Source organism: Bombina bombina, chromosome 4 (genome assembly GCF_027579735.1).
Source record: "Bombina bombina isolate aBomBom1 chromosome 4, aBomBom1.pri, whole genome shotgun sequence".
Taxonomy (NCBI): Eukaryota; Metazoa; Chordata; class Amphibia; order Anura; family Bombinatoridae; genus Bombina; species Bombina bombina.
In genome coordinates, this window is record NC_069502.1 from 721,579,584 (window position 1) to 721,651,672 (window position 72,089).

A 72,089-nucleotide genomic window follows, 5' to 3' on the forward strand; every position below is an offset into this window, starting at 1 on the left:
ACTGCAATTCAATGGCACTAGGAGACTGATGATTCACAGTCAAAAAAGTTGTGATTTAAAATATTTTCAATACTGTTACAACAAATATGATTGGTGGCACTAGTTGGATAGTGGGCCTGGCACACACGCTGGCAGGCAGGAAACTGCAATTCAATTGCACTAGCAGACTGATGATTCGCATTACAATACTGTTAGAACAAATATGATTGGTGTAACTAGTTGGCAAGTGGGCCTGACACACACGCTGGCAGGCAGGCAACTGCAATTCAATGGGACTAGTAGCAGACTGATGATTCACTGTCAAAAAAGTTTTGATTTAAAATATTTTCAATACTGTTACAACAAATATGATTGGTGGCACTAGTTGGCTAGTGGGCCTGGCACACACGCTGGCAGGCAGGAAACTGCCATTCAATTGCACTAGCAGACTGATGATTCACAATCTAAGAATTTTTTATTTTAAATATTTACAATACTGTTAGAACAAATATGATTGGTGTAACTAGTTGGCAAGTGGCCTGGCAAACACGCTGACAGGCAGGCAACTGCAATTCAATGGCACTAGCAGACTGATGATTCACAGGCAAAAAATTATTTATTTTAAATATTTACAATACTGTTATAACAAATATGATTGGTGGCAATAGTTGGCAGCAAGTGGGCCTTGCACACACGCTGGCAGGCAGGCAACTGCAATTAGATTACACTAGCAGACTGATCTTTCACAGTCAATTTTTTTTTTTTTTTTTAATATTTACACAACTGTTATAACAAATATGATTGGTGGCGCTAGTTGGCAAGTGGGCCTGGCACACACGCTGGCAGGCATGCAGGCAGGCAACTGCAATTCAATTGCACTAGCAGGCTGATGATTCACAGTCAGAAAAGTTTTTATTTTAAATATTTGCACTACTGTTATAACAAATATGATTTGTGGCACTAGTTGGAAAGTGGGTCTGGCACACACGCTGGCAGACAGGCAACTGCAATTAAATAACAATAGCAGACTGATGTAACAGTTTGTTTTAAAAAAAAGTTACAATAATATTACAACAGATAAGAGTGATGGCACTCAGGATAGAACTAGGCACAGTATGTGCTGGCAGCCTGACACGCAGGCTGCACTAGTGGTGGCAGGCTGGCCTGTAAACTAAAATTAAATAACACTAGAAGACAGATGTAAAATTTTTTTTTACAAAATTTAAAATAATGTTACACCAGATAGGAGTGGTGGACTGGCACTGAGGAAGTAGGCAAAGTATATACTGGCAGCCTGACACACAGGCTGGCACTAATGGCAGCCAGGCTGGCCTGGCAACTAAAATTAAATAACACTAGAAGAGGACTGATGGATTGTGCGTCAAGGTTAGGAGGACTAGGAGCGGAAGCTGTAGAAGATTGGGTGTCTTGTGTTAGTCATTCAACTAGGTCCTCCTCAGAATTTTTTGCGTCCCCCCTGGCACCTGGCGTCTGAACATTGTGCATATTTGTAGGGTCTAAAGGAATCACAGCACCACGACCACGACGGCACCTGTGGGGTAGCTTGCCTCTGCCTGTCATTTTTTTTTACATGTACACTTACAATACTATTAAACAAATTATGAGTGGTGGCACTGGGCAAGTGGGCACAGTATTCGCTGTGAGCCTGACAACAAAAAAATAGACTGATGATTCAAAGTCAAAAATGTTTATTTTTTTATATATTAAAAGTACTGTGACAACAAATATAATTGGTGGCGCTAGTTGGCAAGTGGGCCTGGCTGGCACACACACTGGGAGGAAGGCAACTGCAATTAGATTACACTAGCTGAGCGATGCTTCACAGTCCAAATTTTTTTTTTTTTTAAATTGACAATACTGTTAGAACAAATATGATTGGTGGCACTAGTTGGAAATGGCAAGTGGGCCTGGCACACATGCTGGCAGGCAGGCAACTGCAATTCAAAGGCACTAGCAGACTGATGATTCACAGTCAAAAAAGTTATGATTTAAAATATTTTCAATACTGTTACAACAAATATGATTGGTGGCACTAGTTGGCTAGTGGGCAAGGCACACACGCTGGCAGGCAGGCAACTGCAATTCAATGGCACTAGGAGACTGATGATTCACAGTCAAAAAAGTTATGATTTAAAATATTTTCAATACTGTTACAACAAATATGATTGGTGGCACTAGTTGGATAGTGGGCCTGGCACACACGCTGGCAGGCAGGAAACTGCAATTCAATTGCACTAGCAGACTGATGATTCGCAGTCTAAGAATTTTTTATTTTAAATATTTACAATACTGTTAGAACAAATATGATTGGTGTAACTAGTTGGCAAGTGGGCCTGGCACACACGCTGGCAGGCAGGCAACTGCAATTCAATGGGACTAGTAGCAGACTGATGATTCACTGTCAAAAAAGTTTTGATTTAAAATATTTTCAATACTGTTACAACAAATATGATTGGTGGCACTAGTTGGCTAGTGGGCCTGGCACACACGCTGGCAGGCAGGAAACTGCAATTCAATTGCACTAGCAGACTGATGATTCACAATCTAAGAATGTTTTATTTTAAATATTTACAATACTGTTAGAACAAATATGATTGGTGTAACTAGTTGGCAAGTGGCCTGGCACACACGCTGACAGGCAGGCAACTGCAATTCAATGGCACTAGCAGACTGATGATTCACAGGCAAAAAAATATTTATTTTAAATATTTACAATACTGTTATAACAAATATGATTGGTGGCAATTAGTTGGCAGCAAGTGGGCCTTGCACACACGCTGGCAGGCAGGCAACTGCAATTAGATTACACTAGCAGACTGATCTTTCACAGTCAAAAAATATATATTTTTTAATATTTACACTACTGTTATAACAAATATGATTGGTGGCACTAGTTGGCAAGTGGGCCTGGCACACACGCTGGCAGGCAGGCAGGCAGGCAACTGCAATTCAATTGCACTAGCAGGCTGATGATTCACAGTCAAAAAAGTTTTTATTTTAAATATTTGCACTACTGTTATAACAAATATGATTTGTGGCACTTGTTGGAAAGTGGGTCTGGCACACACACTGGCAGACAGGCAACTGCAATTAAATAACAATAGAAGACTGATGTAACAGTTTGTTTTTAAAAAAAAGTTACAATAATATTACAACAGATAAGAGTGATGGCACTCAGGATAGAACTAGGCACAGTATGTGCTGGCAGCCTGACACACAGGCTGCACTAGTGGTGGCAGGCTGGCCTGTAAACTAAAATTAAATAACACTAGAAGACTGATGTAAAAATTTTTTTTACAAAATTTAAAATAATGTTACACTAGATAGGAGTGGTGGACTGGCACTGAGGATGGAAGTAGGCAAAGTATATACTGGCAGCCTGACACACAGGCTGGCACTAATGGCAGCCAGGCTGGCCTGGCAACTAAAATTAAATAACACTAGAAGAGGACTGATGTAAAAAAAAAAATTAAAAAAATTTATACTAATGTTACACCAGATATAAGTGGTGGAAAAAAGAGCTATTAATCACACTGTATGATGTGGGCCAGAAACACACAGGCCTGATGGAAAATGAAATTAGATTACACTAGCAAAATGATTTAATTTTTTTTAAAAAAATTTAAAATAATGTTAAGCAGATATGAGTCGTGGCTGCTAGGGCAGCAATTAACCACAGTATGCTGAGTAAGCCAGAAACACACAGGCCTGATAGAAAATGAAATTAGATTACAGTAGCAAAATGATTTAACCTTTTTTTTGAAAAAATTTAAATAATGTTAAGCAGATATGAGTCGTGGCTGCTAGGTAGGGCAGCAATTAACCACAGTATGCTTGCTGTGTAAGTCAGAAACACACAGGCCTGATAGAAAATGAAATTAGATTACACTAGCAAAATGATTTAAAAGTTTTTATGTTAAATTTAAAATAATGTTAAGCAGATATGAGTGGTGGCTGCTAGGTAGGGCAGCAATTAACCACAGTATGCTGTGTAAGTCAGAAACACACAGGCCTGATAGAAATTGAAATTAGATTACACTAGCAAAATGATTTAAAGGTTTTTTTTTTAAATTTAAAAAAATGTTAAGCAGATATGAGTGGTGGCTGCTAGGTAGGGCAGCAATTAACCACAGTATGCTCTGTAAGTCAGAAACATACAGGCCTGATAGAAAATGAAATTAGATTACACTAGCAAAATGATTTAAACGTTTTTTTTTAAAAAAAAATTAAAATAATGTTAAGCAGATATGAGTCGTGGCTGCTAGATAGGGCAGCAATTAACCACAGTATGCTTGCTGTGTAAGTCAGAAACACACAGGCCTGATAGAAAATGAAATTAGATTACACTAGCTAAATGATTTAAAAGTTTTTATTTTAAATTTAAAATAATGTTAAGCAGGGGGGCGGAGCCAGCCACGCTACTGAAAGGACGCTTCTCTGCTTAGCTCCGTATCCCAAGTGCTATACCCTTATAATATATCACCCAATTATCATTAAATTCCCACTTATTTTTGTTTTTTCATTCCCCCTGACAACCACCTATAGATCAAGGCTTGCTAACAAAGAGAGCTAGACAGACCGGGAGCCACATAACGAAGCCGGTGGTCTGTTCCGCATCCGCTCATACCCGTGATAAACCGGAACAGAGGTATCCAGCACCGCAGCTCCCTGGCGAAACAATCACAACCCACTGTGTCTCTTACCCCTTGTCGCCTTCTCTCTCCTCCTCTTGCCGAGTGCGGCTCTACTTGACTGCCCGCTCCTTACCGCTCAGCTGCGGAGGATCCTGGTAATCGGGGGCTGGGCCTGCAGACTTACTGCACTAGAAAGAATAAAGCTAAGTATCACGGACCTGCGACCCTGGTGATAAATTGTTGTTGCCGGTCACTGTACCCCAGCTCCCCACTGCTTCACATGAATACTTCGGGACTTGGCAGTATACAATCTCATAATTAAAGTAGAACAGGCACTTTCCCCTGTGAAGCACCCACGTGGCTGCTGGAGAAGGCCTCACTCGGGACTGAATTACATGGTGAGTCAACACTGGTGGATATCACTATGCATTTAATCCCCTGAAGCCTCCCTACTTAAAATGTTTCAATAAAGGCAATATTTGGGACTGTTGTTTATCTGGAGGAAGATTTGTATAGATACTCTGCAGCTCACATAGCATCTTCATCTAAATATAACTACAGCTAAGACACTGGTACCATTACTTTCCTCTCAGTAATTGTGGGACTGCCCTACCTATATTTTTCTCTGTAACAGCCTAGATCACACTTGAGGAATACCTCCTTATCTATCTAACAATACCAGCTCAGTCTAAGAAGATCTACTTGGCATTTAATTTAGCAGCTTCTAAATAGAGGTCCCCAACTAAATAATATCTTGCTGGGACTGCAATTATAAGACCAAAGTTCCAATATCCAAGTTTGAAGTCTCTGAGCCCTCCTCTGGGAAGTCTCATACTATATCTTTTCTCTGTCTCTGCAATTCTAACCCCTACATATTCTACATAAGCTCAACCTCTTTACCTCCTCACCTCCCTTTCCCGTGGGCCTCAATTACCTACGGGTCATATCCCTCTATCCTTTTACCCAACCTGCTCAGGGAGAGCACTTGCCCCAAGTGAGAGAGGTAGAGCTTTGTTTTTGACATATTGCTACCCACCATCTATCTTGGAGATATAATACAAATATAATAAGCATCACCCCCCCCCCCCATTTTCCTTTCTTAATCTCCATACGGAAGGGATGATGTGCTAGGTGCACCCTGCGGGGGGGGGGTGCCGAATCTACATTCTTCAACCATTACTTATCATTGGAGGCTGCAGCTACCTTGTTAGAACCTTTGACAACCCTCTCTGATCATTTTCTTCATAAGGCCGCATATGAACAAGACATGTCAGATGAGGACTCCAGGGACTCTCTCACTACTACTAAAGAGCTTCATAGATCTGCTTCTCATTCTGCAGACAGGGCGCTGACCCGCCCTTCTCTATCTTAGAGTCTATCAAAGATCTATCTGACAAGATGGATTCTCACCATTCTTCCCTAAAACAAGAACTCAAAGCCTCAGTTTCGGAACTTAAAAGAGATATTTCCCTTCTGGGAGAAAGGACTGAAAATTTTGAAAAAAAAACAAGAGGATCTACACTTAGACCACTCTAATCTCCTGGCGTACACACAGTCGCTAGCGGAAATGATTACTGACCTTGAATCAAAACTGGCGGACCTCGAAGAGCTGTTTAAAGAATTGCTTGGTTCAGTACAAGAACAAGAGGCCCTGATTGATACAGCCCATCGTGCTCTGCGACCAAGAACTGCCCCCTCTGGTTCTCCCAGAGATGTGATCCTAAGATTACACTATTTTACGTTTAAGGAGAAGGTACTCAGAGCCTCATATCAAAACAAACAACTAAAAGACCCATACCAAACCATCCAGATCTTCACTGACTTTTCCACGCACACGCTGAATAAAAGACGTTCCTTCCAGCAAATAACTCAGACCTTACGCCAAAATAACATCAAATATAGATGGGGCTTCCCGATCAAGTTATTTTTTCAGATAGAAGATCAGTCATACATTGTATCTACCCTTGAACAAGGGTGTAAGATTCTTCAATTGACCGGCCTACTTCGTTCTCAAAATGAACTGAAAGGTCCTGCTGTGCTTCCCGGGAAACTTAATGCCACTGCAATGGAATGGCGTCCTCTCCCACAACGATTCAGCTATCAAGCTAAAAGAAAAGAGGTTCATTCGACACAAGAAGATCCTTGATACCTCTCAGAAAGGGAGGACTATTCACAGATTAATCCTTGCTCTCCATACCAGAGGATTTTTTTGACACCACTCAGAATGTGAAGGACTATTCTCATATTAATCCTTGGTCTCCATCATCTTACTTAATGTAGATGAAACAGTCAATTTCACATGTTAGAGACCACATCTTTGATGGACACTGCTGTTGGTAATGTAACAAGATCTGTTCTGCTCTTATAATGATGTCAGTTTTGTTATTGCTATGTTTTTTTTTTCTTTTTATTTCTAATTATACTAAGTTCTAACTCAGATATTTAACATTTGTTTTCTTATATATAGTTGTACCCCTAAGATAGCTCTTTTTATCTTTTAGAAGTTGTCGCATAATAGGAAGTGCGCTAATTGAATTTCCAGTAAAGCATCTATCTTCCCCTGACATGACCCAGGTCATTTTAAACTCTAAATAGCCAAATATAATATTGGGTTCAATAGTGTACAGAAAAGTGAGACAATCCTTACACACTCTAGCTTTTTTTTTTTTGGGTGGAAATTCTAATATGAATTGAAAATAGACCCCAATGTACACCCTGGTAGACCCTTTGACTTATATAACATTCTTTCTTTTCTTTTCTATTCTAGTCTGTCTAGAGTTGACTACCTCCCATTGAGGTTCAAACTTTATTTCCCCTACTTAATAACAAACTCTCCATTACCCTTAATACAGCGCTCCTTCTTATTTAAGCTCTGGTTCTTGTCTCCACATTTGATTCACCTTGGTATGACGCGTTCATTTTACTCATAGTATATATATGTTGCAATGTATCAATATTCTTTATGAGGTTAATTGCATTGTATAACTGTAACTATCATCCATTCTCACCTACTTATTTTTGACAAAACTCATAAGTATGATGTTCCACAATTCATCTATAATAACTAATATCTTTCCTCATCACCATATTCAGGCACCCCCCTTTCCTTATGTGTTTCTTCTTTTATTATTCTTGCAGATTTTCTTTAATATTAATTCCTAACCTTTGATGGATAGATATACAAGCTTTCTTATTTAATATGCTTACCTCCAATTACCTATAGCACTTGGTTTACAAACATTTCTTTTTTCTCCTGGCCCTATTATCTCTACAGTTACGCACCATTCTAACCCCCCCATCCCCTATTCCTCTTATATATGAGCGGCTCTCGCCCGCTGAATTCCCCCCCTTATATTTGATGTTTATAGTGATGTTATACATTTGTCCTAATTTATTTCTCTCATAGGTTCATTAACGTTATATATTGAAACCTTCCCCTCCCCCAATTTTTTTTTCCTTTCTTTTATCTATTCTTTCCTTCCCCCACACTCCTTCCCCCTTCCCCACCCTTCTCCTAGTCATGGCAAAGTTGCGCATTATGTTGGGTATGCTACAGCGCTCCAGATTAGACATTGCTTTACTCCAAGAAACCCATTGGCTCACTAATCCTGACTTTACTCGCAAGTATAAAAAGTACCCAACAATCATTGAGGCTTCATTTAGTTCTAAATCTAGGGGGGTCGCGATTCTTATTAATTCCCTAGTAAATTATGAACCTATCTACACAGAAATTGACCCACAGGCACGGTACATCATCTTGACATGTAAATTAAATGATGAATTACTTACCATAGTAAGTATGCCTATGCCCCCAACACAAAACAAATTAAATTCCTCAGACATCTCTTAGACCTGGCCTTCGCTGTCAAACAAGGAATTCTGATTTTAGGAGGGGATTTAATTTTGATATGGGACCCTTCATTAGATAGAATGGGCCCAAAGATCTCGGCAGCTGAGAGATCCACACATCCCCTCTCCCTAGCCTTCCAAAATCTAATTTCCCAATATGACCTCTATGATGCCTGGAGAGCATTACACCCTTTTGATAAAGAATTTACTTTCTACTCCTCCCCACACCGTTCTTATACCCGCATTGACTTTTTCTTCACAGATTCTCGTACATTAGAACAAGTAACACAAGCTCAAATTCTCCCTGTATCCTGGTCATACCATGACTCTGTCATTCTAACCCTAGTACCTCACCCCACCTACTCAGCCCCTCCCACTTGGAGGCTTAAAGACTTCCTAGTCACACACCCAATTCTTAAACTTGAAACTCTTGAAGTTATAACTTGCTTTCTAGGACTCAACGACACTGCCCATGTTACCGCAGAAGTCCTATGGGCATCCCTCAAAGCTTATCTTAGAGGTCAATATATTGCCAAGGCAGCACAAATACATAAAGCTCAACATACCTCTCTCGCTACACTGACCGGCCAACTCAGATCACTCAAGAGTCATCTTTCTACCTCTTACACTACTACAATGAACATGCAAATCTCAGATCTTACGAGACAGATTAAAGATTTAGAAACCCAAAGAACACAGGCAAACTTAGAAAAACTTAAACAAATTTATTATTATAAAAGCAATGACTTCCCCACTTCTAGCTGCTAAACTTCGCAACCGAACGGCACAAGCTAAAATTATGAGACTAAATTCATGGCGCGGAATAATCACTTCCCCAAAATAGATAGGAGATACTTTCTGAGAATTCTATAAAGATTTGTATAACCTTGAGGTCTCAGGACTCTCCCCCAAGTCACCTCAGAATTTTTTCGAGATTTAACCACTCCGATCTCTTTGGATGAGGTTAGATTTAATATAAAATAACTCAAACTAACCAAATCGCCAGGCCCAGATGGGTTTACTGGCCAGTTTTATAAATCCTATATTGACATAGTGGCCCCTATACTTTGCAGAGTATTTAATGAAGTGATGGGTAAGGGTTCTTTCCGTTTCTCAAACCCGGTAAGAGCCCTTTAGACTGTGGGAGTTACCACCCTATTTCTTTATTAAATCTCAATACTAAGTTATATGCCAAAATTTTGGCTAATTGCCTCGCTAAAATTATACCCTAATCCACCCTGACCAGGTGGGCTTCATCCCCTTGAGAGAGGGCCCTGATGTGACAAGACATGTACTTGATGTTCTGGTTGGAGCAGCTGACCTGGGGACCCCCATACTCACCCTTTATTGGATGCCGAGAAGGCCTTTGACAGGGTGAGATGGGATTACCTCTGGGAAACAATGAAAGTGTTTCAGTTCCCAACTAAATTTATCACGGCAATACAGGCCCTCTATTCCAATCCCTCAGCTTCAGTTAAGGGTGTAGGCTTTCAATCTAGCTCTTTCCAAATCTCTAATGGGACCAGGCAGTGCTGTCCCCTTTCGCCCTTATTGTTTGCGCTCTCGATAGAACCCATGGCTCAAGCAATAAGATTAGATTCGAATATTACGGGGTTCCACTCATCTGATTCACAGCAGAAAATCTCGCTTTATGCCGATGATATCACACTACTTCTGACACAACCTTCCAGTTCCCTCCCCGCTGTCTTTGACTTACTTAAGTTATTCTCTTCACTAAGTCATTATAAATTGAATATATCCAAGACTGAAGTGCTGCATTTAAACATTCCACCCCCTGACTTGGACAGTCTACAGAGTTTATATAAATTCCATTGGTCTGCGCAATCTATTAAACTTTTAGGTATACATCTCAGTATGGACACCTCCATTATCATCTCTAAAAAAAATTCTGACAGGCTCCCCGAATGGCGTAAACTTCTTGATTCATGGGAATATCGAGAGATCTCTTGGACAGGCAGGATTGCTGCGGTCAAGATGTCCTTTATCCCTAAAATTACCTACTTATTTAGGTCCCTTCCGATAAATATTCCTAGACCTATACTTAACAGATTGCAGAGTCTTATCACGTCTTACGTTTGTAAAGGTAAGAAACCTAGGACAGCTACGCAGACCTTACAAAGAAACATAACTAAAGGAGGGCTAAGTTTCCCAAATATCATATTATATTACCAAGCAGCTCGCCTGACCCACTTATTAAATTGGAGCTACACGACTAACGTAGCTTCTTGGAGAGCAATTGAACAGTCCTTCCTGCCAGTCGGTCTCCTTTTAGAAGATTTGCCTTGGGTACCTACTCATTATAGGAAAGACCTTAGATTGATTCACCCTGTCATCTCCGACACCTTACAATTCTGGGACCTAACCAGACACTCCCCTAATATTGCTCCTCATCCTTCACCATGTCAAACAATCACCAGCGTGCTGGCCTGCCTTCCAGACTCACACATTCTCGCATGGACCAATCTAAACGTTAAATATATCTCAGACCTATATGTTCAGGCACATACACTCTCGCATAATAATCTCTGTGTAAATCTTCAAATTCCTCGCCCTCTGAATTTTGAGGTGTTTCGCCTTTGTTCTCTCCTCAAATCCTGGGGTTTCCCTAACACTTCCCTTAGAGAAACTTCTAATTGGGAAAACAGATGGCTGTCTTCTATGCAGATTAGGGGTGCCCTCTCATACCACTATGATCTACTTCTTGACCCATATGCACATCACAATATTTCACAACATACAGCATGGTAAAAGGAGTTGAACTTTACTTGTGACATAGACACTTGGCATAGTGAAATTCTAGCTACCAGAGAGATTCTACATTGCGCCACCCTGTGGGAATTGCACTTTAAAATAACTGTGCATTGGCACTTGGTACTGGCCACTCTGCACAAAATATACAACTCCCACTCACCAACCTGCTGGAGAGGATGTGGCCTCGTGGGCACTCAGAGCCACATTTGGTTGCATTGCCCTTTACTCACATGCAGGAACAAAGAAGAGCAGGCACTGCATCAGGACTCCATAAAACTTGAATGCTTTATTTGAACATAGTTAAAAAATCAACAGCTACATCCGCTGTATGGTGCGCATTAAAAAGGTACAAAGTGTCAAGTACATATAGACAGTACTTGTGTCCTATCCACCCCTGCCTTGTACTTGACACTTTGTACCTTTTTAATGCGCACCATACAGCGGATGTAGCTGTTGATTTTTTAACTATGTTTAAATAAAGCATTCAAGTTTTATGGAGCCCTGATGCAGTGCCTGCTCTTCTTTGTTCCTGCATGTATATATTGGCTGGGTTTCGCCACTGCTACGGCACTCTGTTGGCTCTCTATGGGAAGTTTTTACTGAGACCGGTGTCACTTCCGGTTGCCTTGCCGGGTCCGTGGTTGCTGCTGGGAATGCCGCTACTGTGTGTCATACAGCCCTTTACTCACACCCCTCTGGGCGCAACTCTTTAACATTCTTCCACAACTAGACATCACACTCCCTCTCAGCCCACAAACATGTATACTCCACCTAGACTTCCCCCCACTCTCCACAGCACAAATAAGCCTAACGATTTATCTCCTTATGTCCATCAAACTTGAGATAGCGAAGGCTTGGAAACAGAGATCCCCTCCATCTATCAGGCAAGTCATAACCACTGTCACCTACCTCCGCAATATGGAATTATACGCATATAAGGTCACGGACGCACTAGATTCCTACCTAGATATATGGCGTCAATGGGTAGAGAAGTTCCCCACCTAAAACTCCTCGTGTTAATGAGATTAACTCTGCTTAACTATCTTTCACCCCCCCTAACCCTCTCCACCTCTCCCTTCTTACCCTTCTTTTTTTTTTTTTTTTCTCCTCACCCCTGGTTTTATACGAGAGTATTATATATTTCAAAAGTTTTGCATCTAATGTTTAATATCAGAAAATGAGAATTTATGTTAGTAACCTTGAAGACTGATTTTCACTTGCTTACTGGAGGTGTTCTCCACCTTTACTGTTATTTTTCATAGCTTGCTCAGGACAATCTCTTAGCCTTGTCTTCAAATATATTGACAATGTACTTCTACGAACATATTGCTATCCCTGCATGGATGTCAAACTTACGTCTGCTTGTACCTAATTTTCTCAATAAAAATCTTTTTAAAAAAAAATAAAAAAAATAATGTTAAGCAGATATGAGTGGCGGCTGCTAGGTAGGGCAGCAATTAACCACAGTATGCTGTGTAAGTCAGAAACACACAGGCCTGATAGAAAATGATATTAGATTACTCTAGCAAAATTATTTAAAGTTTTTTTTTTAAATTTAAAAAAATGTTAAGCAGATATGAGTTGTGGCTGCTAGGTAGGGCAGCAATTAACCATAGTATGCTCTGTAAGTCAGAAACACACAGGCCTGATAGAAAATGAAATTAGATTACACTATCAAAATGATTTAAAAAAAATTTTTAAAATTTAAAATGATGTTAAGCAGATATGAGTGGTGGCTGGCTGCTGCTAGGACAGCAATGAACCACAGTATGCTGAGTAAGCCAGAAACACACAGGCCTGATAGAAAATGAAATTAGATTACACTAGCAAAATGATTTAAATGTTTTTTTTTGAAAAATTTAAAATAATGTTAAGCAGATATGAGTCGTGGCTGCTAGGTAGGGCAGCAATTAACCACAGTATGCTTGCTGTGTAAGTCAGAAACACACAGGCCTGATAGAAAAGGAAATTAGATTACACTAGCAAAATGATTTAAAAATTTTTAATTTAAATTTAAAATAATGTTAAGCAGATATGAGTGGTGGCTGCTAGGTAGGACAGCAATTAACCACAGTATGCTCTATAAGTCAGAAACACACAGGCCTGATAGAAAATGAAATTAGATTACACTAGCAAAATGATTTAAAGGTTTTTTTTTTAAAATTTAAAAAAATGTTAAACAGATATGAGTCGTGGCTGCTAGGTAGGGCAGCAATTAACCATAGTATGCTCTGTAAGTCAGAAACACATAGGCCTGATAGAAAATGAAATTAGATTACACTAGCAAAATGATTTAAAAGTTTTTTTTTTAATTTAAAATGATGTTAAGCAGATATGAGTAGTGGCTGGCTGCAGTTAGGACAGCAATGAACCACAGTATGCTGAGTAAGCCAGAAACACACAGGCCTGATAGAAAATGAAATTAGATTACACTAGCTAAATGATTTAAAAGTTTTTATTGTAAATTTAAAATAATGTTAAGCAGATATGAGTGGTGGCTGATAGGTAGGGCAGCAATTAACCACAGTATGCTCTGTAAGTCAGAAACACACAGGCCTGATAGAAAATGAAATTAGATTACACTAGCAAAATGATTTGAAGGTTTTATTTTTAAATTAAAAAAAAATGTTAAGCAGATATGATTCGTGGATGCTAGGTAGGGCAGCAATAAACCACAGTATGCTCTGTAAATCAGAAACACAAAGGCCTGATAGAAAATGAAATTAGATTACACTAGCAAAATGATTTAAAAGTTTTTTTAATAAATTTTAAATAATTTTAAGCAGATATGAGTGGTGGCTGGCTGCTGCTAGGACAGCAATTAACCACAGTATGCTGAGTAAGCCAGAAACACACAGGCCTGATAGAAAATGAAATTAGATTACACTAGCAAAATGATTTAAATGTTTTTTTTGAAAAATTTAAAATAATGTTAAGCAGATATGAGTCGTGGCTGCTAGGTAGGGCAGCAATTAACCACAGTATGCTTGCTGTGTAAGTCAGAAACACACAGGCCTGATAGAAAATGAAATTAGATTACACTAGCAAAATGATTTAAAATTTTTTAATTTAAATTTAAAATAATGTTAAGCAGATATGAGTGGTGGCTGCTAGGTAGGACAGCAATTAACCACAGTATGCTCTATAAGTCAGAAACACACAGGCCTGATAGAAAATGAAATTAGATTACACTAGCAAAATGATTTAAAGGTTTTTTTTTTAAATTTAAAAAAATGTTAAACAGATATGAGTCGTGGCTGCTAGGTAGGGCAGCAATTAACCATAGTATGCTCTGTAAGTCAGAAACACACAGGCCTGATAGAAAATGAAATTAGATTACACTAGCTAAATGATTTAAAAGTTGGTTTTTTTAAATTTAAAATAATGTTAAGCAGATATGAGTGGTGGTTGGCTGCTGCTAGGACAGCAATTAACCACAGTATGCTGAGTAAGCCAGAAACACACAGGCCTGATAGAAAATGAAATTAGATTACACTAGCAAAATGATTTAAATGGTTTTTTAAAAAAAAATTTAAATAATGTTAAGCAGATATGAGTCATGGCTGCTAGGTAGGGCAGCAATTAACCACAGTATGCTTGCTGTGTAAGTCAGAAACACACAGGCCTGATAGAAAATGAAATTAGTTTACATTATCAAAATGATTTAAACATTTTTAATTTAAATTTAAAATAATGTTAAGCAGATATGAGTGGTGGCTGCTAGGTAGGACAGCCATTAACCACAGTATGCTGTGTAAATCAGAAACACACAGGCCTGATAGAAAATGAAATTAGATTACACTAGCAAAATGATTTAAAAAATGTTAATTTAAATTTAAAATAATGTTAAGCAGATATGAGTGGTGGCTGCTAGGTAGGACAGCAATTAACCACAGTATGCTCTGTAAGTCAGAAACACACAGGCCTGATAGAAAATGAAATTAGATTACACTAGCAAAATGATTTAAAGGTTTTTTTAAATTTTAAAAAATGTTAAGCAGATATGAGTCGTGGCTGCTAGGTAGGGCAGTAATTAACCACAGTATGCTCTGTAAGTCAGAAACACACAGGCCTGATAGAAAATGAAATTAGATTACACTAGCTAAATGATTTAAAAGTTTTTTTAAAAAAATTTAAAATAATGTTAAGCAGATATGAGTGGTGGCTGGCTGCTACTAGGACAGCAATTAACCACAGTATGCTGAGTAAGCCAGAAACACACAGGCCTGATAGAAAATGAAATTAAATTACACTAGCAAAATGATTTAAACGTTTTTTTTGAAAAATGTAAAATAATGTTAAGCAGATATGAGTCGTGGCTGCTAGGTAGGGCAGCTATTAACCACAGTATGCTTGCTGTGTAAGTCAGAAACACACAGGCCTGATAGAAAATGAAATTAGATTACACTAGCAAAATTATTTAAAAGTTTTTATTTTAAATTTAAAATAATGTTAAGCAGATATGAGTGGTGGCTGCTAGGTAGGGCAGCAATTAACCACAGTATGCTCTGTAAGTCAAAATCACACAGGCCTGATAGAAAATAAAATTAGATTACACTAGCAAAATGATTTAAAGGTTTTTTCAAATTTTTTTAAAAAATGTTAAGCAGATATGAGTCGTGGCTGCTAGGTAGGGCAGCAATTAACCACAGTATGCTCTGTAAGTCAGAAACACACAGACCTGATAGAAAATGAAATTAGATTAAACTAGCAAAATGATTTAAAAGTTTTTTTTTAAAATTTAAAATAATGTTAAGCAGAGTGGTGGCTGGCACAGAGCAATGAACCACAGTATATGCTGTGGGAGCCTGAGAGACACAGGCCTGATAGAAAATGAAATTAGATTACAATAGCAAAATAATTTCAAAGTTTTGTTGGTTAAATTTAAACTAATGTTAAGCAGATATCAGTGGTGGCACTAATCACAGTATATGCTGTGAGCCTCACACACAGGCTGAAAGCCAGGCAAATGCAAATAAAAATACAAAAAAAAAAAAAAAACGACTGAAGTTATAGCCCTAAAAAGGGCTTTTTGGGATGCTGTCCTTAGAGCAGAGATGAGATGAGTCCTTCAGGACTGTAGTGGACACTAAATACACTAGCCTAGCTATCAATTTCCCTATTATGTCAGCAGCAGCAACACTAAAAGCTCCTCTCAAGATCGTAATGAGTCTAAAATGGCTGCTGCCAAGGAGCTGGGAGGGTCTGTGAGGGAGTGTCTGCTGCTGATTGGCTCAAATGTGTCAGAAGGCTGTGACATACAGGGTCAAAGTTTCCTCAATGATGACACATAGGGGGCGGATCGAATATCGCATATGTTCGCCCGCAGCAGCGAACGAGAACAAGCCATGTTTGTGGTGAACCGTTCTCCGGTGAACAGTTCGCAACATCACTACCTACAAGCTGAGCTGGAATGAGGGCCGCACCTTCTTGTGGATTTGGGGGCTGGTTTTGATCTCTTAAATGGCTTGGATTTATTCCAATTTGAGGAAGGCTTCCAATTGGAAACAGATTCCTTAGGGGAAGGATGAGGTTTCTGTTCCTTATTTTGTCGAAAGGAACGAAAACGGTTAGAAGATTTAAATTTACCCTTAGGTCTTTTATCCTGAGGCAAAAAACTCCCTTCCCCCCAGTGACGGTTGAAATGATTGAATCCAACTGAGAACCAAATAACTTATTACCTTGGAAAGAAAGAGATAGCAATCTGGACTTAGAAGTCATGTCAGCATTCCAAGATTTAAGCCACAAAGCTCTTCTAGCTAAAATAGCTAAAGACATAGATTTAACATCAATTTTGATGATATAAAAAATGGCATCACAAATAAAATGATTAGCATGTTGAAGCAAGCGAACAATGCTAGACAAATCAGAATCCAAATCTTGTTGCACTAAATGTTCCAACCAAAAAGTTGATGCAGCTGCAACATCAGCCAAAATAATTGCAGGCCTGAGAAGATGACCTGAATATAAATAAGCTTTCCTTAGATAAGATTCAAGTTTCCTATCTAAAGGATATTTTAAAGAAGTACTATCTTCCATAGGAATAGTAGTACGTTTAGCAAGAGTAGAGATAGCCCCATCAACTTTGGGGATCTTTTTCCAAAACTCTAAAGAAACTGCTGGCAAAGGATACCATTTTTAAACCTTGAAGGAGGAATAAATGAAGTACCAGGCCTATTCCATTCCTTAGAAATCATATCAGAAATAGCATCAGGAACTGGACAAAACTCTGGAATAACCACAGGAGGTTTATAAACAGAATTTAAATGTTTACTAGTTTCAATATCAAGATGACTAGTTTCCTCCATATCCAATGCAATCAACACTTCTTTTAACAAAGAACGAATATACTCAATTTTAAATAAATAAGATTTGTGAGTTTTAATATCTGAGGCAGGATCTTCTGAATCAGATAGATCCCTATCAGAGAAGGATAAATCAGCATATTGCCAGTCATTTGAAATTTCATCAACTTTATGAGAAGTTTTAAAAGACCATTTACATTTATTAGAAGGCGGGATGGCAGACAAAGCCTTCTGAAAAGAATCAGAAATAAATTATTTTAAATTTACAGGTATATCTTGTGCATTAGATGTTGAAGGAACAGCAACAGGTAATGAACTACTACTGATGGATACATTCTCAGCATGTAAAAGTTTATCATGACAGCTATTTCAAACCACAGCAGGAGATATAACCTCTACAAGTTTACAACAAATGCACTTAGCTTTGGTAGAACTGTTATCAGGCAACAGGGATCCAACAGAGACAGGATCAGATTGTGACATCTTGCAAACAACATATAAAGCAAAATTGTCAATTTCCTTATATGGCAGTTTCAGGAATGGGAAAAAAATGCAAACAACATAGCCCTCTGAAAGAGAAAAAAGGCAAGAGGCATATAGGAATGGGGTCTTAAATAATTAAAATATGTGGCGCCAAGTATGACGCACAACAAACAGAAAAATATTTGTTGGCTCCAAAAACGTCCGGAATGACACACTCGCGTCACGGATGACGCAACCTTGTGAAGGACTCGGCATCAACTAAGACGCCGGAAATTACGAATTTGCATCTACAAACGCAACTTCACACCAAAAAAAAATCTCACGCCAAGAATGACGCAATACATTTTGGTATTTTGCGCCCTCGCGTGCCTAATTCTGCCTGCAAATTTAAAAGACAGTCAATTGAAAAAAAGACTAAACCCCAGGTAAGAATTTTTTTTTCTTTTCCTAAAAAAAACTTTCCCAGATATGAAACTGACAGTCTGCAAAAGGAAATATACTGAAACCTGAATCATGGCAAATATAAGTACAATACATATTTTTAGAACTTTATATAAATACATAAAGTGCCAAACCATAGCTGAGAGTGTCTAAAGTAATAAAAACATACTTACCAAAAGACACCCATCCACATATAGCAGATAGCCAAACCAGCACTGCAACGGTTATCAGTAGAGGTAATGGAATATGAGAGTATATCATCGATCTGAAAAGGGAGATGAATTTCTACGACCGATAACAGAGAACCTATTAAATAGCTTCCCGTGAGGAAAACCATTGCATTCAATAGGTGATACTCCCTTCACATCCCTCTGACATTCACTGTACTCTGAGAGGAATCCGGCTTCAAAATGCTGAGAAGCGCATATCAACATAGAAATCTTAGCACAAACTTACTTCACCACCTCCATAGGAGGCAAAGTTTGTAAAACTGAATTGTGGGTGGGGTGAGGGGTGTATTTATAGGCATTTTGAGGTTTAGGAAACTTTGCCTCTCCTGGTAGGATTGTATATCCCATACCTCACTAGCTCATGGACTCTTGCCAATTACATGAAAGAAATATGTTTTCAGTCAATGGGCTTCGCTGAATGTGGAGAGCAATACACTCTTTTGAGCTGCTGGTGCAATGCCGCCCCCTGCAGATTCGCAGCCAATCGTCCATATTGTCAATCAACCTGATCGTATTCGATCGGGTTGAATCCCAGCGATCTCTGTCCACCTGCTCTTCTTCAGACAATATCACAACCGTGGCGTATGTAAATCATCAAGGTGGCAAATTTAAACAAAGAGAGATTGAGCCAGTCCATAATGTGTATAAAACATAACATTTATTGCACCCGGTTGGGTATTTAAAAGTTCAAAGTAACTCCACCATAAAAACACAATAGTACAAAGTTCAAAAACTCAGCTGTGCAAAAGCATACGCGTTTCAGCAAAAGCCGTAATCATAGCTTAACTAAAACAGGAGGAAAGCTGAGTTTAAATTACCCCAGTTACACAGCCATTGGTTAAAACAGAAATGAAATAGCTGAATTGAACATAATAATTTAACCCTTAACTTCTGACACACCCTGTATGGGGGAGGGATAGACATCTCTCTGTTGACTATTACATCCTAAGGAACAGAATACTTATAGATGCCAAACAAATAATGTCAAAGAGGTAATTTTAACATAAATACAGTTTATACCTAAGATAAAAAAGAGATCCTATTGCACAAATTAGCAATATATATATATATATATAAATATATATATATAAATATATATATATATATATATATATATATATATATATATATATATATATATACATACATCATGTGTAATGACACATCAAGCAATTTATAGGAAATAGAAAAATGGAAAGATGCTTTATATAAATAAATATAAAACATGAAACAAACTTGGTGGGAATCAAACTCATGACCTGCCCATATGCAGGTAAAGAACCTAACCACTGGGCTATGTAAGGACAGTGTGAAAGCCCATACATACCAGGAATATACTCAACACTATTATGTAGTCCAAGGGCTGTGTACAGGTATCTAGTATAAATTCATGATATTCTATTCCATTTACAAATTTACCATAAAGGTAAGAAAGATATTGGCAAAACCCTTTTCAAAGCCTAAAGACTATGTCAAACTGCTAGTTGTAATTATTAAATGGCTAATAGAAGAGAAAGCAAAAATATTTTATAGGGTAGGATTGAACTCATGACCTTTTATCTGAATGTGAAGTGTCTAGTCCACTGTACTATATAAGATAAATAAGGAAAGCATTTTCATCTGTATATTGTAATGCATAAATAAATAAATAGGACTTAACAGAAATTAGCAAGTCATAGGGACAGTTTTCTTTTTAGAAAACTGTAAAATACAACATACTCCTTTGATGTTGTACTAAATTGTCACTTGATTTGATACAAGAGGTTGGCGGGCCCACCATGAATCTGAGCCATGTAAAATGCCCCAGCTAAACTTGCCAATGATTTATGAGATCGTATTCAGAGTTGAAGCCCTGTGGGACCCTAGTCTCCAACCTAAAAATCCAGTACATTTCGTTCCTACTTAGGATTTTGTTTTTGTCCCCCACTCTTTTAGGAAGGACAGTCTTATTGATCACCTGCCACCTAAAAGACTCAATACTCTTGTCATGATGCAGGGCAAAGTGTTGGACCAAAGGCGTGGTAGATTTCCCCTGTGTGATTGTAGAGAAATGCTCTCTGATCCATGATCCAACATCTCTGGTCATTTGTCCAACATATTGCCGTCTGCATATGACACAGGTAATGAGATAAACCACGTGAGAGGAGTTACAATTCAGACAGTGCTTGATGTCAAAGCACTCCTGTGTAATCTCTGACTTAAAGGTTTTGGAAAGTGTCACGTATTCACACGGTTTGCACCTATTCCTCCAAAACACGTGTACATTCCCAAATGGGTAAGCCAAGAGCTTTGTGAAGATGATACAGGGGTTAAGTCAGATGGGGAGACCATATTACCTATGCTCATTCCTCGCCTAAAGGAAGTTCGGATACCTTCCTTTACGCAAGGTAGAAGTTTGTTGTCAGCTTTAAGGATATCAAAATGCTTTCTAATAATACCACAGATTTGTTTGTACTGTTACAAAGGTAACACCTCTGAACTCATTCTTCACTTTGTTATCTTCCCTTATGTCACTTAGAAGTTGATCACGATTAATATCTGCTACCTCTTGATTAGCTCTCTTGATAACCCTACTGGGATAACCTCTTTGTCTGAGATGTGAGTCTAATTCCTTAGCTCTATTCTGATATTGAGTAGAGTCACTGCAATTCCTTTTTAGGCGAAAATATTGCCCCTTGGCCTCTGCATAAGGGACAAACTCCGGATGGCAAGATTTTGCATGAAGCAGGGAGTTCGCTGCTATTGGTTTTCTATACACATCAGTGTACACAATGCCATTGGGTCCTGCTTTTAGAGTAACATCCAAATAGTTGATAGACACTTTCTGAAATTCAAAGGTGAAGGCCAGATTCAAGTCATTGACATTCAGCCAATCCACAAATGATGAAGCTATCTGTTGATCACCTCTGAAAATGAAGATAAGGTCATCAATATACCTCTTAAAAAAAAGAGATATATTTACGGAAGGGGTTCCCATCTCCATATATGTGGGACAGCTCACCTCAACCTAAAAACAGGTTGACATAGGAGGGGGCAAACTTGGCCCCCATAGCTGTCCCACATACCTGGAGATAAAAATCCCCCTTAAACCTGAAAAAGTTGTGTGAAAGAAGGAACTGGGTGACCTCCAAGATAAATTCCTGAAAATCAAACGCATACTCAGTATATTCTCTCAAGAAAAACCCTATAGCCTCAACACCCCTCTGATGGGGAATTGAGGAGTACAAGGCTACAACATCCACTGTGAGCCAAGAGTCAGCACTACAATTCCATTTGACCTCATCTAACAAATTTAAAATGTGCTTAGTGTCCTTCAAATGACTTTTTAAAGATACCACCAAAGGTCTCAAAAGAGCATCAAGCCATTGTGATAAGTGTTCCAAAAGTGAGCCGATGCCACTCACAATTGGACATCCCTTCACCTCCTCTTAGGACTTGTGTACCTTAGGGAGGTGATGAAAAATTGGGACAACTGGGTTAGAAACGTACAGAAAATCTGCTGTGTCCTTGTCAATATACCCCTTATCAGTGGCCTCATCAATCAGATGTGACAATTTCTTTTGAAAGATCTTTGTTGGATCTGAAGGCAGTACTCTATAATTCTGTGTATCCTGTAGTTGGCGTTTAGCTTCTTGTATATAGGCTTCCCTGTCCATTACCACAACTGACCCGTCTTTGTCAGCAGTTTTGATCACTATATCTCTACACTGTTTGAGTTCATTAAGAGCTTTCCTCTCCTGAAAAGACAAATTAAACATTCCAGCCTCGTTAGAAGCCTGAGCATGTAAGGATTTTAGATCTCTTTCCACTCTCCGATAAAAGGTTTCAATCACTGCTCCCCTGCTCTGGATGGGATAGAAGGGCAATATATTCGCCTAAAAAGGAATTGCAGTGACTCTACTCAATATCAGAACAGAGCTAAGGAATTAGACTCACGTCTCAGACAAAGAGGTTATCCCAGTAGGGTGATCAAGAGAGCTAATTTTAAGTTTATTTAAGGGGGGTTTGGGTTAGATTAGGGGTATGTGGGTGGTGGGTTGTAATGTTGGGGGGGGGGGGTAATGTATGTTTTTTTTTACAGGCAAAAGAGCAGAATTCTTTGGGGTATGCCCCGCAAAAGGCCCTTTTAAGGGCTGGTAAGGTAAAAGAGCTTTTCTATTTTTATTTTAGAATAGGGTAGGGAATTTTTTTATTTTGGGGGGCTTTGTTATTTTTTAGGGGGATTAGAGTAGGTGTAATTATCTTTAAATTGTTGTAATATTTTTATAATGTTTGTAAATTAAATTTTTTTTTTTTTTTGTAACTTAGTTCTTTTTTATTTTTTGTACTTTAGTTAGTTTATTTAATTGTATTTATTTGTAGGTATGTTATGTAATTAATTTATTGATAGTGTAGTGTTAGGTTTAATTGTAGATAACTGTAGGTATTTTATTTAATTAATTTATTGATAGTGTAGTGTTAGGTTTAATTGTAACTTAGGTTAGGATTTATTTTACAGGTAATTTTGTAATTATTTTAACGAGGTAGCTATTAAATAGTTCTTTACTATTTAATAGCTATTGTACCTGGTTAAAATAAATACAAAGTTGCCTGTAAAATAAATATAAATCCTAAAATAGCTACAAAATAATTATTATTTATATTGTAGCTATATTAGGGTTTATTTTAAAGGTAAGTATTTAGCTTTAAATATGATTAATTTATTTAATAAGAAATAATTTATTTTGTTAGATAATAATTATATTTAACTTAGGGGGGTGTTAGTGTTAGGGTTAGACTTAGCTTTAGGGGTTAATAAATTTATTAGAGTAGCGGTGAGGTCCGGTCGGCAGATTAGGGGTTAATACTTGAAGTTCGGTGTCGGTGATGTTAGGGAGGGCAGATTAGGGGTTAATACTATTTATTATAGGGTTAGTGAGGCGGATTAGGGGTAAATAAATTTATTATAGTAGCGGCGAGGTCCGGTCGGCAGATTAGGGGTTAATAAGTTTAGGTAGGTAGCGGCGACGTTGGGGGCGGCAGATTAGGGGTTAATAAATATAATATAGGGGTCGGCGGTGTTAGGGGCAGCAGATTAGGGGTACATAGGGATAATGTAGGTTGCGGCGGTGTACAGAGCGGCAGATTAGGGGTTAATAATAATATGCAGGGGTCAGCAATAGCGGGGTCAGCAGATTAGGGGTTAATAAGTGTAAGGCTAGGGGTGTTTTGACTCGGGGTACATGTTAGGGTGTTAGGTGCAGACTTAGGGAGTGTTTCCCCATAGGAAACAATGGGGCTGCGTTAGGAGCTGAACGCTGCTTTTTTGCAGGTGTTAGGTTTTTTTTCAGCTCAAAATGCCCCATTGTTTCCTATGGGGGAATCGTGCACGAGCACGTTTTTGAAGCTGGCCGCGTCCGTAAGCACCGCTGGTATTGAGAGTTGCAGTGGCGGTAAATATGCTATACACTCCCTTTTTGGAGCCTAACGCAGCCCTTCTGTGAACTCTAAATACCAGCGGTATTTAAAAGGTGCGGGAGAAAAAAAGCACGCGTAGCTAACGCACCCCTTTGGCCGCAGAACTCTAAATCTAGCGGTTAGTCTGGATTTCAGATGAGTAGTAGATTTTTTTCAGACAAATTTCAAAAGTAGTTCACATTTTCTTTCTCCTGTATCATGTGATAACCATTAGCCAATCATAAAATGGAAATACATATACACTGTGATTGTTTGCACATGCTCAGTAGGAAGTGGTGTCTCAGAAAGTGTGAATATAGAAAGATTGTGCACATTTTTGATAATAAAGTAAATTTGAAACTTGCTAACAATTGTGTGCTCTACCTTAATCATGTAAGTTTAATTTTGACTTTAGTGTTCCTTTCGTTCTCCACGGACATTTCGCCATATTGTTGGCACAGATGCAACAGAAGGGGTGAATTTGTACATATCTTGTGGTCTTGCCCATATTAAGTGCCACTTTGACTGACTTGTTTTTAGTTACTATCTGGTCGACCACAATGTTCTAGAGAAATTGATTAAAGTCAATGGGGACTTTTGTAAGTTTTTTGATACACTTTTCTGATGTTTGACCCCTCCAAATTAAGATACTGAAGTGTCCTGAAACTCTATTTTTACTTTGTGGGACCCATGTACTACAGAAAACGCAAGGGTATTTTTGTATTTATTTATTCATAGCAGTCAAATTGGCAATAGCTCTATTCTGGCAATGGCCTGTACCACACAAGTGGGAACAAGTTAAGGCACTATATCTATATATGGAAATGTGCTCCTTCTAAAAGCCGAACTTCTCTTTCAATTATCCCAGATTTATTTGAAAAGAACAAAACTCTTTCAGATAGAGCTACGCAGAGTCAAAGACCAACCGGGAGAGGAATAGAGTTGTATAGAGTACCTTTCATTCCCCTTTATTCTAACTCTAATCAGTATTAATGAGTCCCATTTTACTCACAAGTAATTTTTGCGTATGATTTGTATTGTAGTTAATGAGCCTAAGAAGTTCTAAAATGAGACATAGATCGTTCAATGGGCTTATATATACCTTCAAACTTGCTCTATTTACATATGTTCTTTATTTAAAACATTGAGGTAACTTTATTGTATACATTATAGTCACACAGGCTGGAATTTATCAATTAAAACATGTTTATTGTGCTTACTCTAACTCCTTTACTGACTGACCTTAAGCTATTATTCATCTCTGATCTTTGTACTATGCTTGACTCTCCTCAATAAAAAAATATTTTTTTAAAAATAGATTTTTTTGAGAAAAATGTTGAATAACTCAAAATGGCAAAAAAACTAATTCTCCCATAGCTGTCCCACACTGTTGTAAGAAAAGCTTCTCCTTTAAAAGAAGCCAAACTGCATTCAAAATGAAGGCTATAAAATGAGTATAAGGATGCAACATCAATAGTCAAAATCAAACAAACAATATGCCTTGATCTCTATAGTAATCTAATCAAATGCTGTGTGTCATGGAAAAAAATCAAAGGTTGTAATATATAGTCAATGGATATTCCAAGTCTCTTACCCAGGGTGCCAATACACAATATGACTGGCCTTCCTGAGGGGGAAAACAGAGTCTTCTGAATTTTTAGGAGATACTTAAAAACAGAAATCTTCAGGTTATCCACCAAAGGAATTATCATTAGTACTTTATATAATGAAGCCTTTGCTAAATGATCTCTTAAGAAAGAGATTGATGTTTCCAAAATTTGTTAGTAAGACTGAATGTTTATGTATTAATATTTTCCAGTGTCCTCCCTAGTATAATGTTCCCTACTCTAGATAACCACCGACCAACCTTTATCAGAGAGATCTACTTTCCTTTGGGCTAAGATTACACCTCTTTTGTAAGTCTACCACTGTGTGAAAGACTTCCAATAGGCCTTATCACAAATTGAGTAGAAACTGCTATTAACCTTAGGGCCAGATTATGAGTGGCACGCTATTTATCGCTCATGCGTTAACTCTGCTTTAAGTACGCTTTTTACTAGCATCGGGTGGCGCTTGTATTACAAGTTCAAAGTAAAAATTACCGCTTGCACGCTAACCCAACAAGTGTAAAAAGCCAAACTTCTAATATTGTGAATGTATTCCCCCATAGACTTCAATAGAATGAGAAAAGTGTGTGGGTGGGGGGGAATTGGCACTGTACTTGCGTGCAAACCGAATTTAATTTTTGTTAGTGTTATTAGATAGTGTTATTATAAGTGTAACTGTACTTTTAAATTAATTTTTTATGTGTTTTGGATACTTTTTTGTTTCACCAGTTAACCAGAGCTCTGAGGTTGAGGTTTTCATTCTAGAGTAAATCGTGATTGTGCTCACGCGTTTGCATTTACTTTCAACTAGTAATACGAGCGCTCCTTCCGACATATGCAAACAAGCTTGATAAATCCGATATCACTTGCGCGTAACTGTTAGCGCGCCGTTTATAATCTGGTCCTTAGTAAGTTAGTCATCTTAATTAAAACTATTACTTTCTTTTTGCAACAATATGAATGTAGTTGAACCCCATTGTTCATCAAAAGATTAAATCACATTGTCAGATTTATGTATTAGTTTTGCTTCTGGTGATAGATTCTTTCACAGATCCCAAAATTTGGTTGTTAAAAAGAATATACTTTAAAGTGAGATGAGACACAGATCTATTCAAATCCAAAAAAGTTTGAAATCAGTGGAAGGAGCAAAACCAAGACCCTTTCTAAGTAAACATAATTCCTCAGCTGTAAATACATGATCAGCTATTAACTGTGCCATCTTTAATATTGACTGGACCCTGGGCAAACACACACTACAGAGCATACACACAAACACACACTACAGAGCATACACATATACATGTGCACACAAACATGCACATTCCCTCTTACACACACATACTTTACAGCATACATAATAATATAACCACACCTGGCATAACAAACCGCACACGTTAAATAAAGGACAACTAAATGGCATCTCACAGAATTTATTTAGATGGGGTGTTTTTTATTTCCAATGAAAATAGAAAAGGCTCTAGTAATCTGTACTGGGGCCAATATTAAAAATACAAAGTATATGTGCACTGTGTCTGACCTGTAAGGGGGAATCCTGACATTTGGGGAGAACAAGATCAGCTATGGATCATCTAATCAATCAAGCTGATGCTTTTGAATGTGATTCTGGTGGGAGGTTAGCTGGTTAAAGAGATTTAGGGCTGGTTAAAGATATTTAGGGCAGCCAACAGGAGCAAAGCAAGGTAAAGACTGAGGAGGAAGCATGGACTTTTTTTTACTGACTGGAACAGCAGAACTACTATGGGAAGCTATAAAATTTGAGATAGAGAGAAAAAAAATTATAAAAATAAACCTTACCTTAATGTGTGAAGTATCAGCATGGCATTATACATCAGTCACAGCAGCACATGTCACTTCTCTGCTAGGAACAAGTTCCTTCTCACCCTGCACTAGACGATTCTACAAACAAACTTCAGTTAGTTGATCTGAGGGCCACAGCAGAAAGAGCAGGACTAAGGGGACCAGCAGACTGGATGTTGTCTGTCCAAGGCTGCAGGGATACAGTGTGAGAAGAGTCACACAGCCTCAAGACTGGAGAGAGCAGTGTCTGCAGTTGCAGATGTTGAAATCCTCACGTGCCTGCTGCTCCAGCTTTCTGCTGCATGCGGCTACAGACCAGTCAGCCCTACCCTGAACAATCCCCACCACCAGAGCAGTTACCTGGTAACAGTGGTAACCCCATCAGGACCTTTTCTGATGCAGTGGGATTAGCTGGATGTGCACACCTAAAACAGCACATGGCACTAGCTTGTCATGTCACATGACACCGGCATGGTCTGGCACAGTTTATCACAAATAAATATAAGCAAAGAACTTTTGACTGTGACAGTAATAGGACTGACTGTGTGTGCCACCCATGTCACATGACATCAGCAGTCTGGCATGAACCAAAAAAAAAACATTTTTTTTTAGGACTCTTCGGACCCACAACAAAGAATGGGCCCTGGGCAGCTGCCCCTTTTGCCATCTGTTAAAGATGGCCCTGGCTGTAAATACATGATCAGCTGTAAATACATGACTGTTTATATTCCTTATTGTAGCTCTGCTTGGATACCAGGTAGAAACTTATTTTTTTTTATTTTTTATTTTGCTGTTACTTTTTATTGCACTGCTTCATTTTCTTTTTGTCCACTTGAATTAAGGAATACAGCTGCCTCACCATACTCTCCAATGTACGGGTGTTAAAGCTAGAGATTGTAACCCTCCTGGTATCAGAGGATTTTTACAAGACTTTTTGTCATCTTTATACATTTTAAATAATATTTAATTCATATCCCCAAGTCATAATAATATATATTTTTAGCTTTCAGTCTAGATAACTCATTATCATTAGTTTTAGCAAGGATATCATCCAATTGATTTTGAAAAGTGTCAAATCTCCTATTGCCTTTAAATTTCTCCATAATTAGTTTCAGCAAGTCAATATCCTGAACTATTTTTTCTCTCTCTTGAGCTTTATTATGTAGCAATTGTTTCATTTATGTGATAAAATAAATGCTGAGGGTTTCGTTCAATTCTGTCATAAAATCTGCATTTTGCTTGGCATAACCGGGGCACTGAGTCCCTGAGGAATAATGCGATTTTAGTTTAGTTTTTGGAGGGATAAGCAAAGTTGCAATCTAGCCATGATTTACAATTACAGTAATAATTTCCTGTTTTATTACAGGCTGAAAAAATACCTTCTAATATACCCTTTTGAATGCCTCCATGGTGTTTGTAATATAGGACAAATTACAAGAGCTAATAAAGATTATCAATGTAAACACACGTCCATAGTTGAAAGAATAAAATGACCTTGGTAGTTTCAGCTTCAACAGTTTGATATTATGAATGTCAACATGCTTCTTTTTAACTTGTGCCTGATATTTATCATTTAATATAATGAATAAATATAACCAAAACGGGACACTTGAATTAGCTAAATGATGCACTAAATGAGTGAGCACCATGCAAATTTTAATCTATTGACCCCACATTACCCATTACTCATTTCTTTACCTTAACAAAAAACCACCACACAACTTCTTGGGGAAGAAAAGGCCACAGCTTATTTTATTAACAAACATTAACCAATAAAACTTTGTTTCAACATTTACAACTTTATTTACACTTTGAACACTAACAGTGCTTGCCTATTGACCTCTCTCTAAGCCCCCACCCTTTTTGGGCGGGGCGTACACCATCACCTTTCTTTTCCGCTACCAACCAAAGTGCATCCACTATCCACCAGGCGTAAGCCTCAATAGATCATAGCAAGCACCCCGCCTAGCTGCGACAAATGCACACTACACTCAGGGAGGGAGGGCGGGCAACAACACCTGCCGTCTTGCTCCTGGGAAAATGGCTTCTGACGTTTCCAGCAGGGGAGGGTTTATAACCCCTCCTATCCAACTCCACCTCTTCAGCGGAGCCATCCATTCCAAAGGTAAGTAGGGGTCAATGCGCCCTTATTCCATTTTCTTTCAAACGGGCTTTTCTTGACCCCACATTACCCATTACTCATTTCTTTACCTTAACAAAAAACCACCACACAACTTCTTGGGGAAGAAAAGGCCGCAGCTTATTTTATTAACAAACATTAACCAATAAAACTTTGTTTCATCATTTACAACTTTATTTACACTTTGAACACTAACAGTGCTTGCCTATTGACCTCTCTCTAAGCCCCCACCCTTTTTGGGCGGGGCGTACACCATCACCTTTCTTTTCCGCTACCAACAAAAGTGCATCCACTATCCACCAGGCGTAAGCCTCAATAGATCATAGCAAGCACCCCCGCCACAACTCGCACTCAGTGAGTACCGCCACCCAAAGCCAAGGCCTTTTTGATCCCCTCCTTTAATGTAAAATTGAAAAGGTGCAGACCCACCTCATTTAAGTGCACCCCGTCTTTTAGGTAGAAACACCTACCAGACTCACCCTCGAATTCAACGTGCCGGAGACCGATGCCCCCCAACCTTTTTACAAACCCACTGATCGTTCTGTTCACCTTGCATCTAGACGCCTCCAGTTTCTTAAAGTCCCAAGCAGATCACCAAACCAACCTGGTTTCAATCTCAGACCATATAATTGTTAAGCCCGAGAATAATTCCCGGAGCCTCCTAAAATCCCCTGCAAACCATTATCTTTAACTGCCGCTGCCTTTCTGGCCCAAAAGACATAGGAATGTCCTAGGATCCAACACTTCACCGGGCCTGTTGAATGAAAGAGATCACGGTTCCTACTGCAACACCAAACCCGGCCTCACATACCCCCGGAATCTCTCTGACCTCCATCTCCCAATCCTCTTAATAACCTCCTTATCCAGACCCAGGTTCGCTGCCTCCGTAGCCGCCCCTATTCTGAATGAATGAGACCCGAACTCTGCTCCCTCCAATCCCAACAACAAGAGTCCCCTCCGCAATACCGTCGTGAACTGAAATCTGGACAGGGAAGAGCCGTCTGCATGAACCAACAACGGCCCAGCCAAATGACCGGTCTCCCCCAAATACTCTCGTACTACACCCACCGGGCAACACCTCCCCCCAATCTCCCGCAACCTTATGACAGACCCCTTCCCTGCCTGGTCCGTTTTGGACCTACGTACCCACAGCTCTACGAACCTATCCCTCACCACGACATCCTGCCTCCCCAGACCACTTCGGTCCCAACGATTCTTACCCATCAGCTCTGACACCCGGAATGCCCCAAAAAAAGCCAGCACAAAAGCCGTTTTGAACAACAGCTCCTCCTGACGTGATGAACACACTTCCCTCAACCTCTCTACTATCCCTGAGAGGATAGCATAAGTTATTGGTCTCCGGCCATCCGGCTGAACACCACCTCTACACAAACCTCTCACCGCCATACGTACTATGAACACCTTAGTCCAATCCCCCCCTCCCAGCATCTGAAACAGAAATGCCAATGCCGCCATTCTCTTGCGACACTCCGAAGGCGATAGCCTCTCCCTCCTCCAACTTTGTATCCACTGAAGGAGTATACTTAGTTCCCCTTCACATGATCCCTGTGCACTCTCCTGTTCCACAACTTTCCACCACAACAGCCACACTCGGGCGTAAGCCCTCCATGTGCTAGGGGCTACCACCCCCTTCACCAGGTTCAATGCTCCTGACAACCGAGCTGCCACAGATCCCCCGGGCATTCGACTCCCTCCTTGTCCGCGTGCGGGGCCACCTCCCAGAATCTGTCCCACTGGAATCGGGACAGAGAATCAGCAATCACATTGTACCGACCAGGAACATGCACTGCCCTAAAGGAAATATTGCACCTCAAACACTCCAGTACAAAAACCCTGAGTAGCCGGATAACCACCGGCGAGTTAGCCGTAAGCCTGTTAATGGCCCACACTACTCCCAAATTGTCTGAATGAAAACAAACTCTCTTGTTACTCAATCTTTCCGGCCAGATCCTCAACGCTACCACCAACGGGAAAAGCTCCAAAAACGTTAAGTTTTTGGTCAGCCCCCAAGCCTTCCATTCTGGAGGCCACCCTGCCGCGCACCATTGCCCATCCAGAAATGCCCCGAAGCCATGAGCCCCCGACGCATCCGTATAAAGACACAGCTGGTCGTCCGACCACCCTATTTCTTGAATCAATAGCCGTCCGTTAAAATCTTCCAAAAAGATTTTCCACACTTTTAAATCCTCTTTAACCTCCCTATTCAGCTGAATATGAAACCTTGGGCTTGAAACCCCCACCGTTGCCAAAGATAGCCTCCGACAAAATACCCGCCCAATGGGTATGATGCATCCCGCGAAGTTCAGCTTACCCAGGAGAGATTGAACCTCCCGCAACACCACTTTTTCACTCCTCAACGCCTTGTCAATTACCATCAGCAAGTCCCGGATTTTATCATTCGGGAGTCTGCACTCCATTTTAACCGAGTCCACCTCAATTCCCAGAAAAGTCAATTTTGTGGACGGGCCCTCCGACTTTTCAGGCGCCACCGGAATACCAAACTCCTGGGTCACCTCCCCGAACATCCTGATCAATGATTCGCAAACATCTGAACCCACGGGGCCGACAAAGAAGAAGTCGTCCAAATAATGGACTACCGAGAACTTCCCCGTCTTCCTCTTCACCACCCATTCCACAAATGAGCTGAACCTTTCAAAATATGAACAGGATATCAAACAGCCCATAGGGAGGCACATGTCCACAAAATATTGATCATCCAGCTTGCAACCCAACAGATGATGACACTTCGGGTGCACCGGTAAAAGGCGAAAAGTGGATTCCACATCGGCCTTTGCCATCAATGCTCCCCTACCTGCTGCTCTTACCACCGCCACTGCCTTATCGAAGGATGCGTACTTGACTAAAACTAGCTCAGGGTCGATACCATCGTTTACTGACAGTCCTTTCGGGTATGACAGGTGATGGATCATCCGGAATTGCCCTGGCGATTTTTTCGGGACTATCCCCAGCGGTGACACCCTCAGGTTCGGCAACGACGGGTCTCGAAACGGACCCGCCATCCGGCCCAAATTCACCTCCTTCCACAACTTTTCCCTCAAAATCTTCTGAAACTCCCTACCCGACTTCAGATTACCCACAACCCACGAACCAACCTGTTCTTTAAATGGAATTACAAACCCTGTACTAAAACCGGTCAAAATCAACTCTGCATCCCCCGCGTGACCCCGTTCAAGGGCGTACTACCTTAGCCACGGCACCATCCTTTTTACCCTTTTCCTTCTCATCCTCCTTTACTTCCAATACATGCTCTAGTGGAAGCAAGGAGAAGATTTCCACGAATTCACTCTTACCTATCTTTTCCCTCAAATCGCCCGTAAGGTGGATACCCAGCGGGCCCACCGAGCATAAGCAAGGTCTTCTAAGGGCCCCTTCCGGCACCCTAGTAACCTCCCCTCCACCCGTCGCCGCCACGACAGCCTCTGCACCCCCCCATCTGTGGGACCGGGGCCGGGGTTCCTGACCCCGGCGCCACCCAGGCCGATGCCACCGTACCCACTCCGCTACCTGGTTTCTCTAATGCCAACAAAATACCCCTTAAGCCCGCTACAATAGTCTCTCTCTCTCCTCCCGAAACACTCACCACAGGAGCCCCCCCAGCCACCACCTCACCTGCAGGCTGTTGCCCCAACACTGGCTCCTGGCACCGAACCGGCGCCGGGTCTCTCCTGCACTCTCTGTCTGTCTCCCGGCCTCCACTCGTATCCAGTCTCCTACGCACTCCATCCCGCCGTGCAGGTGAACACCCCCTGCCGTGTCTGCTCCAGTCCTGCTCTCTCTCCACCCAGCCCCATGTCGGGGTGGACTGCGACCACCTCCCAGAGGCCGTCTCAACGGGGACCTAGACCTCCGGCGTCCGCCAGACCCCCCTGCTCTGCCGGCAGGTGATACGTCACTCTCCCTCCTGCTCACCACCCTTGTTGCCTGTGGAGGAGATACAGTATTAGGATCCTCCCCACCCCCGTCCTGTCTCACCCCCGTTGCATTGTCCCCTGTCCCTCTTCCCCAATTCTCTGTGGTGGAGACAACAACTGTATAAGCTGTACCAGGGCAGAAAGATTCCCTACCTGGCCAGCCGAACCCGATGATGTGCCCTCCAAAGGATCCTCTTCTTCATCGAAGTTGCCACTGGCCTCCAAGACCAGCGGCGTCTCCACCAACAGCTCCGGACGTGCTGTGTCCTCACTGCTCCTGTCCTCTCGAACCTCAACTCCCCTTCTTACCGCCACCTCTGACCCTGAAAGGAGACAAACAATCAATACATGCTCCCCCCGGCTCCTATCCCCCTCTTCCACCCTTGAGAAAACCCGTCATAAGCTTCGTGCTGGGTCCCCATGCAGCTCCCCCCCCCCCGAGTACTTCCCCCCCCCTTTTTTCCGTCTAGGCATCCCATGGTACTGGGCCCCAAAACTGACCCCCCCCCTATCAACCCTTTTATGTACTGGGGCTCCCAATATCAAACCCCCTTAAAGCTACGGAACCCCACCCCAGCCGTGCCATCATCGAGTGCCCCTCTCACCCTAAGCCCGCAGGTCCGGGCCTCCTCGCCGCCGTTTTTTCGCACCCCTTACTTAAGACTGCCCCCTGTTTGATCTACGGCCCCAAACCACTGCCGCCAAAACTACTGAGGCCTAGATGCAGCCTCCCCTGCACGCCATACTGGCGACCTGATAGCCTCCCGCTCACTGTCCCGCCCTGCGCCGTGTGGCGCCATGTGCGAAGCCCCTTCACGGACCAAAATTCCTGTCTACCACCGCCAGCAGCCTGACTCGCCCATACACGTTGTCGCTAGGCCCTATCCCCCGAACACTGAGGCCTAGACGCGGCCTACCCCCGCACGCCATGCTGACGGCCTGCTAACCTCTCAAATGGTTTCCCGCACCGCGTGGCGCCACGTGCGATGCCCTCCACTTAGCCCTAACTAAGAAGGCCTAGCCACGGCCTACCCCCGACTCCTCATACCTTATCCCTTTACTAGCCGGCCGTCTTCTGGCTTCGTAACAAACCCCCTATCGCTTCCGACGTACACCTCCCTAGGCCTTATAGATGGCCGCCCCCCCCCCTCAGAAAGGCCTTAAACCGGCATGACCCTAACATCTTATCCCCTTTTATCGCCTGCCGGCCGACCCCCTGCCTAAACCCCTTAACCCTTTCGTCATCATTAACCCTTGGCGTTATGGATGGCCACCCCCCAGCACCAGAGACTTATCGCCTGCCCCAATGCCCCTATACCTCCGTCATAAGCCCCCATCTGCGATAACTCAGCAGCACTTACCGGTCCCGTTACCGCCTCCGCCGCTCCGACTGGCTCTCCTACTACCACGGGCTGCACCCAGCTCCTCGCGACGTCGCCCGTCCATGACGTCATCGGCCTGCGCCGGCGCCTGCCGTACCTCCGCTGTTGCTCCGGTCCGTCGACTCCTCCCAGTATCCGATCTCGCCGACCTCGTCACCTGGCTGCCAGGTCCACCACCTCCACTCCTCAGCCTGCTGCCGTACACCTCCGGACTGAGCCGTTCTGGAGGCCTCGACCTCCTGGCCGGCCGTGCTCCGCTCCGGGATGCCGTTCCTCCTGCCACCGGAACTCCAGATGCGGCCGCACCTGCACCGGGCAACCGGTCCCGAATTCACTGCTCTCCATGACTCCTGGCCGCCTCCAACAACTCCTGCAAAAGACTCTCCATCAGCAACAACACCTGCCGTTTTGCTCCTGGGAAAATGGCCTCTGACGTTTCCAGCAGGGGAGGGTTTATAACCCCTCCTATCCAACTCCACCTCTTCAGCGGAGCCATCCATTCCTCAGGTAAGTAGGGGTCAATGCGCCCTTATTCCATTTTCTTTCAAACAGGCTTTTCTTTCTTAATAACTGAATGCAAGCAGTTGGGGTTACCAATGCTAATTCTTATTGATGGGATTATAATTTTGATATTATGAATGTTTTAAGGTGATCGTCTTTTGAATTACACGTCACTGCATATTTTAAGCATGTGATAGATGGCTTAAGTAAATTAATTATTTTTAGAATATTAGGTGCTGTTTTTTATTTGCTCTAGGAGGTACTGTATATTAAACTCACTAAAAATTACAACAAACTGGCACCTTATAGGCATTTTAAAGGGTATTTTCACAGACTTTTAGTGATGAAACAGGTATTCAAGTCAATGTGAAAGTGAAACCGAGCTAATTGATGTAATATTGATAATGTAAGTGCAGGGCTCTAGATTAGCCTGGAGCGTCTTAAGGGTTAAGGTTGCAGGGAGGAGGAGTGTGTGTGGAGCTCAGTGTTAGATTGCAACAATGTTGTAGATCTAAGGGAGGGGTCTCTACTCACAAATAAGAAGGGGATTCTGGGAGTTTGAGGCCTTCTTTCTGTTCAGAAACATCAGGAATCTTCACGTTGCTGAGAGATATTCTCTGCTTCATTATGGACAGATGGACAGTCAGGTGCTTCCTCGCCCAATTCATGGCGGAGCTGTGGTGCCAGCAACAGGACCAGCGGCAGTGGATGGTGCAGTACCAGGGACATTGACATCGGGACAGCTGCAGCCATTGGAGGATGGACAGTCAGGTGCTTCCTCGCCCAATTCACGGCGGAAATGTGGTGCCGGCAAAAGGACCATCGGCAGTGGATGGCGCAGTAGCAGGGATATCGACATTGGGACAACTGCAGCCATTGGAGGGTAAGCAATCTTGGGAGGCTGGGTCGCAGGATGAGAGCGAGTCTAGCTCACCTGGGTCTAGTTCAGAGAGCGACGGTGCCTTGGGTTTGCATAAGCAAGGTGAGAAAAGGATGTATAGGATGCTCAGAACGCTAGTGTCTGATAGGGATAAGGCGCGTAGGCGTGAGAGTAGGGGCGCTAGCAGCGTAGCAGGGGGCACCAGCGACAACGCTGTGGTACCTGCCACTGTTTTGCAGGGTGGGGGATTAGTGTTGCAAGGGAACAAAAGGAAGTCAGCGCTGGAAGGGGACTCTTTTTCTTTCACCATGCATTCACTATTTGAACACCTCAAATCGAAGATGGTGAGGAAAATCTAGAGTAGAATGTATGTTAATATCTTTGAGCTGTCAGCTGAGGCTCAAAAGCAGAAGGAGAGGGCCGAGGATGGGACAGGGCCTAAAAATCTGAAAAGGCCTGACTCCTATGAGGAATGGGTGAGCTGCTTCAGGGTGCTGGCTTCCTGCTACTTAGCGAGGTGGCCGGATCAGGGGGCAGACATCCTAAAATATCAAGATACAATCGAGAGGGTGTACAAATGCCATAAGGAAGGTGCTTGGAGGGTCTATGACATGGGATATCGCAGGAAAATGGCGGCGAACCCTTCCCTCTCATTCGGGGCCATCGAAATATCCTTATGGTCGAAGCTGGGGCCGGAGATGGCGACCGCCCCTCCACCCTCAGCAAGCAACCAGTTCTTTCGGTCGGTACTTAGGGCCCGTAGGAAGGGGTGGGAGTGTTGGAAGTACCAAGAAAAGGCATGTGACAAAGGGAGCGCCTGTTCCTTTCGGCACGTCTGTCGATATTGCGGGTAACGAGTGCTCCAAAAAGCGGGACCTGCCCGGTGAACATGGGGGCGGTAAGTCGGTAACAGCTGGGAATGGCAGCCACCCCGTTGAGGGTGGACATCCTTGAACCGTGGCTAGCGAGGTATCTGGACCAGGCAGCGGCAGGCTTGCTGCTGTCTGGTCTGAGGGTGGGTTTCCTTATCCCGGTGAGGGGCTGGGTGGAAGGATCGAAATTGCATCGTAATTTAAAATCCGCATACCAGTTGCCTGAAGTGGTAAAGGAAAAGTTAGAGAAAGAGGTCTGCCTGGGTCGCATGGTGGGCCCTTTCGCGCAGCCACCAATAGAGGGTTTGGTAGTGTCCCCTTTGGGGGTGGTCCCGAAAAGGGAAAAGGGGAAATTTCACCTGATTCAACACCTCTCGTTTCCGAAAGGGAGTTCAGTGAACGATGCTATCTCACCCGAGCTTAGTTCGGTCCAGTATCAATCATTTGAATCTGCGGTGAGCATTGTCCGGAGGGCAGGAGTGGGAGCATTAATGGCAAAGCTGGACATAGAGTCCGCTTTCAGGCTCCTCCCCATCAACGCAGAGTCGTTTAAGCTGATGGGCTGCCGCTTTGGGGGGAATACTATGTGGACAAGTGCCTCCCTATGGGCTGCTCAATTTCATGCGCTTATTTTGGGGCATTTAGTTCCTTCCTCCATTGGGCAGAGTCACAGTACACGGGATCAGGAAATATCGCCCATTATTTGGACGATTTCCTGTTAGTAGGGGCTCTGAATTCTCCACAATGCGAGGAATTGATGCAGGGTATGGTGAACCTCATGAGTGTATTTGGGGTGCCGCTGGCGGCGGACAAATCTGAGGGCGCATGTATGTGGTTGACCTTCCTGGGCATCGAAATAGACTCGGTAGCTGAGCTCTCTCGCTTGCCCGTGGATAAGCTGGAAAGGTTATCAGATACAGTCAAAAGGACTAGGAGGGCTCAGTCTATGTCTGTGAGGGACCTCCAGGCTTTGTTAGGACTTTTGAACTTCACCGGGAGGGTCATTCCCATGGGCCGGGTTTTCAACTGGAGGTCAGCGAGAATTCCCATCTCTGAAGAGATGAAGGAAGACTTAGCAGTGTGCGAAATATTCCTTGCCAAATTCAATTGAATTTGCATTTGGCAAAAGCCGCCTGAATCTAATCAGTCGCTCCACCTGTTTACGGACGCAGCAGGTTCAGGAGGGTATGGGGCGATGCTGGGTAGGGACTGGAGTGCGGAGGCATGGCCCACGGATTGGGTCCAGGCTGGTCTGACCAGGAAGCACAGATTCCTGGAGCTCTTCCCTATTATAGTGGCGGTAGACTTGTGGACTGATAGATTAGCCAACAGGGCAGTGATCTTCTGGTGCGATAATCAGAGCGTAGTTTATTTGATAAATAGCTTGTCGACTACTTCACCTGGGGTGGTTAGGCTGCTTCGGCATTTAGTGTTGCGTTGCCTGCAGTATAACATTTGCTTTGCAGCTAAGCATGTGCCGGGGGTAAAAAATGTAATGGCAGATGCGCTGTCTAGGGGGAAGTGGGAGATATTCAGGAAGGTGGCTCCTAGAGCATCCCCTCATGGCATGCCTTGTCCTTCTTATCTCTGGCAGCTCGGCTTCCATGTGAATCCGTCCTCCCTCTAGTCCAGGCCTCATTGGCTCCAGCTACGTGGAGGGCGTATGTGAGGCATTGGAACGAGTGGCAAACATTCTGCAGGAACAAACAGATATTGTCCTACCAGGCTTCGCAGGTAACACTTTCTTTCAGCTGAGGGATTTTACGGGGTCCTTTTTGGTGAGACAGTCGGTCTGGGGATGGTGCCGTGGGGAGTTGATAAAGAGGGATAATAGGGAGCCCATCACTATGTCTCGTCTTATTCAGTTACTGCAAGTGTTGGATGATGTTTGTAGGGACTCATATGAGGCGTTGCTGTTTCGCACAGCCTTTGCATTGGCCTTTCATGGGGCCTTGCGAATTGGGGAACTGGTTTCCCCATCGGCAAAGCGCCGCATGCCGGGGTACAGTGTCAGCATGTGAAGCTATCAGAGGGGTCGGTATTGTTATTCATACCAAGGTCAAAAACCAACCAGGAGGGGAAAGGTGTTTGGGTGCATCTCCCAAAGTTGAGGGATTACAGGACATGCCCGGTGGTATTGTTGGTGGCCCTTTCATGATACACCAGAACGGGCTGGGGTTAACCAAATTTCAATTTAGCAGGGTGCTAGCAAAGGCAGCAGCTAAGGCTGGGTTGGATCCGAGGCACATAGCCCTGCATTCTTTCAGGGTAGGGGCTGCAACTTTGGCAGCTGCCTTGGGATGGTCAACAAATAGGATCAAGGCTCTGGGTCGGTGGCACTCGCAGTGCTATAAAACCAATGTGAGGCCTCTTGAGGACCCTTCCCAGTGATACGGTATAGGGGTGGCTGCGGGGATAGGGTTGCGGGGTCTTTGCTGGTGTTTTAACGTTTTGCTGTGTCTTTACAGGTAGGGGCAGGGCCCCAAAAAAGATCTGGATCGTCGGCCACTCATTTGTTCATTGGGCCTTGATCAGGGCCTTAGCAGTCCTGGATGGGAGCCGGCTTGGCTTTCACCCCTCCCGGGCATCTGTCAGGTGGCTAGGGCACAAAGGGTTATGCTGGCAGGATTTTCAAGGGCTTATCCAGGAGGCTCACCAGAGGTGGGGTCGTCCAGACATCTTGGTTCTACATCTAGGGGGCAATGACCTGGGTGCGTTGCCAACCCTTGAGTTAATCAATATCATGGGGGCCGATATTAGGTGGCTGCACGCTTGGTTGCCTGGTCTGAAGGTGGGGTGGTCCTGTATCATTCCTAGATTGCATTGGAGGCACATGGCGAGTCATAAGGCAGCATTTGGGGTCCGCAAAAAGTTAAACAGGGACATAGGCAAAGTTGTTTCAGAATTGGGAGGTTTTGTTGTGAAACACTCCGACATCTCGGCCAGGGATAGGAGTCTTTACAGGAAAGACGGGGTGCACTTAAAGGGACATTATACACTCATTTTTTCTTTGCATAAATGTTTTGTAGATGATCTATTTATATAGCCCATAAAGTTTTTTTTTTTTAAATTAATGTATAGTTTTGCTTATTTTGTCTTATTTGCCACTTGCAGTGGGCTTTCCAGCTACCTTTTCAACAGAGCCAAACTGACAGGTTCTAAGTAAGTTTTTAAACAGTTTTATACTGGATTTTTATATCAGTATCTGTGCATATTATTCTTTATAGTAGTGTCTATTACATGCAGTTATATGAAAATGAGTGTATACTGTCCCTTTAACTGAAGTAGGGCTGGATAGATTTATTGATAATATTAAAAAGGCATTAGCAACAATAGTATAAAAAAAATGGGGTTGAATTATCCTGCAGTTAGTGTTGACGGCAAGAATATAGCAGAATTATTTTCTTGTGGCGGGCGGTAGCATCCCAGGTGGCAGATAGAAAGCGTGGAGGAGTGACGGCCATTGCAGGGGGCGTGAGGTACCCAGGCGCGTGCTTGGGGAAAGCGCCTCCTGGGTTGCGGAGGGCCGAACAGCTTGAGTATTTAACCTTCTATCTGGTACCGCGTTGTAGCCGGGCTCCGCTTTGTTTCCGTTTGCCTGGGGGGCTGCTTCCCGCTTCGTATGGGTTTATATAGGGTTAGACATTGCCGCTCAACTGTTTAATTAAAGTTAAGAGTTATAGTCATTTACCGTACTTAGGTAAATGAAAAAAGTTAAGAGTTTGGAGAAGGCTTTGATGCTTTAAATTAAATCATACAAGGAGTGCCTCTTATTAATAAAATTGACCTATATGGTCTTACCTCCATCTGGTTGTCTTGTCATTATTTATGGTTATAGTTAAGTATGGAAGGTAGATGCCACACCAGCACGACATTGAACCTTTAAATCCCTTATGTTTACCTTATGTGGTTCAAAGCAAGTTTATTTTTTCACCAATTATGGGCTAGATTATGAGTGCCGCATGAATGATATGGGGTGTTTCGTGGCACTTTATGCGCAATAGATATAGCACCTGTATTATTAGTTGAAAGTAAACATATTCACTTGAGCGCGATCAAATTTATTGTGTGTTGGTTTAGTGCAACTTCAGAGCTCTGGTTAACTGTTATGCGAGACATAAAAGTGGCACAAAAAACATCAAAAATACATTTAGCAGCACAGTTACACTCATAATAACACTGTCTGATAAAAATGACTTTAAAAAATTGCATTAAAAAGTTATAAGTGCTCCCGACGTCTAAATTATCTGACGACCTACTTGAAAAAGATATTCAACTAACCCCTACACAAGCTCTCTTACATGAGCCAATAAAGGGACTACATTTGAGAGCTAATAAACAAGTCGCCTTTATCTGTACAATAGATAAATTAGTAATAGCTCGATACTGGAAAACCACGATCCCCTCATATCATATTATAAAATGCAAAATCAATTATTACTATCAAATGAGCAGTGCATAAGCAGATCTCCTAGACACGAAAGATCTTTTCCTTGCACTTTGGGAACCCTGGATTTTTTATATAGAATAGAGACAAAAATGAAATGATATTTTAATGGAATTGCTTGTAGTGTTATCTCCAGACTTGGAAATATGTGTATTGTAATCTTGAGTTACTATTGTAATGTACTTAATATTACTGACATGGATTAGACACAATCTATTTTTACATTTTTGTATCTTGACCAAATACCGTATTATTTTTATCATTCATTCTTTTATTATGTTCATAATTATTTTTCTTTGAAAATATTCAATAAAAAATAAAAAAAAGTTATAAGAGCTCAAAGATATGAGGTCCAAGGTGTTAGAATAAAAGGCCTGCATACAAGTCTAAATTTGTATATTTACACACACACACACACACATATATATATATATATATATATATATATATACACACACACACATACATACACACACACACACACACATATATATATACTTATATACATATATATATATATATATATATATATATATATATATACACACACACACATACATACACACACACACACATATATATACTTATATACATATATATATATATATATATATATATATATATATATACACACACACACACACACACACATACATACATACACACACACACACACATATATATACATATATACACAAATGTATTTATTTATTTATATGTGCATATCTGTATTTACAGACATATATACACATATAAATACATAATACAAGGAAGAAGGCGAGGACTCAGGAACTTGAAGCCAGGTGACTTTATTCGATATACAGAGTGAGTAGCACTAACACAGGTGTGCAAGGAGTGCTAGATCTGACGCGTTTCGCGCATGCTCACATGCGCTTCATCAGAGATATAAATACATATGTTTACATATTGACAAATATATAAGTGCATTGGAGCCCTTGGCAGTCAAGTAGCTGAAAACATGAAAAATCATTCACCTAGACTAGAGGAATATATTCTAATATGTCTCATAGGGGAATATATTCTAAGTATTTACCCATATAGATGGTGTCAATTCTAATTATTTTAAATTATTTATTGCAAAGTTAAGCTTGTTTATTAGCATGGGAATTTTTGCCATAAAAATTCCCAATTACATTTTTATTATTATTTTTTTGTTTCTAAAGGATTGTGAGCAACCCCATAAATTGAAATGAAAAGCTGTGCAAACTACTAAGAAATGTAATCTGAAACAAGCTAAAACTGAATTGTAATATGTCAAAGCTGTTGAACTAAAAAGGTTTAAAAAAATCCTGCAAAAATCTGCTTGATTGCAAAAAGGTTTCCGGATTGATTGGAATACAGTGGTCACCTTCTCTAAATGAAAAGTATTGGTGTAGTTAAATTATCACATTCTATACACGAGCAATATTTTTTGTTGAGACAAGCTTTATTAACAAGTTGAAGCTTACACAGCAAAAATGAAGCAAATATTTTTAGAGAACAAATTGCCATGGATATCACCACAATATGCATATACGTAATATTTTATTGTCAGGTTTCAAAACTACAATCTTTTTTATGTGTATGAGCAGCAAAATCACTTTCTGCATTATTTCTGCATATCCAAGGTAATTTACTTACATAATTCCAAAGGCATCATAAACCTGTTAAATCTATGTCTGCCAAAGTTCATACATATCCATTTAGTGTTGAGTCTTATTAAATTTCTTGTAAAACTATTTTTCTCAATGACAGCATTTTGTGGTTGTAAAGATTTAAAAACAAATGGTTGACAATTTCTGCAAAACAAACAATGCATATTGATGAATCCAATACAGTTACAAGCATTTTTAAAAATGTATATTTTATATATTATGTATATTTAAATAGTTTAAAGTAACCCAGTTATTTCATTAAATATTATTGGGTAAAATTGCTTTAAACAAATTATTTAGCATAGGTTTTCAAATAATGCAAATCAGATAGCTGGCTTAGGCAATTAGCAGTATTTAAACAAAAACAAATCACTTACATTTCTAGCTTTAAAGGGGGCACTGTAGTATACATTTTGTTTCCCCTTAATGTGTCCCAAATGGCTTGTAAATGATTGGGAAACTTACGTTTACTTTTGTATCTACAATTGCTGGTTTTATTCATTTAAACCATCAACTGTTTTTTTCGAGGACATGCCCATAAAAACAGGCTGATCTTACAGGTAAAACAGACCTGCTAATGTTACCTATGTCTAAACAAAGTATTGAAATGCTAATTTGGTTGAGCACAACCAGATATTTCTGATTACATAAAATCTCTATCTCTCTCACCTGCCCTCCAATGATAGAGTCATACGTGCTTTTGTTCACATAGCTTTTTCACAGATAATACATGTGTCATTCATATTTTCAGTGAAGGAGGTGGTTTCTGTGGTCAAAAAAATCAGATATTTTAAAATACAAAATAAAGGTAATGGAGCTGTTTCCAAACAATTAAATACACTCCAATAGGTAAAATCAACCATTGGTAATATATTAACTATAAAGAATATTTTAGTGTACAATGTCACTTTAAGTGCTTGCCTAATAGAAATTTTAATTCTAGGGACCCTTATACAATGAATACAAGCATATTGAATTTTATCACGTGTTTAACAAAATGTTGGATATTGATAGAGCCTAATAAAAAATGAATAACTGATTTTCTTATTGATACTGATATAAATATACAAAATATGTCCTCTAGATCTTTAAATATTTATTTAGCAATCATTAGGTACTCTGGTGTAATCCCTATGTATTCTCTGGATTGAGTGGTCTACAAGGGGTTTCTACAACTTTAGAATGGCTATATTATATATTTATCCTAGAATTGTTTGGCTTCTAAAATACTTTAAAAATGGTGACATCAATGAATTATGCCTCTAATTATAAATATTATACCAAAGAGTTTTCCTTTTTTTTTTTTCTTTATTTCTAATCTTTTAGATATCAAATTAATCAAGATATAGCTACACGCTATGACGGGGATAAGATTTAAACAGAGAAAGGGTAATTCATGTTTTGTTTCACTGTTTACTTTTTTTAATAAAGTTTTATATATATATATATATATATATATATATACACATATACATATACATATACATATATATATATACATACACACATGGTGGGGGCAAAATATAAAATTTCCTCAAAAAAATTATGGGCTAGATTACGAGTGGAGCATTATTTAGCTCTCCCTCACGCATGTTAACTCTGCTAGATGGAGGCTTTTTGTGAGCGTCTGGTTGCACTCGTATTAAAAGTAAAAAATGAGTGCGCGATCGTAAACCCAACGCACGCAAAAAAAAATTGTCACTATGTTAACTACTTCCACAGAAGTCAATGAAGAGAGAAAAAAATATATAAAACCAATACTCGAGTGCTAAGTTGACCATGTATATTCAAAAGCGCTAAACCCAATATGAAATATAAATATTTCACATTTAAAATGTTTTATTTATTCTTAAATACATACATTATATATATATATATATATATATATATATATATATATGTGTGTGTATGTGTGTATGTATGTGTGTGTATATATATAGTCATGAATAAATATATATACAGTGTAAAGGAATAGTTATATAGTGTAGGTATATAGCTATACATCTATATATATATATATATATATATATATATATATATATATATCCGAGTTATATAGTATGTGCACTCTCACCAGCCAACTTCAGCTGGCCATGGTGCTATAATCAGGTATATAGAATACGCAAAAAAATAAGCACTCACTGGACTTCGGACATCAGTGACAAACCAAATATTTATTGTGACATTTCGGGACAACAAATATTTATTTTGATGTTTCGGGACAACAAACGTCCCGAAACATCACAATAAATATTTGGTTTTTCACTGACGTCCGAAGTGCAGTGAGTGCTTATTTTTTTTTGAATATTATATATATATATATATATATATATATACTGTATATATAAAAGAATTAAAAAAGACATTATACTGTAAGTGAAGAACATTGGAATGTGAAATATCTACAGTAAAATTACAGTAAAACAAATACGCATATGTATCTATCTATCTATCTATCTATCTATCTATCTATCTATCTATCTATCTATATATATATATATATATATATATATATATATATATATATATATATATATATATATCCTCCTTGTGTATCTGCACTCCCAATTCCAGTATGTCTTCAACCAGGGTGCAAAGTTAAATAATTCGTAGAAATATCAGGCAAGGACTGCACTCACTGGATTTAGATACATCAATTATTATTTATTAAGTGGTAATGTTTCGGGGTTCGCAGACCCCTTCTTTAATGGTAATAGTGTAACTTAAATATGCTAAGACCCACCCATTAATCAGTTAAAAAAATTGTGCCAAAAATGTGTTGCCATGGCAACCCCACAGTTGCCTGGTTACAAGAATAAACAAGCATAACAGTAACAGTGTATTCCCAAAACATTAAAGTGCTCATTTCCAATATACACAGTGTATACATTCCATTCAACATATCATTTATAGAAAGCATCAATACATGTTTATATAAGTCTAACAAGGATTCTCATCCTATACATATTATTGCATGTCTTTAATAAGTCGCAGGTTATATCACACTTGTTAACATGAAGATCAGACATTTGAAATGTTTATAACTCAGTCAGGATAGCACCATATATCCTTAAGGGATTAAAGGAGCAATGTCATGCGACCCTGTAAGAAAAAACCCCAGTCTCCCCCACTTAACCATCTGCCTAACCTAATAAATAAAGACACAACAACAAATTGGGATTTAAAGACCCTTGGGTCATTTATTAACTCGAGGCACCCCTGGATGTTTATTTAACGAAACATCCGGGCGTTTTACCTAACTTACTAACTCATTTACATGGTTACATCTAAACGTTATAACCTCAACTTAAAAGAACCTTAAGCGGCAAACAAACTAACTACCTAACTCACATGAAGCGGGAAGCAGGCCCAGGCAGCTGACACAAAGCGGAGCCCGGCTACAACACATAACGGATAGAAGGATTTACTCGAGCTGTTCGGCCCACCGCAAAACCAGGAGAAGCTTTCCCCAGGCACGTGCCTGGCTACGTCACTCCTCCCGCAATGGCCGTCACTCCTCCCCGCTTTCTATCTGATGCCTGGGTCGCTACCGCCCGCCCCTTAGAGTGTCAACACCGCTCAAACCTTATTGGTCTTCTGGATTCGCCAGGCGAACACCAGACGATTTCCGAAAGGAGCTGAAAAATTAAATCCCCGGACTTACCAACGGACTCTGAGTCGACTAACTCTGCCCGGAGCCAAGGAGACCTAACCTACAACTTTAACCAAAAGCCGCTATCAGGGTGGGAGGGGTGGGAGAAGATCTGTGATGGCCAGGAACAGAAAAAGAGGGCCTCAAACTCCCAGAAGCCCCTTTTTATTGGTAAGTCAAGATCCCTCCCTTAGCCTGCAACATTGTTGCTAGTCTCACTCACACAACCCACATACACTCCTCCTCCCTGCTTCCTTAACCCTTAAGCCGTTTCTGGCTATTCTGCAGCCCTGCACTTTCCTAAGGGATTAAAGGAGCAATGTCGTGCGACCCTGTAAGAAAAAAACCCTAGTCTCCCCGACTTAACCATCTGCTTAACCTAATAAATTAAGACACAACAACAAATTGGGATTTAAAGACCCTTGGGTCATTTATTAACTTGAGGCACCCCTGGATGTTTATTTAACGAAACATCCGGGCGTTTTACCTAACTTACTAACTCGTTTACATGGTTACATGTAAACGTTATAACCTCAACTTAAAAGAACCTTAAGCTGCAAAAAAACTAACTACCTAACTCACATGAAGCGGGAAGCAGGCCCAGGCAGCTGACACAAAGCGGAGCCCGGCTACAACGCATAACGGATAGAAGGATTTACTCGTGTTGTTCGGCCCACCGCAAACCAGGAGAAGCTTTCCCCAGGCACACGCCTGGCTACGTCACTCCTCCCGCAATGGCCGTCACTCCTCCCCGCTTTCTATCTGACGCCTGGGTCGCTACCGCCCGCCACAAGAAACAACCATCCCTGATTCTTGCCGCCACTAAATCAATAACTAAGTACCCTATGACTTACATAACTGCAGCTACTAACCCTTTCCTAATATTCTCTATGAACCTGTCTAACCCCTGGTCCGTTAGATGGACCCCATCCTGCCTGTACAAGCTCCTGTCCCCTGCTGATATGTCGGGGTGCCTCACTATAAAACCTCCCAATTCTCTGATAACCTTCCCTACGTCCCTGTTTACTTTCTTTCGTACACCAAATGCGGCCTTATGGCAGACCATGTGCCGCCAGTGTAACCTGGGAACCACTTGTGACCATCCTACTTTCACCCCAGGCAACCATGCGTGCAACCACCTAACGTCAGCGCACATTATCTGAATCAACTAAAGGGTAGGCATCGCCCCTAGGTCGTTGCCCCCCAGATGTATCACTATCACGTCAGGACGACCCCACCTTCTGTAGGCCTCCTGTATTGATGCGGGCATGTCGTGCCAACATAGCCCTCTTCGGCCGAGCCACCTGACAGACGCCCGGGAGGGGTGAAAGCCCAATCGGCTCCCAGCCGGGAGTGTTGCTGCTCGTATGGAGGCCCAGTGTATGAACGAATGGCCGACAATCCAGATTTTACAACACCCTGTTCGCCTTCCTTAAAAAACACAAAACTTCGTTAAACTATGTAAATCACCCCAATGCTCCCCTTGCCACCCCCACCCCAAGGCATAATCCCTTCATTCCACTCAATCTACGGGTGCCTTTGAAGGCCTCACGTATGTTTTATAGCACTGCGAGCTCCATCGACCCAGCGCTTTGATCCTATCTGCCGACCAACCTAACGCTGCCGTGCTGGTCGCTGCGCCCACCCTAAACGAATGCGGCGCTATGCATGGCACATCCAGGCCAGCCCGCTCAGCTGCCATCGCCAATACCCTACGAAATTGGAATCTTGAAAGCACCGACCCATCCTGATGGATTAGATACGGGCCTGTCCCTTGAGGGCGTACACCCTCGTAGGCTGTCAAAAGCGAGACCGGACAAATACTGTCGTCTCCCAGCTTTGGTAGGTGTAGCCATACCCCTCTCCCTTCCTGGTCCGTCTTGGACCTTGGAATAAGCAACAAAACCGCATTTTTTGCCCATCTAACATGTTGCCCCTGAATACCCAATAGTGGCAAATTTCTGGATGGTGGCACCAGTTCGCTCACTCGCAATGCCCCGTGAAATGCCAGCGCGAATGCCGCCTTGAACAGCGCGACTTCGTATTGCCCTGTGCACACAGCCTCCAGGGCGTGCATCAAATCCACCAACCGGGACACCGTAATTGGTTCCCTCCTGTCTGCCCTAGGGGGCTCCTTTCTCCCCCAACCTCGCAAACTTTGCTTAACGAGGAAAGTACCCGTGAAATCCCGTACCCTAAACAACTTACTAAAGAAAGATAGTGCCGCGAGCTTGCCCTGCACTAGCGATTTTCTGGCGCCCTTCCTCTGAAGGTCCCTTAACCACTCTAATAGGGTTACCTGAGAAGTGTCGCAGTAAGATAACATCCTTCTCCCGCAGAACTCCTGCCATTCGTTCCAGTGCCTCACATAAGATGTCCAGGTCGCCGGAGCCAATGACGCCTTAACTAAGGGGAACACGAACTCCCATGGAACGCCAGCTGCCAGAGATAAGACGGGCAGGGCAAACCGTGAGGTGAGGCACAAGGGGCAACCCTCCTGAACACCTCCCATTTCCCTCTAGACAGCGCGTCAGCCATGATATTCTTAACCCCCGGCACATGCTTGGCTGAAAACTTGATATTATGCTGAAGACATCTGAGTACCAGCTGCCTAAGGAGTCTGACTACGACCGTCGAGGTAGCTGACAAGTGGTTAATAGATGAAACCACACTTTGATTGTCGCACCAAAAGATAACCGTTCGATTTGCTAGCCTCTGCGCCCATAATTCAACGGCTACTATAATCGGGAATAACTCAAGGAAACACAGGTTTCTTGTCAGACCCGCCTGAAACCACGAAGTAGGCCATGCTTCTGCGCTCCATTCGGCGCCAAGCATCGCTCCATACCCCACGGAGCCCGCTGCATCGGTGAATAGATGCATGGATTGATTGGACTCCGCGGGTGTTCTCCATATACAGACTCCATTGAAGTTTGTAAGGAACTCCTCCCAAACCCACAAGTCCTCGCGCATCCCTTCTGAGATCACTATCTTCAACCGCTGCGGCTTACCACCTCCCAGTTGCGCCTCTAACCTGCGATTGAACACGCGGCCCATCAGGATGACCCGTCCCGCAAAGTTCAGGAGACCAAGTAATGACTGCAGCTCCTTCACCCTCACTGACTTAGCCTCCCTGGTGCACCGCACCATGCCCAGCAGACGGCTCAGCTTGTCCGCCGGAAGCCTACGCAGCTTAGCTACGGAATCTATTTCAATTCCCAAGAAAGTGAGGCGTGTGCAGGGCCCCTCCGTTTTATCGGATGCCAGCGGGACCCCGAACACCTCCATTAGGGATGTCATGCTCCGCATTAGTTCCCGACACTGGGATGAACCCGGTTCCCCCACAAGCAAGAAATCGTCCAAATAATGGGCGATCCGCTCTGAGCGTGCAAACCGTGCCAGCGACCAATGTAGAAACGTGCTGAACGTTTCTAAGTAGGCGCATGAAATAGAACAACCCATCGGGAGACACCTATCCACATAATAGCTGCCCTCGAAGTAACACCCCATTAACCGAAAGGAAACGGGGTTAATGGGAAGTAGCCGAAATGCTGATTCAATATCCAGCTTCGCCATCAGCGAGCCCACCCCCGCCTTCCGCACAATATCCACAGCAGATTCAAATGATTGATACTGCACGGAACTGAGCTCTGGTGAGATGGCATCATTCACCGATCCCCCTTTCGGGAACGAAAGGTGCTGTATGAGGCGAAATTTCCCGCTTTCTTTTTTAGGCACCACACCCAATGGGGACACAATTAGTCCCTCCATCGGCGGATGCTTGAATGGGCCTGCCATCTGCCCCAAACTAACTTCCTTCATAATTTTCTCGCAAACAACCCCTGGGAACTGCGTTGCTGATTTCAAGTTCCTCCGGATTACGGATCCTGTTACCATTCCCTCCACGGGAATGACAAACTCAGACCGGACTGCAGCAATCGCGCCGCCTCACGGTCCGGATATATGGCCAGCCATCTTTCAAGGGCGTCCACCCTCAGCGGGGTGGCTGCCCTTCCCAGCTGGCGGCAACTTGCCCCCGCTGCGATCACCTGCCTGCTCACGCTTTCTAGTGCATTCGACCCCTGGATGCTGGCCACCGCAGTAGCGGCACACGTGCCGAAAGGAACAACTTTGCCCCCTGTCACACTGCTTCTCTTGAAATTTCCAGCATTCCCAACCTTTCCGCCGCGCCCGTGCGCCAGCCCGAAAGGGCTGACTACCCAATGACCCTGCAGGTGATGTCTGCACCTCAGGCCCTAGTTTGTTCCATAGTAGTAATTCAATGGATCCAAACGACAATGATGGATCTGCCGCCATCTTTCTGCGATACGCGATATCATAATCCCTCCATATTCCCTCTTTGTGGCATTTATAGATCCTTTCTATGGTGCTTTGATATTTCAAGATATCTGCCCCTTGCGTAGGCCATTTGGCCAAATAGCAAGACCCTAGCACCCTAAAGCAGCTCACCCACTCCTCGTAAGTGTCTGGCCTCTTCAGCTTCTTGGGGCCCGTCCCGTCCTCCGCCATTTCTTTTTGTTTTTGAGCCTCATCCGAGAGCTCAAATATATTCACGTATTTCCTACCGTGTATTTTCTAAATTGTCTTGGTTTTTAGGTGCTCGTGCAAGCAGTGCACCTTTACCGTGACCGAATCCCCCTCTAGCGCAGATTTCAGCATATCAGTAACAGTGCATTCCCAAAACATTTAAGTGCTCATTTCCAATATATACAGTGTATACATTACATTCAACATATCATTTATAGAAAGCATCAATACATGTTTATATAAGTCTAACAAGGATTCTCATCCTATACATATTATTGCATGTCTTTAATAAGTCGCAGGTTATATCACACTTGTTAACATGAAGATCAGACATTTGAAATGTTTATAACTCAGTCAGGATAGCACCATATATCCTAAAGTAAAAGCTTATCCACTTATTGGTTCTACATTGCAGTAAAAAAGTGTGTAAAAAGAGACTTCAATTATAACATCTTGTTTTTACCAGGTTAAATAAATTATCTCAGGTTTGCCAAAAAAAGCTTCAGGTACAAATAACCATATCACAAGGCATTTCAGAGAGAATAAACAGCATTTAGTGTACATTCAATCATATTGCTCAATGTAATTATCAGATTTTCTTATAGCCTTATTCTTACTTGCAAATTGGGATCATTGTGCGCATGTGTCTACATTTAAGCTTTAACAGGCAGTTGAGCGTAGATGTCCAATGCTAGGCAACAAATGGATTCACTCCTGTGTGCAGTTTGAATGCAAAACTTAGTTTAGTGTGACGTATGCATCGTTGTGGTCCGCCCCTTGCACAGTACACATGGCTAATTTGCATACGTGACGTATGCAGCATGTTACGATTGTTGTGTAACAAATTATGTACATTGTTCATATTAAGGGTATATAATTGCAGCAATACACTTGGTTAAATAAACATCATAATTATTCTTTGGTTCTATATTGAAAATAGTCAGTAATGAGTAGACATATGTTCAATAGCGCAATCTTACTGTATACAAGAAATAATAGCTATATATAGTATCTACCTCAATATAGTCAATTACATAGCTACACAATGTGTTACTTGTGCACAGTCAGATCGGTGCATACTATTAATAACTGGTTAAACATGCACCATAGTTGCTCACCGGTGTATACATGTGCTGTAGGTAGTCAGTATTTAGATAAAACATATGTTTAGCGGCACAAACTTACTTGTATAAAAAGAAAATAATTAACCATATATAGTACCTTCATGGATATGGTCAGTAACCAAACTAAGCACTATGTAAACTATGTATAATCAGAAGGGAGCATAACATTAATAGCTCAGATCCAGTACATTCTCAATCTAATGTAGGAGCCCTAATAGTATGTTCCATACAATATATACACACATTCTTGTCAGACCTGTAGTCTTATATACATAAGAGATTCTTATTCAATCTATATAGTGACAATCAGTATAAAAATCAGACCTCTTATGACATAATCATTGAAGCGATCTTTAACTAGCGGCAATCAAAGATTTGTAAACAAACTGAATACATTATATACCTTGTGTCAGATCCTATAAGGATCTATAAAACTACCTCATACATCTAATAATTGGTCAATTATTTCACAAGTGACAATCAAGGTTAAATATATCAAAATAATAGTATTAATCATGCAAATCACAATAGCGGTATTAACAGTGTTGTTTACAGTATCATCCTCATATGTGGCATATCCCTCATTCAACCCTTGGTCATCAAGAACATTACATACTTTGATGTCCTGCCCATTGTTATACCAGACATTTATAGTACTTATGGTGGAGATTTAAAATCAAGACCCTGGTTAACCCCACTATAGTGTCGAATCAACCATGGTATGGTGCCCCAACAGAAGGTTTTGTAGCATCAATATGATTTGGTGGTACTCACCTAGAGATATGGGGTTTGATCAATCCTCATAGAAAGCAGTGCCAGTCGTTGGACATGTTCAGGCCATAGGGTGAAGGGTGCCAAGTCTTTAAATCCAGCGAGATTCGTGTTGTAGCAGAGTTTTATCTCTATCACCCCCTCGTTTCAGAGGGGGGACATGGTCGATAAGGATGAACCTTAAGTCTGTTACCTTGTGATTTGCTAGTAAGAAATGTCTAGCCACTGGTTGGTCCGAAGTGCCTTTATCCAATGCAGTGTGGATTGCAGAATTTTGATTCACCATCCGTAGGCGGGCATTGTCTGTAGATTTTGCCGATATAGAATTGGCCACAGCAGCAGCTAAGGAGATATATCACATGGCTGGTAGTGCATGTAATATAGTGGTTAATGGTATATTTCTGAGTGGTATGCGGGTATCTAATTTTTTTACAGGGGATCATTCCACTGCAGGTTGTGCATCCAGTGCATCTAAAACAACCCATTTTCGTTGTCTTCAACCATTGCTTCTTTTGGTAGCAGTGATTCGGGTCAGTAAGCTCAGTAGATCCCTGAGTCTTCTGACATGTTTATATCCTATGATAAGTGGATCAATATATCTGAATGGTGGTATCTGATTCAAGGATCTCCCATCTTTCACGGATGGTATCAGCAGGTACTTTCTTCTCCTGATTGAATGTAGTGGTAAATATCATCCTATTTCTGGTATTATCCTCTTTGGTCCTCTGTTCCACATCATCCTTAGTTGCAGTAATCTACTGTATCACTTCTTTGATTAGATTTTCTCTGTAGCCACATTGAAGGAACTTATTTATCATCATTTCCAGTTGTTCACAATTTGTGGTCTCAGTGTTGTTCGGGTGTGTGGTGGATGATTGCTGGTGGCCTCAAACAGAGAGTTTCTATCTGTTGGTTTTGTTTACAGTGTTGTATGCAGTTTCCCCTGTTGCTTGTAGATTCATAAGTTGAGGAAGTCAATGTGTTCATGATCTTGTTTCATCTCAAATGTAATTGGGGACTCAAGATTATTGAGATGTTCAACCCATAGTGTCAGTGACTCCTCGCCTCCTTGCCAGATAATGAATACATCATCTATGTACCTTCTGTAGCTCTTGATGCTCTCATGGTTATATACACCCATTGTTTCCCTTTCATATTGTTATATAAAGAGATTGGCATAGGCAGGAGTCAAATTTGACCCCATGGCCATCCCCATCAGCTGTTGATAAAAGTTCTTCTCAAACCTAAAATAGTTTAGTTTAAGGCATATTTCTAGTAGTTTTAATAAGAAGGGAGTTGGTGGTCCCACATAAGGATAGTGGGTCAGTGCCGACTGCATTGCTCCTAGTCCCTCGGCATGTGGAATGGCTGTATATAGACTCCTTACATCCATGGTGACTAAAATTTCATTGTCGTCTACTTCATTAAGTGAGTTTAGTATTTTAATCAAATCACCAGAATCTCTGATGTAGGAGTCCATCCATCTGACTAATGGTTGTAGTTGTGCATCAATGTATTGTGCTAGCGGTTGGAGTAGGGAGCCACAGGCAGATACAATCAGTCTGCCTGGTGGATTCTGTTGATCCTTATGGAGTTTAGGCAATGTATAAAGGTGTATCGGATGTTGGGTGATTAGAAAATGATACTCATCCTTGTCAACCCACTCATTGTTAAGCCCTTCCTCCAGTACAAATTCAATTTCAGTTTTGAAGTCCCAGGTTGGATTCCATGTTAGACTTTTACAAGTTTCGGTATCACTTAGTTGTCTAAGGATTTCACCTCTGTATTGTTCATATTCCATTATTACAATTGCACCGCCCTTATCACAATATTGGGGTCTATGGATAGTGATTTTAGTGCCTGTCTCTCTGCCTTGGATAAGTTGGGTCTGTGTTTATCCAGAGTATTTCTATCTGTGTCTTTGGAGATCAATCTTGTGTATGTTTTAATACTTGCTCCACTGTTAATCGGTCCAAATCTTTTGGTTTCATTCTCAGTCTTACTGTCATTAAAGTGTTCCTTAAGCTTAAGATTCCGTTGGAATTTGTGTATATCCATATATGTGTCAAAGTTGTCACTTTTAAAAGTGGGGATAAATGTTAAGCCTTTGTTTAGGAGACTAATTTCAGCGTTATCCAATGTCCTATTGCTGATATTTATTACAATATCAAGGTTTGTTACCTGGGTGGTAGGGGGGGTCTTCCTCCCACAGTAGTTGCCCCTCCGCGGGTGCGGCCTCGGTCTCTTGTGCTGCTGCCTGATGTCATTGTTACCCCTAAAAAAGAGGCATTAGATTGTGTCTGTCCCTGGTCTTGGTGTTGTTGCTGTGGATAGCCACCCTCATTGTCAGATCCAGAACTGCTGTCGACAGTATTGAGGTATCCGGATCTTTAGTGTCATTGTCTCCTCTGTCTTTGAGGTCCCCTCCTTGTATTTCCACGTACCAGGAGTAGATTCTCTTATCCTTATAGTCGTTATCTACCGTTATGATCTTCTGGTTTTTGAAGGCCATCAGTTCCATTTTATATTCATTTACTTGCTTGGTTAGTCTGTCCATCTAAGTCTCACTACAGTCCTCCCTCAGTATATGTATTTTATTGTTGTTAAATACCCGTATTTCATCTCTTACAGTGTTTAGAATGTTAGTAGATTCCTCAATAACAAGCAGTAATAAGTCCAGGGAACATTTATAAAGAATTTGACACCCTTTCAGGCAAAAGTTCTTATTGTTCCTACCAATAGTGGGTTGATTTCTGATTCTAAATCCTCTAGGTATATGTTTTTTCTTGTAGTATTTTGAGAGATACACTGTGTGTAGTTCCAGGTCTGTCTCTCTTTTCTTAAGTCTCATGATGGTGTTGTAGATAGTCTGTGGTGTTTCAGTGTTATCCGTTTCAGTTCCTTCTGAATCAACCAAGATCCTTAGGGCATCCTCAGTGGTATAGGCAAAAATGTTTGTAGTAATCTCCTCCTCAGGAATATCAGATTCAGATGTTATGTCTGTTACTGCTGGCGCTTGCATCTTCTCTCTGTTAGTGTCTAAAGACAGCAAAAGGTGTTATTCCCAGTAGCGGTAGTGTTCCAAATGTAGCAAGTGCTGATAGTGAATGGTATGTTAGAAAAGGGATCAGCATCCATCAAAAATTTATCAGTGTCAATAATCCTATTAAAAAATAAACAAAAAAATAACAAAAAAGACTCCCGTAAAATGGAGTCCACTGAGGGTGTGAGGACTGATGCAGTTAGTGAATCCTGGGTGCTAGATAAAAATAAATCTTCATATGTGTATAAGGATCAACACAATCCACCAGGCAGACTGATTGTATGTGCCCGTGGCTCCCTACTCTAACCGCTAGCACAATATATTGATGCACAACTACAACCATTAGTCAGATGTATGGACTCCTACATCAGAGATTCTGGGGATTTGATTAAAATACTAAACTCACTTAATGAAGTAGACGATGATATTTTTGTCAACATGGATGTAAGGAGTCTATATGCAGCCATTCCACATGAAGAGGGACTAGGAGTAATATGGGCGGCACTGACACATTATCCTTATTATCAACAGCTAATGGGGACAGCCATGGGTTCAAATGTGGCTCCTGCCTATGCCAATCTCTTTATGGAACAATATGAAAGGGAAACAATGTGTGTACTGTATATAACCATGAGAGCATCAAGAGCTAAAGAAGCTACATAGATGATGTATTCAATATCTGGCAAGAAAGCGAGGAGTCACTGACTCTATGGGTTGAACATCTCACTAATCTTGAGTACCCAATTAAGTTTGAGATGAAACAAGACCATTAACACATTGACTTCCTCGACGTACGAATCTACAAGAAACAGGGGAAACTGTATACAACACTGTATACAAAACAGATAGATAGAACTCTCTGCTTGAGGCCACCAGCAATCATCCACCACACACCCGCAAGATGATTATCAAATCACAAATGGTACGGGTTATGAGGAACAACACTGAGACCGCAAACCGTGAACAACAACTGGAAATGCTGACAAATAAGTTCCTTCAACGTGGCTACAGAGAAAATCTAATCAAATAAGTGATACAGGAGATAACTGCAAGTAAGGATGAGGTGGAACAGAGGACCAAAGAGGATAATACCAGAAATAGGATGATATTTACCACTACATTCAATCAAGAGAAGAAAGTACTTGCTGATACCATCCGTGAAAGATGGGAAATCCTTGAATCAGATACCACACTACCATTCAGACATATTGATCCACCTATCATGGGATATAAACATGGCAGAAGCCTAAGTGATCTACTAAGCTTACTGACCCGAATCACTGCTACCAAAAGAAGCAATGGTTGAAGACAACGAAAATGAGTTGTTTTAGATGCACTGGATGCACAACCTGCAGTGGAATGATCCCCTGTAAAAAATTTTAGACACTGCATACCACTCAGAAATATACCATTAAGCACTATATTACATCCATTACCAGTCATGTGATATATCTCCTTAGCTGCTGCTGTGGCCAATTCTATATTGGCAAAACTACGGACAATGCCCGCCTATGGATGGCGAATTACAGATCTGCAATCCGCACTGCATTGGATAAAGGCACTTCGGACCAACCAGTGGCTAGACATTTCTTACTAGCAAATCACAAGCTAACTGACTTAAGGTTCATCCTTATCAACCATGTCCTCCCTCTGAAACGAGGGGGTGATAGAGATAAAACTCTGCTACATCTAGAATCTCGCTGGATTTACACCCTTCACCCTCATGGCCTGAACATGTCCAACGACTGGCACTGCTTTCTATGAGTATTGATCAAACCCCATATCTCTAGATGAGTACCACCAAATGATATTGATGCTACAAAGCCTTCTGTTGGGGCACCATATCATGGTTGACTTGAGGCTATATTGGGGTTAACCAGGGTCTTGGTTTTAAATCTATACCATAAGTACTATAAATGTCTAATATAACAATGGACAGGACATAAAAGTATGTAATGTTCTTGATGACCAAGGGTTGAATGAGAGATATGCCACATATGAGAATGATACTGTAAACAACACTGATAATACCGCTATTGTGATTTGCACGATTAATACCATTATTTTCATATACATCGGATGGTATATGACTTTGATGACATACCCTATCTTGAAATTAGTGAATACGATAATTGTGGGAACTGACCCTGTTAATTACGTAATATTTAACCTTGATTGTCACTTGTGAAATAATTGACCAATGATTAGATGTATGAGGTCATTTTATAGATCCTTATAGGATCTGACACAAGGTATATAATATATTCAGTTTGTTTACAAATCTTTGATTGCCGCTTGTTAAAGATCGGTCCAATTATTATGTCATATGAGGTCTAATTTTACCCCCTAAGGAAGGTTTTTGCACACTGATATGGTCATTTTTTATACTGATTGTCACTATACAGATTGAATAAGAATCTCTTATGTATAAGACTACAGGTCTGACTAGAATGTTTGTATATATCATATGGAACATACTATTAGGGCTCCTACGTTAGATTGAGAATGCAATGGATCTTAGCTATCAATGTTATGCTCTCTTCTGATTATAGATAGTTTACATAGTGCTTAGTTTGGTTACTGACTATATCCATGAAGCTACTATATATGGTTAATAATTTTCTTTTCATACAAGTAAGTTTGCGCCGCTAAACATTTGTTTTATCTAAATACTGACTACTACATTTATACACCGACGAGCAACTATGGTGCATGTTTAACCAGTTATTAATAGTATGCACTGATCTGACTGTGCACAAGTAACACATCGTGTAGCTATGTAATTGACTATATTGAGGTAGATACTATATATAGCTATTGTTTCTTGGTATACAGTAAGATTGCGCTGTTGAACATATGTCTACTCATTACTGACTATTTTCATTATAGAACCAAAGAATAATTATAATACATATTTAACCAAGTGTATTGCTGCAATTATATACCCTTAATATGAACAATGTACATAATTTGTTACACAACGATCGTAACATGCTGCATACGTCACGTATGCATATTAGCCATGTGTATTGTGGAAGGAGCGGACCGCAGAGGTGCATACTCACACTAAGCTAAGTTTTGCGCTCAAACAGCACACAGTGTGTATCAGTGGGAATCCGTATGTAGCCTAGCATTGGACTTCTATGCTCAACTGCCTGTTAAAGATTAAAGGGACACTGAACCCAAATCTTTTCTTTTGTGATTCAGAGCATGACATTTTAAGCAACTTTCTAATTTATTCCTATTATCAATTTTTCTTTATTCTCTTGGTATCTTTATTTGAAATGCAAGAATGTAAGTTTAGATGCCGGCCCATTTTTGGTGAACAACCTGGGTTCTCCTTGGTGATTGGTGGATAAATTCATCCACCAATAAAAAGTGCTGTCCAGAGTTCTGAAACAAGAAAAAAAGCTTAGATGCCTTCTTTTTCAAATAAAGATATCAAGAGAACAAAGAAAACTTGATAATAGGAGTAAATTAGAAAGTTGCTTAAAATTGCATGCTCTATCTGAATCACAAAAGAAAAAATTTGGGTTCAGTGTCCCTTTAAATGTATACACATACACACTATGATCTCAATTTGCAAGTAAGAATAAGGCTATAAGAAAATCTGATAATTACATTGAGCAATATGATTGAATGTATGCTAAATGCTGTTTATTCTCTCTGAAACGCCTTGTGATATGGTTATTTGTACCTGAAGCTGTTTTTGGCATACGTGGGGGAATTTATTTAACCTGGTAAAAACAAGATGTTATAATTTACACACTTTTTTACTGCAATATAGAATATAGATGTATAGATGATAAGCTTTTACTTTAGGCTATATGTTGCTATCCTGACTGAGTTATAAACATGTAAAATGTCTGATCTTCATGTTAACAAGTGGGATATAACCTGCGACTTATAAAGACATGCAATAATATGTATAGGATGAAAAACCTTGTTAAACTTATACAAACACGTATTGATGCTTTCTATAAATGATGATATGTTAAATTAAATGTATACACGGTATATATTGGAACTGTTTTGGAAATACACTTACTTTTATGGTTGTAACCAGGCAACTGTGGGGTTGCCATGGCAACACAGTTTTGGCGCAATTTTTTGAACTGATTGATGGGTAGGGCTTAGCATTTTTAAGTGACACTATTACCATTTGCACACTGTCTAGTCTGAGGAAGGGGGTCTGTGAACCCCGAAATGTTACCACTTAATAAATAATAATTGATTTATCTAAATCCAGTGAGTGCAGTCCTTGCCTGATATATATATATATATATATATATATATGCACACACACACACATATATACATATTTAGACATGTGTGTATCTATGTATCTCTATGTTAAAGCATTTTGTAGCCCTTTTTATCTTTTTTTTCTAACACATGATACCTCATATCTTTAATGAAATATTTTCTTTTTAATATTTGCTTATCAGTGTTATTATGAGTATATGCAACAAGATTTCACAGTTCAGTCAGTAGGAGTTTAAAGAGAGAGAGAGAGATGATTGTATATATTAAAATTTCATTTTATTAAGTTCGTTAAAACAGACCTGGCACAGCACATAGAAATCCCCACTGCTGACGCGTTTCCTGCCTCACGGGCAGTTCATCAGAGCATACAGAGATCACCTGAAGCTGCTGTTTAAACACACAGGTACACCAAAGAAATCCAATCACATTAAAGCTAGGTGAGAGTGAGAAACACCCACACTTTAACTCATTCAATTCCATTACTATATTATACGTTGTTTAAATGTGACTGAACCAATGGGGTTCCTAAGAGGTAACAGCGCAAAAAATAAAAAATACAAAACAAAATGTAAAATTTGAATGTTTAGAATAAAAACTTACTTGGGAACATTTTAAATCGTAACAATTAGCTGGTGAAAGTTACGCCTGTAATGTAATGTTACTTTGAAATTGCTGAAGTTTAATATTAATAGAGTAAAGGTGAATTAGCCCATAGCCGTTAAGATATATAAGATGAATGCAAAATGTTATCTAGGGGTCATCACCAAGACTGTATCAGTCAAATTAGAAAAATAACTGAATAACTTTAAGCAAGTAAGCCAACAAATTAGTTTTTCGCTATATTTTCCTGAAAAGGCACATATGGAAGATACATTATTCTTCTGAATTAGAAAGACACTAAATCTGAAATTACATATATTACGAAATGTTTACAAAAGGTCAGACAGGCCAAAGTAATGAAAAAGCTCCTATATTTCTGGAATATGTAATTATTGGATACAAAGATTTATATGTATAAATCAGCTCCTATCTATGAAAAGTTTGACATCGCTAATTTTATTAATCCCCAATGGATGACCCGTTTTTAAAGTATGAATCCAAAAAATTTCTCTTTTTGATAAAGCCTGATATCTATCTCCTCCTCTAGCTCCCAATGTGACTTGCTCGATACCTTGAAAAAGAAAGTGAGCTAGTCTGTTAGTATGTTCAAAAAAATGTTTTGCAACTGGAGTCTTTGGAACCTCTGCTTCCAATGACAACAGATGCTCTCTTATTCGATCTTTGAGATTCCTTGAAGTGAGACCAATATATTGAAAATTACAGAAGGAGCAAGTTATAAGATAAACTACATAAACAGAATTACAATTGATGGATTCTCTTATTTTATAAGAAATCCCGTCTGCATAGATTTAAAGCTATTGCCTACAAGAGCATAATCACAGCATTTACAAGGTTTAGTACCACATTTGTGAAAACCAATGTTGGTGGGGAGCCAGTTATTTATTGTATTCTCCCTGATTTTGATTTTGGAAGAAAAGTTCTTTCTTATTTTGTCACCTATAGTATCAGACCTGCTTGCAACAAAATTGCAATTACCAGAGATCAACCTAAGATCAGCATCTCTCTCCAGCAAGGGCAATCTCGTTTTAATTATATTACAGATATCTCCAAATTGTCTACTGAATTTGGTGACAAAATTAATACCTTTTTTTTTTTGTTTCAATCCGTGGTCAGAATTAGAAATAATACGATCTTTTAATAAATTATTTCTATCAAAACTTGATACTAAGTTAGACTGTTTTTTTAAGTCCTCTAAGTCATAACCTCTAGCTACCAAGCGCTCTGTCAAATCATTGGCATGTTTCCAATAGTCACTTAGATTGGTAAAATTGCGTCTAAGTCTGATGTATTGGCCCTTTGGTATCCCCTTTTTTAAATGTTTGGGATGGGAGGAATCTGCCCTAAGAATAGTATTGCCACTTATTTCTTTCCTATATGCTTCTGTAAATACTGTTTGACCATCATTCCTTAGATATATATATCAAGATAAGGAATGCTGGTGTGGGATGCACTGAAGGTGAACTTGAGGTTACCATCGTTGGAATTAAGATAGTCTATGAAATGATTTAATTCTCCCTCAGTGCCCTCCCACGCGTCAGCAGTGGGGATTTCTATGTGCTGTGCCAGGTCTTTTTTAACGAACTTAATAAAATGAAATTTTAATATATACAATCATCTCTCTCTCTCTCTTTAAACTCCTACTGACTGAACTGTGAAATCTTGTTGCATATTTGTTGATGTTTAATAAGAGTTCAGGAGAGCTCTAACAGTTACAGCGTAGGACAGCATACGTCACAGGTACTTACCTGTAGAAATAACAGTGAAGTGTACACAGCGTTCATACCGGAGGACAGACGGTTTGTTAACAAGTACACCTGAGTTACTTGCATCCGCTACTAAGCTGAAACTGTCTGATATACACAGCCATCGATTGACACCGGAGTGGTAAGCACGCTGTTTATACATTACATCCTAAGAAAGTCTGAAGTGTATATTATAGAAACGGTTTTATACCTGTAAACTCTGTGATTTCCGCATTTGTTGGGGCCTCTAATGAGGGGTTGTTCACAAGAGTCATATGGATATTACTATTACACTGTATTAGTCAACGCAATACTTTGAATTATTATAAGTATAACTGCACTGTTTTTATGCAAATTAAACCTGATGCATGAAATTCAATAGTGCTCAAGCAAATGCGTTGGCTTTCAACTCGTTATCTCTTTTTGCCCCAAAATCAGGCTTGATGCCCCCATATTAGAACAAATTGCTCTTCCCATCCAACATCAAACCCTCACCCAAACAGTTGATTGTGCGTCTAAGTAAAAGGATCATATATATATCACCATATAATCGCCATAGAACAGGCTAACAATAGTATTGAGCCAGTTGTTCATTCCTGTGAGTGTGCTTCTCTCTTTGTGTAGTTATTCTCCCTATGGGAAAAAGGGGAAACCATTCGTGGACTCCTTGCTCAGTGGGCTTAACGGAATATGGCTACACCTCACCGACAAGGCCCAATGAAGGCTGAAACGATCATCTGGGGTTGCTGTGTTCCTTGTTCAGAGAGGAATTGCCTGGTATTTCGGTGCTGGACTGACCGTAATAGGCGGGATCAGACTGATATATTACAGGAAAAATCTACTCTGTGAAAAGCATTGCTGGCTAAAAGAAGCTGCACCCAGGTGGTAAATCGCAATAGAACAGGCTAACAATGGTATTGAGCCAGTTGTTCGTTCCTGTGAGTGTGCTTCTCTGTGTTTGTGTATATATATATATATATATATATATATATATATATATATATATATATATAGCAAGCAAACATGAAGTACTCCAAAGGTCTTGTATATTTTTCACTTTATTGTGAACGTTTTCGGGCATAAAATAGCCCGTCCTCAGACTTACAAAGATAAAAATCACTTACCACCAGCCGTGCTTAAATCCCATCACCAAACTAACGTGACCACGCTCTCCACGGTAGATGCGCCTCCCAGAATACACGCCGTGTGACAGAGAGAATAGAAAAATCAGAATCACAGGATGCCGAATATCAGGCATATTAAACCAACAAATGTAGTGATCTCTACTGTCATGCGGCGTGTGTCAAAGAATAATGTATAACATGGTCTCGATGTGGCAAGACATAAATATAAATATATTAAACCAAATGTAGATCTACAAGGTAAACAAAATAAGCTAGTGACACAGTTAATATCTGATACCAAATGCAGCAAGATAATATAATGTAATGTAGCAAAATAGATCGTGAATCTCAAACATATAAATTGTAACTGAATAGATTGTGGATCTCAAACATACAGGTAGTTATAAAAACACCTGCCAATCCAATTGAGTGTTGAGCCCATTAGGGACAATTGTATCTAACTGGAATGTCCATTTAGCTTCTTTTTGGAGAAGTATCCGATTTCTGTCCCCTCCTCTTGGCAATGGTGGTATATGGTCTATGATTGTATATTTAAGGTCCATCACACTATGCTGTAATTCCAGGAAATGTCTGGCAACCGGTTGTTCTGATGAACCCTTTTTGAGTGCCGTCTTGATTGCAGATCAGTGGTTCGCCATTCGATTATGGAGGTCGTCGGAGGCGTGGGTAAGACCTCCAACGACCTCCGCACTCGAACGGCGAACCACCGATCTGCAATCAAGACGGCACTCAAAAAGGGTTCATCAGAACAACCGGTTGCCAGACATTTCCTGGAATTACAACATAGTGTGATGGACCTTAAATATACAATCATAGAACATGTACCACCACTGTCAAGAGGAGGGGACAGAAATCAAATACTTCTCCAAAAAGAAGCTAAATGGACATTCCAGTTAGATACAATTGTCAGTATATTTTATGTCAGTATATTTTATGTCAACTTTATGTCAGTATATGCTCCATGTAAAGCTTTATATTTCCCCTGTCTGTTCTCCTACACTGGACACTGTCTGCCTGTTAGTATGTTACCTAAGCCCCCCTCGTGATTTTTATGACACCTCCTCCTATCCCTGCACTGTCTTCTTAGCTATTCTGTGTTTTAAGATGCAATCTGTAAATTCCATTGAATTGGTCAGTATTGCTTTAGACTTGATAAAGGAAGGAACTCTTCCGAAAGCTTGTCAACTTATAAATGTATAGTTAGTCCAATAAAAAAGTATCATTGCTCAATGCAATACTCTTGTTATTTTGATATCTAAATCTCTGGACTAACACGGCTACTCCAATCAATGTGACTATGGAAGATATATATATATATATATATATATATATATATATATATATATATATACGTGTGTGTGTGTGTGTATATATATATATATATATATATATACACACACACATATACATACATTTTCACACACGCACACACACACTAGGGTGAATTCATCAGCTCTAGAAGCGTTATGGACTATCTGTGTACAGGGGTTGCTGTTAAAGAGTTAACCCCTTAAATTAAGCCAAAACAACATAAATATGTATGTCATGCGGTACTTTGCCTATAATGCAGCATTACATATATATACGTTGGAGCTGCAGGAAGTTCCAGCAGTCTCGGCTGCAAAGTTACAGCCAAGAGCTGGAGTTCCTGAGCTCCAGGTATATGCCTGCAAATGGAACCAGAGTACATTCACCGTCTGTAATGATAAAAGAAATCTACTACTCATTTGAAGCTCAGACCAAGAGGCCCATTTATCAAGCGCCGTATGGAGCTTGTGGGGCCGTGTTTCTGGCGAGTCTTCAGACTCGCCAGAAACTGCAGTTATGAAGCAGTGGTCTAAAGACTGCTGCTCCATAACCCTGTCTGCCTGCTCTGAGCAGGCCGACATGAATCGCCACAATTCAACCCAATTGAGTACGATCGGGTTGATTGAAACCTCTGGCCACGAGTCTGCAGGGGGTAGCGTTGCACCAGCAGCTCTTGTGAGCTGTTGGTGCAATGCTGAATATGGAGAGTGTATTGCTTTCCGTATTCAGCGAGGTCTTGCGGACCTGATCCGCACTGTCTGATCAGGTCCGCGAGACCTTTGATAAATAGGCCTCCAAGGCTCCGATGTTCGAAAGTGCTATGAGGCGGCAAAATATTCCAAGTGATCCGCCGCTATGTTGAGCAAGCTTGTTGGAATATTACAAGCTCCCGACAGCCGCATCGCTGAGAGGCATTTACTATACACGCCATTGGTTGGAGTTGCTGACTTAAGCAACACCCAGCATTGCCGACCATATTGGTGATGTATAATAAATGATCCCTGGAATATTACTGTTGTCTGCCTAACCACTACTCCTAATACCCCTAAACCAAAGTACCCCACGATCGCATACCAACACTAAACTAATAAACATCTAAACTGCCACATACCCACCGCAAATCGCTAATTATTACCTCTAAAATGTCACATACCCAACGCAAGTACTATCTATTAACCCCTGCACCGCCATAAACCCACCACGCTTCCGGGTTTCAGTGTGCGGCGGAAATCACATGAAGAGGAGGGCTCCCCAAAGAGAGCCAAAGAAGAAAATGCTGAGCAGAGGTGGAGGAAGAGGCCGCCTAAGTCCTCCATTGTGAAGCACCTAGAGGATGGACAAAGATGGTCCCCTGCCAGTGATGAAGATTGCGGAGCAGAGGCGATGGCAGAGAAGTAGTTGTAGTAAAACGTAGATCCCCAGGTCAATATTTGAAGTTTGCCTACACAGAAACTAATTTTAGTGTCAGTGAGTGCACTGTTTGCGCCGTGTAAGCACACTTCAAATAGGGCCCCCTCCCCTCCACAGTAAAATGCAGATGAGCGGCGGTGCTGTCAATGTGGGCAGTGATGTCACACTCCTATTAACTTCTATGGGAGCGACATCGCCGCTCACCAGCATTGCTTGGATACATCTCTTTTTTAACATTGTGACGGACCACCGGGCTGCGATGCTGACGAGGAAATTAATGCAGTTTCCCGATGGTCCGTCAATGTTTTTAACATTGGGGCCTAAGTGCTGTTGCATTCTCTTTTTATCATGCATTTGTTGATTATGCAAATCTACTGTATTTACTGGACCTTTAAGTCATTTAGTGCAATTATGGGAAATATACTTTACAAAAAATGGACTAAATAGAATGGGATACTGTCTGAAACAAAAAACGAAAGGTAGTCAAAAATAAAAGAAAACCCAGTACAAATATATGCCCCCTAGTAATTAAGTCTGAGCTATTACATAGATAAACCCAACTTACCACCAATAGCAGGTGGGAGGGAGGGGAGAATGGCAAAAAAAACAACAACAAAAAAGGAACATTAGTAAAGCGATTTTGTTACTCTCTCCCCCACTATCATACACAAGATAAATATTAATAAATAGGTGAAATCAAATCTACACAGTTAAAAAATTGTTCTAGCAGATATAGAAATTTCCATAGAAAAGTTATATCAGTAAAGTCGACATGAATATAAAGGCCTAAGATCGAACCTTATATATATATATATATATATATATATATATATATATATATATATATATATATATAAGCAGATATGTCTATATAAATGGTAAGGTATTAAAGCATTAGCCTTTAGCAATATATGCAGTCGAAAAAAATGAACATTCTAATAAAAGTAACTAGAATTAATGTATGCATGAATAATAAAAATAATCATTATGCTCAAGTATCAAAGCATGAGCTAAACCTCTTAATGGGACAGTCTACTCCAGAATTGTTACTGTTTAAAAAGATAGATAATTCCTTTATTACCCATTACCCAGTTTTGCATAGTCAACATGGTTATATTAATTTCATTTTTACCTCTGTGATAACCTTGTATCTAAGCCTTCTGCTGACTGCCCCCTTATTTCAGTTCTTTTGACAGACTTGCATTTTAGCCAATCAGTGTCCTCTCATAAGTAACTCCACGGGTGTGAGCACAATGTTATCTGTATGGCACACGTGAACTAACACCCTCTAGCTGTGAAAAACTGTCAAATGCATTCAGAATAGAGGAGATTAGATCTTCAAAAGGCTTAGAAATTAGCATATGAGCCTACCCAAATTGAGCTTTCAACTAAGAATACCAAGAGAACAAAGCAAATTTGATTATAAAAGTAAATTAGAAAGTTGTTAAAAATGACATGACCTATCTGAATCATGAAAGTTAAATTTTGACTAGACAGTCCCTTTAAGGAATTAAACCAAAACTGCAGCTACTTTAGTCTCCATTGTGCATAATAATTGTGAACATAATGTATACATAAAACATTGAGCGCACATTTAACTGGTTATCTAAATCTATACAGTAAAAAGCAAAAAACTGCCTCCGAACCTAACCGTAGTAAATGTCCAAGTCCTAATATAACAATGAATTAAACTCCCAAATTTCAGGCTCAGTAGCCTTCTTTAGGGCTTGCAGAACGCAGATACAAGTTGAAAGTCTGGGGAAATAAATCCTTTCTTGCATATCCAGGGAGAGGGAGATCTTTGTTGACCGTATAGCTCAAATCAAATACCTAATCGTGAGAAGCAGATCGCCCTGGTTTCCAAAGCAAACATGCAATATGGTTGTCAGTGTCCTCTAACATGTTCCTTCTGAGCGCTCAATCAGTGGCACTTTAGGTTCCATATTACCTATCAGTGTCCTGTATAACAGTTTCAAAAGGTTTCTCAGGCAAACTAACCACTAAGTTCTATAACAGATGGTCCAGGTCCCCTGTGTTAGGATGCTCTGTGCTCGAGCTTGTGTGAGCTCTGGTGACATTAAATTAACCTTTCCAGTATCATGAGTTTTGGGGAGCACAGCAGATGCCTAATTCCGGACTTAAAGGCATCATCAATCACATATTTCTGATCCACAGAGCCATTTTGGAAATCCTCCAAAGGCGTAGTATCAGAGGGTGACCATAAATGCCATTTAATAGTTATCAAGCAGGGTGCTAATAGCTTCAAGAAGAAGAGTTGTCTCCATAATAAGAACATACAAGTCTGGTTCATTTATAGATCAAAGATATATTAAGCACTCATGGTACTGCATAAAGACCAAATCCCGGAGGACTCCAGCCGTGGGGTATAAAGTAATGCAGCAGCCTTAAAATTAGCTCCAGGTCATTGTAGTTAGATCAGATGGTTATTGTAAATAGTCATATTTTAGATAAATAGCTGAAAACTGGAGCAGCACACATGGTCCTGATCTCAAAACAAATACATTTAAGAAATGTGTTGCTGCTAGCTTGTAGCAAGAGCACTAGGTAGTACTTAAAAAAAAAAATTAAACTGTGGTTCAGCTGCTCCTCTGCTGTTCTAAAGAAATTCCTCATTGGAAATAAGGGCTGATTGAATTTACATTATTAACCAACAATTAATGTTGTCAAAATTCAAATTCCAAACCAAATGACCCCAGGAACTAATCTTGTATGTAACAGAATATTTAATTTTTTTCCATGATTTATGATTCATTCAAAACATTTTTTTTTTGCCATGCGCATGACTAATATATATTTACACACCGATTAATACACATACAAATATACACACACACTTTCTATGTACCATTTTTTTTTTAAAATCTTTTATCGAGGTTTTGCGCAAAAGAAAACATACATTGATCGTCATGTAACAAGCATGACAGGGAATCAGTTGAACAATGAACACTGAAATAAATGAGTAAAACAATGAGTGATACAACATAGACTTCATAAACCTTTATTTTACAATAATACTATCGTATTGAGTTAACTACTTATCTGGCGACTCATGGCCCACTTGGTTATGGAAGACATAGCACTTATGCTAGCTATACTAGGGGCCACTTTTGCGCCCAATGACATTCAAAAAGATATATATATACAGTATATAATACTCTCATGATATCTAGATGTGAAAATAAATATAGTGATTAGCTAATATACATTTTATATGGGTATAAACTACACAAAAGTACTGTATTTAATATGATGTCCTTGTGAACTAGTCTTGAGGTAGTTTTTAAGATATGCTTGAAGGACTGAAAAGGATTTTGTATGGAACCAATGAGTAGACACTTAAAATTTAACTAGGTTTTACCTCAAGAGATGTATTCTCAGCATCTTTGCATCACTCAAGGCCTATATGTAAAGATTAAGAAGTCAGACATACTACTCCTGACAGAAAGGCTACTTTCCCCTTGCAATAAATGATAGTATGTGCTATAGCCCACGACCTGGGAAATTAGCTAGGGAGGCATATATGTATCTGCTTATCATGAGAGGATAGCGATTCTTATAGCATACACAGTTTAAAGCTATAACTTCTATTTTATAAATTAGGTATTTAGGAGGAAAGAGTAAACTGCATCAACCTGTATAGGGATATATGTAATTTTGTTATGGCCTTGTTGATAGGGGCGTATGAAAGTGCAGACTCTCCTTGCCTCTCCACTAAAGCTCTGTAACAATAAGGCTTATGATACCGTCATGTCCCATTGCCCCAGCCACAGGCAATAGGACTGAGTAAAAGGAGGTAGACCCTTAATAGGCTTAATTACTTTATAGAAATTAGTAAATTTTGGGGAGAGAACAGCCAAGTGGTCTTATAAAATATATAGCCTAATGATTTGCATTGAACAACAAAACAGACCTAGTAACTGTTTCAGTTGAAGGAATAGCTCACTGAAACCATCTAAAGTAAACTTGCAAGAATAGTGTGATGCTAAAAGTGAGCTCCCAAGTAATTAGTATGTTTATAAAGAGGTATACCTTAACACTATAGAGAAAGCTAGTTATATAATACAACAAATGAGAGACATTAAACAATTACAGTAGAGGTTGTATCTAATGGAAACTATTTGGAATAGGACCTCATAATATAATATATAATGAAGTTGTTAAATAGACTCTTATGGGTAGATAAAGTAGTACGTAACTCTCCCCGGCCTCTGAGTGACAATGGATAGTGGGATAAGTATGCAGAGCCACTGAATACATCCTGCCTATGAATACTGCTCTTCTGCCAGAATACCATGTATGAATAAAGCAATATACATAAATATATAGTTATATTAAACTGCTGCAGGACAACTACTTAAAGTAGTTTCAGTGTCAATAGCACATTTTTTTTTTTTAAAAAGACACAATTTATCTGCAATCCCACTGGTTACTCTAGAGATGGTCAGCTAACAGATCAAAGTTTACCAGACCCCCTAGATGTCGTTGTCGTTATGTGGAGCCCCAGTCGTTTGTAATGAAGAGGATTCAGTGCCGGCCTTACGTCTTACTCTTCTCTTGTGAGACTGTATTCTCCCAGCTCAGGCGCATCTGCCTGCCGCACTTCATCTGAACATCCAGAAAAGCATAGGGTGTTGTTATAGGTTCCCTTATGGAAGTAGGGGAAAATGCAAGTCTGATCTCTGAATTGAGCGTTGCTGTATGGGTATCTACCAGGTCTATTAACACTGCAATTAGGTCTCTAGGGTCAGTCGCTATGATATAAGCAATTTTTCAAAGTCTCCTCATATGTAGCGTTATATTAGTGATATCTGATAAGATTCAAATCCTGAGAATAATAGCAGATTAACACTGCTCTAATCGGCTACTTAGGGGGTATTGGGTAAGTGTAGTAATGCCACAGCCTGCATACTCAAACAGTCTGGGTCCAGCTGATATGATCGTGAAAATAGTAGTATCGTTCAGCTCCATGTCTTCTCCTTAGTTAGTATGTTAAGTTGCAGAGCAGGATGTCATGTTTGAGAACAGATAAAAGG